This window comes from Furipterus horrens, unplaced genomic scaffold, assembly GCF_987537825.1.
Source record: "Furipterus horrens unplaced genomic scaffold, mFurHor1.1.pri manual_scaffold_5, whole genome shotgun sequence".
Classification (NCBI taxonomy): Eukaryota; Metazoa; Chordata; class Mammalia; order Chiroptera; family Furipteridae; genus Furipterus; species Furipterus horrens.
In genome coordinates, this window is record NW_028327175.1 from 83,863,730 (window position 1) to 83,935,818 (window position 72,089).

General features: G+C 39.4%; 1 protein-coding gene and 2 pseudogenes across 1 annotated transcript; 2 read left to right on the plus strand and 1 right to left on the minus strand.

Annotated features, from left to right (window-relative positions):
• Positions 1-10,529: 10,529 nt before the first annotated feature.
• On the plus strand, positions 10,530-15,519 carry FAM170A (family with sequence similarity 170 member A). The gene is made up of 5 exons (XM_090279046.1): positions 10,530-10,599; positions 12,907-13,047; positions 13,768-14,476; positions 14,844-14,899; positions 15,457-15,519. The coding sequence occupies exons 1-4, from the start codon at positions 10,530-10,532 to the stop codon at positions 14,848-14,850; spliced, it is 927 nt and encodes a 308-aa protein (XP_090135172.1). The 3' UTR covers positions 14,851-14,899; positions 15,457-15,519.
• Positions 15,520-18,959: 3,440 nt separating this feature from the next.
• On the minus strand, positions 18,960-19,827 carry LOC150008873 (large ribosomal subunit protein eL6 pseudogene; annotated as a pseudogene).
• Positions 19,828-25,174: 5,347 nt separating this feature from the next.
• LOC150008874 (inosine triphosphate pyrophosphatase pseudogene) lies at positions 25,175-25,861 on the plus strand (annotated as a pseudogene).
• Positions 25,862-72,089: the final 46,228 nt, after the last annotated feature.

Consider the following 72,089-nt stretch of genomic DNA (forward strand, 5'->3'; position numbering starts at 1 on the left):
GGGAGACACCATTTACTGCCTGTCTACCATAGACCAGGCCTTGTGTCAAGCACTTCATGTACAGACATGGCAAGATGGGAGGATTATCTCCATTTCTAGGGAAAGGAGGTGACATTTAGAATAAGATGTCCTAGCCAACAGCTCATTATTTGTGTGACTGAGATTCCAACTCAGGTGGTTCTAATGACAGACCTGCACTTTTTCCCCTACATTTTATTATTAATTCAGCAGGATACCCTTTCACATTTAATGGCTTAATTTATTAGGTATCCCTTCATGGGATTTAAAGGTTTAAATAATTAGCTCACCAAGTTGCATAGTGTTTTGAGAAGATGATTTTAACCTGCGGTATTTTGAAGAATCTTGAGAAAATCAAATAATTTTCAGCTTTTTAAAAGAAATGTGCAAAACAGAAAACTTTACCCATTTCTTAAGCTTTTATGTTTGAGGGGTGAGGCTTATGGATGGTCTTTAAGAGAGGGACAAAAGAGGGAAGGATATCATTACTCATGATGGGGAAGGTAAGAACCCCACTCTAATTTGCCTTGGCTAGACTTTAGTTGAAATGCTATGTTCAGTTTTAGGGAATATACATTAAGACAAATATAAAGCAACTTGGACACATTAAGGAGAAAATTGGGTGGCAATGGGGAAGTGAAACCTGGATGTCTGGCGGAATAGGGCTGTGTAGCTGAAAAAAAGACTTCACAGGCTGAGATAACAGTGCTCAAATATTAGAAAGAATATCTTATGGAAGAGGAATATAGATTTATTCTCTGTGGTCCCAAGAGATAAAACTAGAAACAACAGGCTCTGAGGAAGTAGATTTGTTCTTACAAGGAAGAATTTCCTGTTATACTTGCCCAGATATGTAAAGTTTGATTGTGTGTGTGTATAAGAACATGGTGGATTCCTAGCCCCTGAGAGTGTTGGTAGAGCCATTGGAGAGGAAATTCAAGGGTACCATGGGGATTGGATTTCACCAGCATCAAAGTCCTTCCCAACCTGGAGCATCTCAGCAGTCCTTTCATGCTTTACCTCCACCTTGGTCACCAGGGTTGGGATACACTTTTGGGAGATGGGTGGATGACAGGGGATGAAGAATCCACAAAGGCAGAACAGTTACTTGGACCATTTTAATATTGTCTGCCATTTTTATTTTGTCTTTCCTATGTACTCACATGCTTGCCTTAGACTGTAGGCACAGGAGGCCTGCAGCTGTAACTGGATAATTTATTATCCTTAACTTAGCACACCATCTCACACAATTACGTTCTTGTAAATGTTACCTAACAATGATTTTATCTAGTCTCAAACCAGGTATTCACTATTGTCAGCTGCAATAGTAATACAGTCTAACTTGGCTGCATGTACAAACTCTTAACTTCAGGTTTGTAAAACTTGTGGCTGCCTCTCTTCTCTCTCTGAAAGAAGATAGAACTTGAATTCTTTTCCACATTCTAATGAGATGGAAATTTTGGTCTAGAGGAGAGAGAGAGAGAGAGAGAGAGAGAGAGAGAGAGAGAGAGAGAAAGAGAGAGAGAGAACCTTTCAAAGGGTTTCACCCACAATTAAAAGTAGCCTTAAAAATTACCCGTATGCTAGCCATACTACTCCAAGCTCTGCGTCAGGTAGGAATCTTCAACTGTTTTGAGCCTTTAACCTTTTTACCAATTTTTAAGGACTAAAAGTGATTGTTAGAAGGTTTTTGCTCATGTCTTATAGCTGAAGTCTTGTAGGGTCAGCCAGTAAATATTTCAACAAAAGGAGTGGGAGTTTGAGCATTTCAGTGCTTTCTGCAGGGGGAACACTGAGGGCTCATAGTAACATCTGATCATGAGTGACCTCAGCTGTCAAACCTAGGAGTAGGTTTCTCAATAATTGTTTAAACAGCAGGGAAGTATGATTTATAGAGAAAGAGGCATTTTAAGCATGGTATTTTCAGGGTACTTCATCTTCCCCTCTTCATTGTGAATATATTGCTCACCTTTTGGAATAGACCCCGAGCCCTTGGTCAGAGCCTGTGAATTGCACTCATCTCTATGAATTGTCGTCAAGGGCGTTAGGTTTATGGAGATTTTTCAAAACTCCACCAAATAGGTTTAGAGAAAAAGTGGCACAGTTCAGATTATTTCTAGGCACCAGGAATCATCTGAGCCTGTTTATAAGACTTGCTTTCCCTTGCCTACAATTTATATATAGCAGCTCAGTCCCTGATGGGAAGGTGTCCCGTAGAGTTGTGGTTTTTACTCCAATCTCTAGACTCTTTTATAATTAAAGCTTGATTACTCTGTAGTTATTTGAATTCCATGAGTCTCTACTCAGTTTGTTAATGTTACTGATTTGCAATTGGTATATATGTCTTATGATCTTAAAACATTGCTTCACATAGGGGCACTGTCTGAGGAAGGTCTCTCTCTCGGCAGCCGTCTGTCTCGAGAGACGATGGTGTAGCTTCTTAAGAGTCTATCTGCACCGCCGAGAACGGCTGTGCAGTCCGACTCGGGAGTGACACGGTATCTGTCTCCTCCTGTGTTGAATCGACATCTTGCGATGACGCTGAAGTGTCCTCTCCAGTGAAGCTGAAGCTACAGAGCCTGGGCAGGGTGATATGGAGGGTCTGCTGTTGCCCATGCAGCAGACCCCCCCTCTCTTCACAGCTGAAGGGTCCAAGGGAAAGACGGAGTCAATACAGCTTGGCTTCAGGTGCGCCGCAGGAGTTGCCGGTGTTGACTACAACGTCAAACCGCCTTAGGGACTCCGGCTCCTGATTTTCTGTCGGGGTTTACTCCCTTAGCCTTTCCCCTGAAGAGGTATGCCGCAAGGCAGCGGAGGTTTTTTGGAGTCAGAGTTTTCCTTCTCTGATGTGCCCTGACTGGAAGATCGAACCAGCGACACTTAGCTCGCAGGCCGTCGCTCAATCCACTGAGCCAAACCAGCCAGGGTGAGGAAGGTCTAATCTGTCTCAAATATATAAGGAAGTTGAATATATATTTTTGGTACTTTCTTCCCACTACCCCCAAATCTCCCTTTCCACCAAATACCATTTCTTCTTTGCCCTAGCTACATATCTCCTACCCTATTAAAGAATGGCCCAGTTCTCAGACTGTTTTTCAATAGTCCTTGCTGGAATTCGTATTTCAATAAAAAGATTTGAAAGCTAAATATTTGAAGTAATGAATCTCTGAGGTTAAGTTTTAGGGAGTAGAACAGTATTTTAGATGGAGACAAAGTGAGTTGAGTCAATGACACAGGACACAGGACAAGCAGGGCTCACACTTTGGTTCAGATACATGGGGATGGCGACAGGTCTGGACTAAAGCAGGGTTGGCATTTTTGTGCAGGTGTGGGGAAAATAAAAGGGGCAACTGGTAGAACATTGTTTAGTCTTGAGATGAAGAAGATCCAGTACTTTGACAATTAATTTAAGCTTTTATTGAGGTAAGAGTAGAAGGAGCAGGCCGGGGAGCTCATACTAATTTCAAGAATCTGTGAAGAATCAGAGATAAGGAACCATGCTCTTTGCTTTCTAAGGGTTCATTCCCTGTGTTGGGGGGAAATCAGACACATTTGTTAATAGACTGGCCTGAACACAGAATATAAAAAGAGTTATCATAGAGGTACAACTAGCATGCTAGTAAAATGTGGGCTCTGTTCTCACTGGGATATCTAGAAAGGCTTCTTGTAAAATTTTAGTGGAACAGAAAAACAAACTGTACTTTGAAAATGCGTGTTTTTGAAAGTAATGATTTGAGTAAGTGTCTGTGCTTTGTTTGAGGGAGAAAAGTTTATCCTAGTTGGATAGACTCTAGAAGGTGAATGTCGTACTGTAGTCTGGAAAACAGGGCTTCCGCCTTGCAGGGCTTTGTATGTTTGGTTGAATATTTTACATTTCATTTTGTTTATATTGGGAAGCCATTTAAGATTTGAGCAGGAGAGTAATACTCTTTAAGAAAATAACTATGATTTAGATGGATTAAAGGTGGGTAAAGTCATACTCATTTGTCCACCTTTCGGGAATGAATAGAAGATTGCCTTTAATTCCTTAGATGTGCACTGTATCTGCAGGAGCAAAACAAGCACGCATATCTTAATGTATAAATCCTCTTCCCATATATGAGTTCTTTTTCATCATGGAGCAAATATTTGGCAACCAAGTTGCCTCTAAAGTAGCGAGAGCAAAAGCTATTTGGATTAAATGTTTCAGAACCATTTATTATATTGCGCAGACCTGTGAGCAAATAGGATTGAACTAAAGCATTTATTGTGGCGTAGCGTGTGGTTCTGCAGGGGCTGCCACTCTATTATCTATACTTCTATCTTTGTTCAACTCTAGCTGTTGCCACCACTATTACTCAAAGGCCTGGAGTGTCAACAAGATAATTGAAATAACAAAATGGGAGTCAAGAGGTTTTCTGCTTGTTTTTTGAAGTCTTAGGAAGATTGTTTCCTTTGTATTCCTGATATTCAGAATATAAAAGCCTCCCAGAACATCTAATCTTTACTAGGTCAAACATTTTAAAAGGCAGTGAAATTATTTTGCAGTTGCTTTTCAGTTTAAGGCAAGTGTTGTGGGCTTCCAAATCCTCCCTCCTGAATCTACTTATAAAAAAGAAACAATACAACGTAAATACCATATAATTTCAACTACAATGTCCTGTATAAAAATCCTAACAGCATGGTAGAAAAAGTTTCTGAATTATGATTTAAGAGATCTGAGTTCTTAGCCCTAGTTTTGTGAGTGCATATCTAGATGATTTTGTCACATCTTATATTTAATAGGAAGGATTAGGATTTATCTATATGGTGTTCATGCTGTTCTGTGGCAGTGTCCATATTATTTTTGCTTATGAAGTCTAGAAAATGGAGAGACACATGATAAGATTGTGCTCAATAGTTTTGGGTGGAAGTGATGTCTGTTACCTTTGGGCCAGAATATCTAATGCCAGTGTGAGACTCTCCAGAAATCTTTCTTTCTGCAGTGATGACTTACAATCTTCCAGATAGTGGTGGCTTTGTCAACCTGGATCCAAAAATGAGGTCAATGAGAAGCAGAACTCCTCACCAGCTGACAAAATGGGCATGTACAAGAAGCAATCTTTGTTGTTTTAAGTCACTGGGATTTGGGGGATTATTTTTTACAATAATATGTATAATTAAGCATATTCTTGATTGACATGGTCTCTAAAGGGTATTTATAACTATTGAATGGGAGAAGGCCCTAGAGATAGAAATGATCTTTCTTTTCTTAAATTAAAATTTTACTGATTTTTCTAAAATAGATGTGAAAGCTGCTTTGAGGAGAAGCAAGTTTCTTACATTGGAAATACTGAAATACAGATTGGGCAACCTCTTGAAGGTGGTGCTGTAGAAATTAAAGGTAGTTGCATGATACAAGACATGTATATTTGATCTTTAACCCCTTTCTGATACTGAGCTCCTAAAACTCTTGGAATTTCCTAAGTAATGAGACAGATAAAGGTATCTTTTATTACATTAATGAGGTGAGTTTTAGAAAGCACCTAAGGGTGGTGTTGATTGTCAGTGGAGCCAACCTTGTGATTAGAGGGCTGGAGCTTTCAGTCCCCCCTCTGCGCCGCTAGGGAGGGGAGAGGGACTGGGGGTGGAATCAGTCACCAATGGCCAGCGATTTACTCAGTCAGCCTATGTAATGCAGCCTCCATAAAAACTCTAAAAGAGGGGTTTCAAAGAGTTTCTGGGTTGGTGAACATGGGGAGATTTAGGGAGAGTGATGTGCTCAGAGGGTATGGAAGGGCTCCATCCTCTCCTCGTTCCTTGCCTTGTGCATTTCTTCCAGCTATCTGTTGCCAAGTCAAATCTTTTTATAAGAAACCTGTAATCTAGTAAGTAAAATGTTTCTCTGAGTTCTGTGAGCCATTTTGTGTGAGAAAATTAATCAGACTCAAGGCCGCGGTTGTTGGAACCTCCAGTGTATACAAGGTCTGTCCAGAAAGTATCCAGCTACATACTATCAAAAATAGAGGCATTTATTAAAGAAGATTCAAAATACAAGAAACACTGTTCCCAGGACAATGATGCCTCAGTCACCTTCAAAGTAGGCACCTTGGGACCTCACACAGTTCTCCCAATCACCGTTAGCTGCCCTGTCGTATTTTCCTGAATCTCATTAAGGTCTGAGATCTCTTTCCTTTCAAAGGTGATCTTAGTCTTGGGAAAAGCCAGAAATGACAGGGCACCAAATATGGGCTATAAGGGGACTCAGTCACATGAGTGAGTGACTTGATGTTTTGCCAAAAACTCTTCAGGAGATGTGACACATGAGTGGGTGCATTGTCGTGAAGAAGCTGCCAATCACCAGCTTCCCATAGCTGCAGGCTTCTGAATCATCTGAACAGTTTCTGCACAGGAATATTCAAGCTTAATGCTAAATTTGATGTGGATTCATTGCTATACTCACTCAGTCATTTTGAATGCGATGGCCACACAGCACACATGCTCACTCAATGGCGTCTACTACCACTGACTAGTGCAGTGAAGTCATCATTGTTCACGCATGTGCATTCCAGTCCACTCTCCTTGGCTGCCAGGTTACATCAATGTTGCTCAAACTTTTCTTGTTATGTTAACAATGGCTGGACATTTTTCTGGACAGACCTCTTATAGCAGGTCAATTGGAAGCACAAGTAATGACCTAGACTTGTGACTGGGGTGTGAAGTGTGTTGTGTGTGGTGGGGGTAGTCTTGTAGGAGTGAGTGCTTGACCCATGGAATCTGATACTATCCCTGGTTAGATGGTGTTATAACTGAATTGAATTATAGGACCCTCAGCTGGTTTCTGAGAATTACTTGGTGTGGAGAGCCCCCAACCCAACTTCCACCCATGATGGAATTGGTACTCAAATCTTAAATTGGATTAGAGAACTTCAAGGTCCATTCTAGTTTAAAAGTATTCATATTTGAAGCTCCTGAGGGTAACTATTGCCTCTCACATTTGTGCATCAGGTATGGTTTATGAAGTGTTTTCTCCAGTGTTAACTTACTTGCTCTCCTGTAGAGAACAAGAATTATTATTTACTGTGCCTTCCATGGAGACTTGAACAGGTGCTAAGAAAAAGTTGTTTGGAGAAAGATGTTAATTCTTAACCTGAATTCCATAGCTATTCTGATAGCTGTATAGTGGTATCTCATTGTGATTTTCATTAGCGTTTTCCTGATGACTAATGATATTAAACAGCATTTCAAATGCTTATTTGCCATCTGTTATTCACTTCAGTGAACAGCTCTATGTTTTTTGCAATTTTTCTAAATGGGATTGTTTATTTTTTTTACTAGTGAGTTTGAGAGTTCTTTATACATATTACTCCTTTGTTGAATATGTGGTTTGCAAATATTTTCTCCTAGTCTGTAGTAGGTTGTCTTTTCATATTCCAAAAATGATCTGTGACATAGTAAATGGTATTAATTTTGATGAAGTCTGGTTTATTTATTTTTCCTCTTATGGATCATTTCTCTCTTGTGTTATTGCAATATGCTCACTGTTCTCTCTGCTTCTTCCCTTGCCTTGCAATAGTCTTTTCTCAGTGAAGCAATGAGAGTGATTTTATGTAAAATACAATTTTCCACTCAAAAGTCTCCAAGTTTTCATGTCACTCAGAATAAAATCCAGAGTCTTGACAACAGCCTATGTGGTCCCTCATGATCTCTGTGACCTCATCTCTTCCAGTCTTGGCTTTGGCCACACTGGTTTCCTTCATGATATTCAAACAGACCAAGGAACCCCTGACCCAGGACTCCAGGCTCTTCATTTTACCTGGAAAATGGACTCTTTTCTCTAAGGTCCCTTATTGCCCTCAGGTCTTACTGAAACAGGACCTTTTTAGTGAAGGCTCCCATGATCTCCCATTTAACATAGAAATGGCTCCATTTCCCATAGCCCCAAATTCAGGTTCTTGCTTTATTTTTCTGCATGGTACTTGTCAATATCTAACCTACAACATATATCACTTATTTTTAAAAATTGTCTACTTTCTCCCCTAGAATAAGCTCCTTGAGAGAAAATATTTTTATCTGTTTTGTTCATAAATGTTCAACTATGGGGCCTAAAGAGCCTGACACATGGTAGGGACTCAATAAATATTTACCAAATGAAGAATGAATAACAAAATGAAGGAATGACTAAAGTAAGTCTCAAACTAGCTTGCATTTGCTGAGATAAACCCCAGGGTCCTAATCTGGAGAACCTGTGCCAGGGCCACTGCAGTCATCTTTCCTTTTCTGAGGATGGGCTCACTTCTTTGGGGCCTTCAGGATCGAAGAAAGATGTTTTAGGGGTTATTTGCCTTGGAATTGATGGAATTAGAGTTTCTAATGAAATTCCAGTTTCTACTGAAGTGATGGTCATCAACGATTACTGATGCTATTTGTTGAAAGGGGAACTTAAGAGTGGAGCGACAAAGCTGACAGCACCTGAAACCACTGGTCAATTTCAACATCATTAAAAATGGGACAATTTTATGTGCTTCTTGTTGTGATGTAATGGGAAGGTACATGGCACCCCTTATAAAATAATATTGCAATAATAAAAAATTGAATCTAAATATAATTCTCTAGATTTAATCACATGTTTACAAGGAAATACAGGTACGAGGGGAATATATTAAGCGACATTACAGAAATACAAATCAACCAACTCCAGACTGGAAAATTCTACAGGATAAACAACTTTGTTTCTTCACCAAATAAACAGCAATAAAAAAGGTGGGGGGCGGGGAAGAATTATTTTAGACTTATAGATACATTGACCAATTGTAACATATGGACTTTGTTTGGGTCTTAAAATCAATGAACCAAGTATAAAAAGGACATTTTAACATAGTTGGAGGAATTTGGGTATGGCTTAGTTATTAAGTGTTATGGAGAAATTATGCCTAAATCTGTTGGGTTGGATAATATTGCTGTTATGTTAAAAACAATTTTTTGTCTGTTGAAGATAAATGCTGCTGCATTTAAAGAGAAATGATATGTCTGCAATTGGCTTCAGAATCCTACCCACCAAACACCTCAACTTAAATAAATGAACAAAAAGTTAAAGGATGTGTGTGTTTGTGTGTGTTTGTTGAAAATTGGGCGATGGGTTCATGAAACTGTGTTTTCGTTATATAACTCTTTTTACTTTGTGTTTGAAATTTTCTACCACAAAAGAGTTTAAAAAATCTTCTTTGCCCCTTCTTTTCCTGACATTCTCCAAGAAACAGGAAGATTAATCTCACCAGCAAATCCTCACACGGCTGCATTTGTCCTATCTTCACTCTCCCTGTGCCTGAGACTTTCAGACTTTCCGTGGTGCCCTTTCAAATTTGGACCCACCTCAGTCCACTGGGTATTCCAAATGTTAGCAGTGAGTTCTAGGAGCTTACCTCATCCATGTACACCAGTTCTCCTATTGCATCACAGCCACTGCCTCAACATGAGGTGTCTCTAATTTTAGATTGGAATCAAGAGGATCCAGATGGTTCACCACTTATAACTGGTATAAGTTTCAGCCCACAAGCAGAGGTGTGCAAGAGACATTATGGAATTTTTTTTATAACTCCACTTAGTTTGTATTTTAAGCCTTGATCCTGCAGGTGTCCAGTTTGGAATTCCACTCATTCCTGTTTGGAAATCACACAGGGCCTGGGTCTTGAGGGTGGAGGTGGGAGCATGCTCACTGTTTACTGGAGCACAAGTCATAGTTTTGGTGTCCATCAGCTTGGTTGCTGTGCCTCCTTCAGGTCAGGTGGTCCTTGAGCCACGGATGGGACAGGTAACCAAGATTCTGCTTGCATGTGTAATAGAGCCATGTCCTCACTGAGTTTTTGCCACATCTACCTCCCCAGCCACACTCCAGAAGCCTCTTCTCCACAGTCCCTACACATTTCTCTCTGACTTAATTAGCACCTCTCAATCCTGCTTCTGTTCTGTTTCTGCTCCAGCGTCCTCTCTTTCTACGGAGTTTGGGATTTTAGAAACAAAGGCAAAGATTATCAGCATATTACTGCTTCCAGCCTGGCCATGCCCTTCCTCTGGCTGACAAACACAGAGTCTGCTACCTACTTGAATGCAGGAGGGAAAGGGTGAAATAAAGGGAGAAAACAAAAGAAATGAAACAGGAACAGAGTAATGTCTCAAAATATCCTGCCACATTTGAAACAGGCAAGAGTTGCTTCCATTTGGGAAAAAAGGAATCGTTCTTGAAAAGGGAGGGTGTGCAGTGGCAAAGCCTGTTGGACCTTGGTCCACGGAATGCTCTGATGTTCATCATGAGGTCAGAGAGTTCTGCTGTCGGCCCGGCAACCTTTGAATCTCAATAGCCCTGCACTACGGTGAACCCTGGGCAGTGCTGTAGGGTCTCTGAGGGGTCTGAGTTCTTTAGCTCTTGGGGACTCACCTCTTTTCATTTGTACTGAATCATTTCAATGGACTTCCTGAGAGCCAAGAAGGGCCAGCCTGTAGGGAGGAGGAGCTGGACATTAGGCATCTTCTAAGGGACTCTCCTAGTTGATACTATGAAACGGCAACAAAAGAGGAAACATTTGGAAAATAAAGAGTCCCAGGAAAGTGGCAAGAAGGGAGGAGGTATGTGCTGGGCAACTTATCTGAGGCCTGTGGGTGACTGCCAGACTGAGCTTTCTCTAAGAGGCTGGGACTGAGGAGAACGTGTCACCTATAAAGTAGGGAGGGAGAGACCCAGTATCGGCTGATGCTGCCATGTCCCTCCCGAGGGTCCCTGCAGTGTGAGATGGCACACAGAGGCCAGATGTCCCTGGCAGATAGAAAGTCAGCCCCGCCGGTCTGAGACTGCTCTCCTGGGGCTGCTCGGGCCTGGAGCTGTGTTGGACTCCCAGCACGCTGCGGTACTCCTTGCACAGACTCAGAGGCACGGCTTTTCTCAGTCCCCTTGTTCTTTCTACTCTCTGTTTGGTCTGACACTGGGGTCACTGGGCAAGGGTGTAAAGGATGCTGCTACAGATCCATGTGCATTTTACCTGAAAGGATAGAGAAACCCAATGAGTTAAAGGCCTTGTTGAAAAATATCTTGAGGAGTGAAATGCCTGTTTGAAGGAGATTGTTTGTCTAGGGATGGTGTCATATTGAAAGCATGGCGATTTTATTACTTCATCAGGAAGAACTTACCAGTGAATCCATGGGAGTTTGTGAATCCACAGGTGTGGGCTTACCAGGGATCAAAGGGAGAGAAGGGCCTTTCAGAGACTGAGACCAAATGGACGAGGGTGAGGAATGCTGTCAGGGCCCTGTGGGGAGTGCTGAGAGCCATGGGTTACTTCGCAGGCCACATGGGGACTGCATCCATTAAATGTAAACTAGTAGCTGACCCTGAGAAAGGGCAGGTCACTTGTAGGAGGGGGGGTGGGGGGCAGAATGGAGCCCACTGCAGAGATCCAGCTCCAGGCTTCTGCCCCAAATTGGAGCCCAGCAGCTTCCATGGGGCCTGGGGCTCTGAAGACAATAGGATGAGCCCTGGGGATGGAGGCCTGGACAGTGGCAGCTTTTCATAGAGTAGCTGGGGCAGGATGCAAGGCAATGATTGTCCCTGTCTGTCCCTTGCACTTCAGGATCTTTTTGTCTATGTATGTGTTTGGTGGGGAGCCCTGGGGAGAACATGGGTAGAGTGCTCACCAGATGTATAGTCTGTGTGACAAGGTTCCTGTCATCATGCCTGGACCTGGGTGACACCTGGTACATATATGAGTATATATAGAACTCTTGTGAAGGGTGTTTTGTGAGACAGTCATTCATACACACACATAAAAAACCCGCACATCTCCACACACAACTTCTTTATTAAAGCACACAGAGCATGGAAGTATATACACACATCATTCCTATACTATGTTCTCATTCAACCCCTGTGTATATTGTCCTCCCCTCCCACACCAAACTCTGGAGGCTGTATGTATATCTATAACACTATCTATCCTAGAGAGAAATATATACTATATCTTCTACTATCATACAAACACAGCTGCCCCCTAGTATCTCTAAATACCCCTATAAGAACCAGTCACATGCCATGCACACCAACCACACAACACATTGTGTAGTAATACCAAACCCACTTTGCACAAACCACCAAAAATCAGATTTACCCACCCTTATCTGGGTTGACAGATAAACTACACAATGTTCAGTTAAATTCTCATTTCAGATAATCCACAAAGAATTTTTTAGTGTGAGTATGTCCCAAATATTATAACCCAAATATTGCATGGGAATATTGACACAAAAAAATTACTCATGGTTTATCTGAAATTCAAATTTAACTGGTGTCCTGTATTTTTGTTTGCTGAATCTAGCAACCCTTATATGCTTTCTACCAGCTGACAGATTATATACTTCTGTATTTCTATTTAGTGTCTCTGTTCCCTTACTAGTATGGCTAGCATTTTTAGAGCCTAGAATAGTTCCTGATACATAGAAATTGCTCACTGAATACTATAAATGAATGAAAGAATGGGTGAATATACACCATCAATACAAACAACACCATCTAATCAGGTTACATGTCACACACTCCCGAGTTGTGTGTGCACACAGATTCCCCATAAACACAGATACAGATATTTCCACCCTATTGAACACACCAATCCCCCACTTACCGAATGCTTAGTGGATACACATCACACTCACACTTCTGACATAGTCACAGTCACTGCTCATGCGTATGTTCCTAATAAGACACCAATAAAGTAATTATTTATTATAACCAAACATTGGAGTAATGACTGAGAACCAGAATCTGAGCCATGTGTATTCACTGCACCTGAAAGAATCCAGCCACTCAGTAAACACCTGCTGGACAAATGAATGATTCACAAACACGCCCGGCCAACCATATCTCTGAGGCTTTTATCCCTTTCTCAGGAATTTTGAAGTCAGAAGAGGATGTTCCTCATCTTGGATCGACTGAGGTGGCCAAAGGCTGTGGTGCAGGGGCAGGGGAGGTCTCCTCTGCCTCCGAATACTTCTCCTGTGCTTCTTCTCCACGCAAGCTCATCCATGGCGGTACAGGTGTGGGCTCCTTGGGTGCATGGCGAGAGGCACACAGATCCGAGCATGAGCCTCAGAGGGAACCCAGGGCAACAAGAGGAGCCCGGGGAGGATGGCGGAGCTGTCAGGAGAGCCTGGACATGAGCTCACTGTGGGAGTGAGCCTTGGAGCAAGCATGGTGGGGAATTTAGGGAGTAGGAGCCAGAAGGGTCTGTGCTTGCAGTATAAGGTGCTTAATTTATGGGACATGTAAGCTTGGCCTTTACCTTTGCTTCCAGAGAAGGACAGAGTTCCTCAGCACAAGCTTCAGCATGGGAGCAGGACCATCAGCCCCAGCCACACACCTCACACATACAACCATGCTCCGTGCATATTCATTCTTAGCACACACACAAAACCCAAACACATGCCCCACAATGCCATTCTCCTACACCACTGTTGACATTTCACAAGTAACACAGCAATGATATCATAAACTCACACCCCTCTCACAGCACACACCCACCGATACCCACATACTACAGTCCTCACCACCACATACAGACACACACAAATGGGAAGACCACAGATGACTCCAGATACACTACCCCCTGGGAGGAACCACAAACACCAAGCTCATCACACAACTACATCACACCATAGTCCCTCTCTCCTGTAACCCTCATATTCATACTGGTTCCCTCAGCTTCCAGAAAGCCCCAGGCATGTTCTTATGTTCCTAATTTCTTTTCTCAGGAATCCAGAGGTTGCTTCAAGACAGTCCCCAGCCTAGATCAACCCTAGCCCATGTTCATGAACAAGTGGAGATCGTTCCCCTCTCACCACGTGTCTCCTTATCATCTCCTTCTTCCTATCATACCTGTGTGACCTCTCAGTATGTAAACAAAGAGAAAAGGGGCATGAAAATATACTACATGCAAGTACAAGTGAAAAAGGGTGTGGCTCTCTCCTGGGGGACAGAGGAAACCCCAGAGTCACTAAAAAAGAAGCCGAGGATGGAAGAGGTGAACCTTTCTGAAGACGTGCGGGTAGATACGCCTCCCTCTGATGTGTCCACCAGAAACCTTCCATTTGAGAGTGAGCCTGGCATTGAGGTGAGAGAGCACGAGGAAAGAGTAGAGTCAAAAGACTCACAAGGCTTGCCTGCAGCTGAGGAGAGACCCAGGGCCAAGACGCCTGACTGGCTGGTGACTATGGAGACGGGCTTCAGGTGCATGGCCTGCTGCCGGGTCTTCCCCACCTTGGCGACCCTCAAGGAGCATGTGCAGTTTGGAATCAGGGAGGGCTTCAGCTGCCATGTCTTTCACCTCATGATGGCTCAGCAGAGGAGCAATGTGGAATCAGAGAAGATCCAGGAAAAGGAGGAGGAGGAGAAGAAGGAGGATAAGGATGAAGAAAGAGAGAAGCAAGAAGAAAACACAAATGAAGAGGAACAGCCCACAGGGTAAGACCTTGGCATGAGGAGGTCCTGGAGCTAATCAATGTCTGGAGTTTCATTCTGCAAAGGACAGGAAGTGAGCAGGGCCTAGGGCTGCTGGTGGGGCTGTGCCTTCTCCCGGGGAGCACTGTCTCTCCCGGCCAGGCCCAGGCCTCCATGGGGAGACTTGAGGGCTGTATCAGATCAGGGAACAACTGTAGGATGGGGTGGGAAACTGGGCCCTCAGGCATTTAATAAAGTCATGACTGTAAGTGGGAATTTATCCTGAGCCTTTCAGCTCCTGCAGGAAGTTCTGAAAATTTCCAAGGGCTAACAGAGAGCACTTGTCTTCTATAACTAAGAGGCGTCTTCCTCTGTTTTGGTTTCCACACAGCAACTGAGATTCCTGGGCCAGTGATCCTGGAAGATAGTGTGGCCTTATTGGGAAAGGTAAGGCCTAAGGCTGGCATAGTCTTCTGGGCCTACATCATGAGCCTGGAGGAATTGTCAAGGAAAGGGTGCGGGGATGCACTGGGTCACCTGGTGCCTCTGGAGTCGCACCGACTTTTGGTATACCCAACACTTCCCGGGAAGTAACCTTCATTGACTTACGAGAAAGTGGAGAATTTTGATAGGCGTTCTCCCAGAGTCTCCATGATCGACCTCCAGGGCCAGAAGTGGTCTGAGGAAAGGACAGGAGGCTTAGCAGGACCAGAGGTTTAGACCTGAGAGCCTTTGGCCTGAGCTAGGATCTCACTATGGCCCATGGACATGGTCTCTGGAGAGAAAGTGGAATGTGTAGAGGGAGATACGTGAAAATGAGGTTGGTTATAAGAGATCTGGAAGTGTTCTAGAAACTTCAGTTGGCTGTATTTGACCTGGAAACAAACTCGTGGTGTTATGCATGGCCTCTGAGCTTTAAGACAAAGTGGAGGGTAACTCTGACTAGTAGGGCTCATACTGCTTCTTGTCTTTTCCTCTTCTTTCTCTCGTTTTCTCACTTCCAGGGAGAAGAGAGGATCATGGATATAGTAGCAGACAGAATGCCAGTGTTATGAAGGAAGATGGAGGGACCAGTACTCAGGCTAACATAGAAACATTATATGCAATAAAGACTGTTTTCCAAAACTTTCCTGGATACATTCTCTTTTTTTTTAGATTAAAAAATTTTTTAAACATTTTATTTTTAATTACAGTTTATGTTCAATATTATTTTGTATTAGTCTCAGGTGTATAACATAGTGGTTAGACAATCATATATAATAATTTACAAACTGTTCTCCCCAATATTTCTAGCACCCACCTGTCACTATACCTAGTGGATACATTTTTAAATTAAATTCATCCAGCTATCTTATCTTATCTCATATTATCTTATCTTATCTTATCTATTTATCCATCTATCATCTACATTTGTCTCTCCAGTAGTCTGTGAAAGAGGTTTTCCATAAGCACCAAGATATCTACCATCCTTTTCCAGAAACAGCAGTATCCAGTCTCTTCAGATTGATTAGGCTCGTGTGTGACTATTTTGCAAGGCTGCACACCACGACAAGCTACACTGAATTCAGATGGAGTGTTTGGAAAGCAGCAGGTGCTGTGGAGACCCAGGTCGAATGGGTCCTGATTGAAAGCACTAAGAAGGGAAAGTTCAGAGGCCTGGAAGGTGGTCTGCATGTCTCCCAGGACAGAGGAGAAATTTCTCAGTCTTCAAGCTGTCCATGGACCAGGTTCCTCCTGAGATGATGACACTTCATCACAGCCCTCAAAAAGAGGCCCTGTGACCACAGCCAGGAACTGGGGAAGAGACTGTTATACTAAGAGTGTGAGCCAGGGAGCTCTGATATTTCCAGTTCTGACATTAATATTTTAACTTCTAAATTAATTCCTATTCTAGCCTCTCAAGATTTTGACCCTGTCGCCTTTGAACTTCATCCTCACATCACTTTTACCACCCACTGGAGCTAAAGGCATCTAGGAGGTACTGAAGATACATGAGGTTGCCCGTGGTCTTAAAGGTGAGGGGGGAGCAATGTGTCTTCCTAATCTGAACAGGGGGCTAGAGCCAGGCTTTAGAGGGACTGAAGGAATGAGAAGGCAATAATTTGAAGTTCAGAGATTTTTAAGCAGAATAAAGTGTAATTCCAAAGTCCCATGGATTCTTTTTTCAGGATGTGTAGGGAGTCTTCCATGGGGCTTTATTAAATTAACAATGGTTCCAGTGATCCAGTTTTGTCATTATTATTTTGGCAATACTAATAAACCAGCTTCTTAACTGGGTTCATGCTTCCCAGCCTCTCTGCCGGGGATATCACCTGTATATGCACATCTCTCTTTCTTAAAGATTTTATTTATTTATTTTCAGAGAGAGGGGAAGGGAGGGAGAAAAGGAGATACATTGATCTGTGGCTTCTTGCACACTCCCAACTGAGACCTGTCCCGCAACCCAGGCATGTGCCCTGACTGGGAATTGAACCAGTGACCTTTTGCTTTGCGAGATGACCAACCCGTGGAGCCAACCCAGCCTCAAGATGCCTAGTACCTCCTTTAACTGTCATTCCAAAGGTTTTAGAATTTGAGGCTTATGCTGGCTACCCTTTTATACTCATTCTCTGACCATCTCTGTATACGTTCTCTGTAATCTTCACCTTTGTTCTTTTTCATCATCTATTGAATCTACCAGGAATTATATATCTCTCTCTCTTTTCCCAGGTCTACATCATTTCCTTTCCTTTCCTTAGAATGTTTTTTGACTTCTTTCTTCCACTGATTGCTTCAAACACCTAGGGCTTACTCCACATAAATTGGTAGGATATTGGTTGTAAATGAACTTTCTCACTGCTGTCCTGCTGGGATAGAGACTTCCCTGTAAAGCATGGAGCGGTATAACACCATGGCCTGTAGGCAGGATTCAGAGTGTTGCAGCGAGCTCATATTATCTCACGAGAACACACTGACCATTATTAGGTGGGAGATTGAGGTCTGCAGCTTGAATGCTTTTATAAGATGACTACACACACCTTTCACACCAGATTCTCTTGGTGGGGCCACTGACAAAACGAATTTTGAGTAAGACTTTGAATGTCTGCTCAGAATAAGGTATTTCAGAGCAGTTTGAAGGATTCTAGTAAAGTAGATGTAACTGAACTCCCTTCCCTGAAATCAGCTTAAATAAACTAGAACAGAAAACGAAGATAGATGGGGGCTTCTCACAAATAAGGACAGGCCACAGCCTTTGACACACCCTATCTGGGAGGCGCAGCCAGGGGTGGCCTTCCTGATGTATACTCACCATCTCAGAATTTCCCAAGTGTCTGAGTCTGGGACTGGTAGCTGAAGTCAGTGGCCAAGTGCAGGCTTGATAGCCTCTAGATACTGATTCTGATTTTAGGCACAATGCTCCTAAAGCACAGTGTCCCTTGTCCCTGGCCACACTGATCTCTTCCTCAATACTTCTCTCCTTCTCTTTCTTACCTTACTGTGCAGGGAACAAATTTATTATTTGTTCACAGAAATCTCTACTGTTCTACTGTGGCTTTTGCTTTTAATATTTCAAGGCCAAGAATTTTTTTTTTTCTCCCTCACTTGTACTCAGTTTTTACCTGCCTAATGCAGGAAACTCAGAGTACTTAGCTGACAAGGGGCTGGATGGGGCGGGATGGGGAGAATCTAGGAGCAAAGAGAAATAAAAAGAAAACCAAAAAAATCTCCAGTTAATTTTTCACGGTATTACCCAGATATATATATTTAAAAATTAGGACTAATATAGAAATATTCTCTTCATAAAAACCTCAAATGATATTAAAGTAAAATAAAAGTCTCTTTATGATATTACAGTTTCACTCCCAAGCCTATTTCCTTTGCAGAGATTATTATTACTAGCTGTTTGATTTTAAGACCTTTGGTCCATGCATTTGCATACATAGGTGTTTTATGTATGATATCTAGCTTTATAGAGATTTTTGATTCATAAATTATATCTATTCTAAAATCAACTTTTTTGATTGGAGACATTTTAATTTTAAGAAATATATTATTTTTCTTATTTTCTCTTATATTTTCTAGTTTATTATTGCTAGTGTAGAAGAACTTGATTGATTTTTAAAATTTGTTGATCTTGTATCCATCTGCCTTGTTGAACTATGTTATTAGTTTCTATTATTTATGTGTGAATTTCTTGAGTTCTCCTAGATAAATGATAATATTGAATGTAAATAATGTATTCTCTGGCTAAATTTAGTTTATTATATTTTGTAATACTTTAAAACACATAATAACTTTTTCTATACCTTTTTGAAATCTCCACCTTTCCCAGAGATAACCAACATAAAATACTTGCAACTATTCAGTCTATGTTTTAATTATTTTCTTGCATATATGTTTACATATATACACATATATGTATCCATAAGCAATATGTAAAATTGATTTAAATATTTACATAACTTATAATCTAACATCTTTTTTTAAAAACAGATTCAGTTATTTAATAAGGTTTTTCTTACAAAATTTAGAAATTCCTTTTGTAAGGATAGAGCCCATTCATGAGGACAAACACAGAGCAGAGGTAGCCCTGGAGCTGAGGGACAGTTTTGGGTTTTGGCATATTTTATGAGTCCATGGCTTTCTGATCAACCTTGTGCTGCTCTGGAATCTCGTATTTCTCTTTCTCTCTGTTGAAGATCTCCCTCTCTTGGTGTCTGGGCTTGTGCAGCTTCTTCTTCTTGAAGTAGGCATCTGTGAAGATGTTTGGGGATTTTCACACCACTGATAACAATTTTGGTGGAAGTGACAATGACACATTTCTGTTGTGTTCTACGCAGAGGAACTTGATTGAGGGACAGAGATCGAGCCACAGGTAGCAAGCCACTACTCAGCTGCTTCAGGAAGACCACCCTCTTACAGTGTGGTTCCCAGTGAGGATGATCAGAATGGTCCCGGGAGTGGTGCTGGCCTGCAGTTTTCTCACGTGCTGACTGAAGGGTCTTGCCATGGATCAACAGCTTTCGAGGCACATCTTCAGTAGGGTAGTATCTAGGCATTTTGTGATGTGTAACCACTTGGGTACCACCATTCTTGTCTCTACCAACTGGCTTTGTGACAGTAGCAAGAAATATCTCCTTCTTTTTCTTCTCAGTCCTGGATTTAGCTGTTGAATACTTCCTCTTAGACATGGCCTTTTGGGAATACATACCAAGCTGACTGGGAATATCTGCCAATTCCTCTGACAAGGACAGTGTTTTGACTGCAGTGGGGCTTCCCCTTCTTAGGTGTCTTGGCCTGCGGTTACCCTTCTTAACCCTGCCACCAGCATCAACCTTCTTGGCTTCAGGGTTCTTCTCCTTAGTATTCAGCTTCTCAGTTTTTTCACCTGTCATCTTGCAAGATGGGGGGAAAAAAAGCTAACATCGTTTTTTTTTCAATACATGGCTTTTATTGCATCTTTAAAATATAACTTAACATCTTACATCTTCTTTTCTTTCTTTCTTTCTTTTTTTTCCTTTTTAAATGATTTTTCTTGATGTGCCAAACCTTTTTAATTTGATGTAGTCCTGTTTTTTTTCTTTTGTTTCCCTTGTCTGAGGCAATATATCAGAAACAATGTTGCTACGAGAAATGTCACATCTTCTATTCTTTCAATCAATATTGTGTTTTCAAGATTTATTGATGTCAATTCATATAGATCTAGGTTTTTTAACTTTTTGATATTATTCTAGCATATGCATATAGCACCACTTAGTTTTTATTCTAGCATTGTTGGGCAGTTGGATTGTTTTCAGCCCTTCTCTAGAATAAATGGTATTTCCTAGGACATCCCTGAAGACTCCTCCTGATAGTCAAAAAGGGCCAGGCTGTCTGAAGGATTGCTGCTTGCCTTTAGCCACTTGCCAACAGGCCACCTCCGGCCAGCAAGTTGAAGCACAGATGGAATGAAAAATCCCCCAAATGGGAAGATCTGAGGAACTACTCCGAAGGTAGGAGGTTCATACTGGATACCCTTTTGGTACCTGAAGGAGTTTGGGCTGGCCTGAGCCTCCCTGCTTCCAACGTGGCCACCCCAAGAGAAATGTGGAGGATAGGAGAATCCAAAAACTGTAAGTAGACACAGAGAGAGAGATGTTGGGGGCTAAAGCTGTTATTGAGGTCACTAAGTGGGCTGTGAGGGTGCAGAGAATTTTGATAGCCAGACTCTGCTTTCTAAGAACTTCTCCATAAAGGATGTTCATAATTAAAGTGATGCCAGGAACACATAGCTGACTTGGGCCACACTCTTGCAGAATGCTTCTGCTCTTTCAATATCTCTTCTTGTTCATACACTCTTGTTGCTCATTATTTGGTTACTGTCTTTGGTATTACACAGATGTGAAGCACAGTAGCTAGGGACACTAATGATTGATCCTGCTGTGTGGTATTTGTCCACAGCTTGAGGGTGATGAAGGTGGCTAGACTAAGCCCAAGAAGGAAAGATGGTGTTTAAAGAGAAGATCTAAGTTGAGGGTGTTTTTCCAAGTCTTGATGAATAAAATCTAGCTCTTGTTCCTCAAGTATTTCCTGAATTCCTGCTTGTTTACAAAGCTGGCCAGGGGTGTGGGGTTCACTCAATGAAGTAACCATGTACCCCCATGATCTCATTGCTTGGTCACACTTGTCCACCTCTGATATACACTCTGCAGGACTGATCTTCCCCTGAAACCCCTTTGCACCTGCTGCTGTCATCTCATGAGCACTTACTGTCATTCCCCAATGTCCCCCTAATAAGCCGTTGAAGTGAATTTATAGTTTGATAATCATGCTTCTCACCATATTCTCAGCAACTTCTGATAAATTCTATTCACTTTATGCCATAGTCTCCACACATCAATAATCTTTCTAACTTTGTAGCTTCAGGTTAACTCATTTTAAAGGTCCCTTTCTCATCTCTCTACCATCCTGACTCCCCTCCTATTCCCCTATTCCCATATTTCAGTAATTTTTAATCTCCTCACAAACACTTAGAGTTTATTTCTCACAACTTAAAGAATATTGAAAAGGAATAACTTTGCTGCTATTCTTGCAACTGTGGAAGCTTTCCTATCTGGCAACCCACAAAAGCAGTTGAGTTTTAAACCCTTCTAAGAACAAAGCCTACCCCAAAAATACCTCTCAGCAAACTAGATCCATGGACAATTGCCTAAACTGAGCTTTGGATTCATACCCAAGTAAGATGATTTAGGTAAAAGTTGGGGGGGGGGGTAAATGAGCCTTAAAATCCACTTAAATAGAAAACAAACAACAACAACAAAAAAACACAGCCACCAAAAATTGGAAGAAAATTCCATGTAAAAAACTTTAGGCAACAGTTCCATTTCTCGGATTATGAGAATGTCTGCTACACACTATAAAGGGTCCTAGTGCTTAATCTGTACCAAGGTGTGTTGTGTGTGTGTGTTTAAGGCTGTGGTATGTTGCAGGCGGGGATAAAGCTGAAGCTCATTATGAGCTCTAGTTACATAGACAAGCTCAGCCAGGTTACCTACTGCCATCTGCAACAGATGCATCAGGCCTGACAGATTCTAGCCATCTCTGCCACGTGCTTTTTGGAACAACCTGTAAGTCCAGAGGTTTGGGCTTCCCATGTAGGTTTCTCAGTTGACATTCCACTTTGAGATTTTCTGGCCTAATCACAGTGCTGCCCAGAATCTTACTGAACATTCTGCTGTTCTGAATTCTCAGAACTCTCCCTTCTTGTCATTCCTGGGTAATATTTTTCCTAGTCTTTTGACCAACCTCTTCCCTCTTTGAAGCATTCTACTTTTTTTCTCAAGACTTTAAGGTCCCTTGTTTTTTTCACAGTAGATTTTGATGGCTTCTTAAACTTAGAGTAAGAGTCATTATCAATAGAAAAATTAGTATACCTTTTTTGAGGGGTCATGAGAATTTAATCTTTAACCCTCTCTAAGAAGGAGGGGAAATATGGTAAAAAATTAGCTAACAATTACTGAAAAAGCACCATGAGCCAAGCACTCTTTTAAACATTTATATGAACTATTTAATTAGTCCACAGAATGACTCTATGAGGCAGTGTCATTATCATATCATAGGATGAGCCCCGTCTGGTCTAAGTCATTGTGCGCACAACTGCCAGAATCCTTCAGGAACTTTGTTGTTTTGCAGGCTTGGGTTCAGCTGGTACCAGATCACACTAACCTGGAGGACCTCTAGACATATAAGATACTAAGAAATTCCAAGCTCAGTGAGGTGCACCTGACCAGAGAAAGCACACCTATCTACATTGTTCTGTGTGCAGAAAACCTCTGGCCAAGGAGAGTTCTGAGCTGGTTCTGTTTGTTCCCACTATGTGCAGGTACAAGGGCTCCCCATGATCCCCCACAATCAGCCTCTATGTGTCTGAGCCATCTCACAGCTCAGAGGCTATGAATGTTCTGGCACAATGGACATAGGATAAGTTGGATGGGCCCCCTGGATACCTCTCTTGCTGGGGAGGCACGGTGAAGTGCTGGCTGCTGGAGACAAGTGTGTGCATGGAGGCAAGCAGAGAGAGCTCAGGGTGGTTGCTCTGCACTTGTGTGTGTGTTCCCTTCTAGTAGATTCTCTTGTCAAATCACCACCAACCTCCCTCAGAAAGAATCCTTTCATTATAAGGGTAGGATGTTTTCCTCATTTTCCTTCATCATCTCCTCCCCAGTCTATGGTTATTGTGAGCTGCTCCCATTCCACAGCCTCCTTTTCTTTCACTTTTTCTCTGTTCTAGTCTCTCTCCCCTCCAGAGTGGCCTGCTAACTCAATAGGTGTAAATCCAAAGATAGCAAGGAATACTAGCAATTCCAAAATAATAGTACAGACATAACAGAAAAACTTCAAACCATTTATCCTGCCATATTTTAAAAAATTACCCTAACAGTATATTAGATGTCTCAGTGTCAAAACTCAGATGAAATAGAAATTGAATAACACAATTTTTTCTTTACTCCTTCCCCAATTGTTTCCAATCATTTGTTAATGTGATTAACCATTTTCTATTCACACACTCCCACCTCCACAGGTCACCTCCAGCATCCTGGGATTCTAAGGTTCACTCTCTTTCACTGAGTCATCCCTGATAAAGTGGCCCTTGTCATAGAGAAATATTTCCAGGAGCTAGGGGTAAATACCTGCTGAGTGCTTCTTCTGCATCAGGCACTCTTCTAATGGCTTTATTTATAATTACCACACATAATTTTCACAACATACCCATGTAATAGGTAAGATTATAAACCCCGTGTGACTGGTAAGTGCATATAAAATACAGATAAATACCCAGAGCCTCAGTGACTTGCCTGAGACATTCGAGCAGGTCAAAGTCCATGCCTTTAATCACTTTACTCTGTTACCTCCATCTAGGAGACTTGATGATTTTGCCACTAAAATCTTTAAATATCGTGACACATTTTTACATCTCTAAAACAAGCATGGGGTTGCTAGACAGGCTAACTAAACTATTTTAAAAAACTTATGCAGCTGCATGGAGGTAGGCCAGGGACTATAAGATTCAAGATTTCATACTAACTTTTAAAAATAGCGTCTTGAATATAATTTATGTAATATCAAATCTAGGATACAGTCCAAACAGTAACAGAAAAATGGGAATATGTAGAAATTACTTAAAATTGACAGCTACCGGGAGTGTAGGATACTGGGGCCAAGGTGGATACCCATAGGAAAACTTGCTTTTTCTATCTGAAGCCTTTGAAAGAGCTTCACCAACTGCTGAGGTCCCTGGAGCAGTTGCTCAGCTTACTTCTTAGTACAGAAGTATTTCCCAATTTGAGAGAATCGTAAAGAAGCCTTAAATTTGGTTAGCAGTTCTACATTCTTGATGCAATAATATTTTCAGAGTGTAGGAGGATATCAAGCTATGAAAATATCCTTGGAGAGATTTGCTTATTAAGTTTGGCTTTTTCAATCTTCCTAATGCTTTTTTTTTTTTTTTTACTAAACACCAGGCAGTTCTCTTTATTTTTCAGATTCATGTTGTTCTTCCTTTGTCTAACAAACTTTAAAATACTTTTGATGACTTACTAAGGTTGAAAAAATAAACATATATTTAAAATAAAGAAGATAGTGACAAGGATGCATAGAAAAAGCCCTAAAATTGAGGATAAACTTCATTATAGCCAATTAATTGGAGAAAAAATTTCATGTTCAGTATATATATAAATAGAAGTCAAGGATTCTCTGTGGCATCTCTGGATCCTTATGATTTTTCCACCATTTCAATGAGTTGGGTTGACCAGTAAAACATTGATGGTTTAGTTAAATTTGAATGACAGAAAAACAATGAATACATATTTAATGAAAGTATACCCCAAATATTGGATGTGGTTTACTTACACTAAAATACTTTATATTTATATGAAATTCAAAATTAAGTGGGTGTCCTATATTTTTATTTTATTGACTAAATGTGACAACCCTACTTATGAGCCATGGTGGAGGCAGCTAAGGGATGGTGCACACCAGCTCTTGGACGGTCACAAGTTATAGAGGATATTGAGGTAGAGCTTGGAATGCTTTATAGATGATATCTCAGAAGCCATGGCCAAATTTTGACGCCAAATACTTCCTTGGACTTCCATGAGGTGGGGTGAACCTTCTTCTTCATGTTCTGTTAGGAAGTCTGGAAGCCCAAAGTCTGCCTCATTCTCACATTCATGTTTCCAGTTCAAAATGAAATCTTCCGCTTCCGGTGGGACTGCGAGGTAACCGAGGGTCACCATGGCGGCCTCTCTGGCCAGGAAGAAGCTCGTGTTTGTCACGGGCAACGCCAAGAAGCTGGAGGAGGTCATTCAGATTCTAGGCGACAAGTTTCCGTGTACTTTGGTGGCACAGAAAACTGACCTGCCAGAGTACCAGGGGGAGCCTGATGAGATTTCCATACAGAAGTGTCGGGAGGCAGCTCACCAGGTGCAGGGGCTTGTACTGGTAAAAGACACCTGTCTGTGCTTCAGTGCCCTTGGGCGCCTTCCTGGCTCCTACATAAAGTGGTTTCTGGAGAAGTTAAAACCTGAAGGTCTCCAACAGCTCCTGACTAGGTTCGAGGACAAGTCGGCCTATGCGCTCTGCACATTCGCTTTAAGCACTGGGGACGCAAGGGAGCCAGTGCGCCTGTTCAGGGGCCAGACCTCGGCCGGATTGTGGCACCCCGAGGCTGCCGGGACTTTGGCTGGGACCCCTGCTTTCAGCCTGGTGGATATGAGCAAACGTACGCAGAGATGCCTAAAGCTGAAAAGAACACCATCTCCCATCGCTTCTGGGCCCTGCGTGAGCTGCAGGAATACTTTGGTGGCCTGACTTCTCTTGGGGCCAGTGATGAGCATGCTCACTGGGGATCTGGGGAAGGCTAGCCTGAAACCTCCCCTGTGAGCCAGGAACACCCCCCCCGCGCGCCCACTGCCAAGTATATGCTTCAGGGTTACTTCCTGGGGGTATTGAGACTTGACAGCTTCACCAGACCAGCTTCCCCAGTCTGGAGGAGCAGGTGGCTCTGTTTGGAGAAACTTTGGGCAAGGGACACCATTCTCTTGCTCTTGGGAATTCAGTGGTTTCTCCAAAGACTTCAGGCTTTGGATCAGGTGTTAAACTGGCCTTGGCAGGATTGAAGATTTGGGGAAGAACCACAAAAACAGTCTTAGTTTTTTTTAAATGTGGCAAATAAACATTTTGGAAGGCACTCCAAAAAAAAAAAAAAAACTTCCTGGAATTAGCTGCATGTGACTGACAAGAGATGAGGAGGTTTGTGAACCTTGGGATTAACATAGCTTTTACTCTTTATGAGTACCCCTGGCTGGTTTGGCTCAGTGGATTGAGCGTCGGCCTGCGAGCTAAGTGTCGCTGGTTCGATCTTCCAGTCAGGGCACATCAGAGAAGGAAAACTCTGACTCCAAAAACCTCCGCTGCCTTGCGGCATACCTCTTCAGGGGAAAGGCTAAGGGAGTAAACCCCGACAGAAAATCCGGAGCCGGAGTCCCTAAGGCGGTTTGACGTTGTAGTCAACACCGGCAACTCATGCGGCGCACCTGAAGCCAAGCTGTATTGACTCCGTCTTTCCCTTGGACCCTTCAGCTGTGAAGAGAGGGGGGGTCTGCTGCATGGGCAACAGCAGACCCTCCATATCACCCTGCCCAGGCTCTGTAGCTTCAGCTTCACTGGAGAGGACACTCCAGCGTCATCGCAAGATGTCGATTCAACATGGGAGGAGACAGATACCGTGTCACTCCCGAGTCGGACTGCACAGCCGTTCTCGGCGGTGCAGATAGACTCTTAAGAAGCTACACCATCGTCTCTCGAGACGGACGGCTGCCGATGACGACTCTTTATGAGCAAAATTTTGCTGTCCTGGGAGATTTAACAGAGACAATGTGAAAGATTCTAGATGCTCCAAAAGACATATAGTTTTGCTATATGAGGGAGGACTCACCCAAAAAGTGGAATTATCTTCTGGTGTACAGGCTTCCCCTGCTAAGTGAGTGTTCTAGGAACCCATCTATATCAGTGTACCAGTTGGTATTGTTGTGAGAGGCTGCATTCAGCTTCAGTGAATTTTTTTAACGACTCTTTCAACATGTTTGCCCATTTCATGATGGGTGATTTACAAGTGCACCTGCCCACATTGCATGGTCTTTAGCAGTTTTTGACCAAAAATGGCATGCCCCACCCTCCCTAATCACCTGATTTCACCCCAAACAACATTTTCTGTTGTTTTCCTCAATGAAGAAATTCCTTAAAGGGAAACATTTTGCTGATGTGGAAGATATAAAACAAAAAATGGCAGAAGCACTAAAAGGTATCAAAATTAATGAATTCCAAAACAGTTTTGAGCAGTGGAAAAATCATCTTGATAAGTGTGTTGTATCAAATGGAGAGTATTTTGAAGGTGACTGAAGTTTAAACATGTAAGAATAAATACACAATTTTTTATAAATAAATTCTGTGTTCTTTTTTGTTCCCCCTGATATTTCTAGATGCGTGGCCAGGCTCTAAAAGTTCACAGACTGAAGATCTGGTCTTAGAAAGACAGACCCAAGCTTGGATGTTTCTGGGCACCAGGTAAAGGCCTGAGTTTAAAGTTTACCTTTTATGGCTCATGGAAACATAGTTCCCAAAAGAGAAATCATGGAGTACACCTTGGCTTCATCTACTGCGCAGGCTTTTATATTTGGTTTTATTCAGATTGTATTTCAAAGGTGGAGCTTGTTCACAACTATAGAGGTTCAGAAAATTCTCTGAGTGCTCTTTGGACCTTCACTCCAAGAGAGAAAGCAGGGCTGAAGCTATAGAAATGCTGTGAATTTCTGACAATGGGTTTCCCAGGACCCAAGACTAGATGCTGCTCCCTGAAGTGGGCAAAGTGATTTTCATCCATTTTGTGGCCTGTCATATCATTGAGGAAGGAAGCTGCTGTACCTGGCTCAGAGGGTGTTATATGTGATATGAGAAGACTGGGCATATTTAGGTAACACTGGTATTACTAGAGTCAAAGAAAACATTATATGAAGTGTTTGTGTCTGAGATGGGAAGGATATTACTGGAATTTCACAAATGCTATAGGACCAGGGAGTACTACCCAAATGGGTTATAATTTGGGTTGTAGGCAAGAGAGTAAGGGATGGAATAGGAATTGACTACATACAACTGGCCAGCTTCCCAATCATCCATCTGTCCATCCATCCATCCATCCAATAGGTATTTATTGAGTTACTATCATGTGTCAGGTACTATGTTAGGTATTGAGATACAATAGTGAAAAAAACTTCTCAATCTTTAAGGAGTTTATAGTTCAGTCAGAGAGCCTGATAAATAAGTAGGTAATTATGAGATAGGAAATAAGTCATTTGATAGAAGGAGTAGGGTCTTTGTGGGTGCAAATAGGAGGGTCAATTACTTAAACCGAGTAGGGGATGGAAGACCCAAAGGAACTTCTTAAAAGAAGTAATATTGGAGATCTGCAGTGTGAGTAGAAAACTGTCAGGAACTTCCCAGGCAAAGAAAGAGGGAAGGATAATGTTTCAGGCTGAGGGACCAGTCTGTATGGAAACCTTAAGATGAAGAGAACATTGTACATTCCGCAATGTGGCTGAGGCATGAAACCCAAGGGATTGGAGTGATAGGAGCTGTGGCTGGAAAGGCATTCAGGACTCTATAAGCTGCATTAACAAGTTTAAACTTTGTTTTTTTTCAGTGGGGATTCACTGAAGATATCAATCAGATATGTGTTTAGAAAGGTCATGTAGGTAGCTCTGGCTGGTGTGGCTGAGTTGATTTGAGCGTCGCCCTGTAACTGAAAGGTTGAGGTGAGGGTTTGATTCCCGGTCTGGGCACATATGATCCCCAGTCTGGGCATGTACGGGAGGCAACAAGTCAATGTTTTTCTCTCACGTGATGTTGCTTTCTCTCCCTCTCTCCTTTCCTCTCGCTCTATAAAAGCAATGAAAAAATGTCCACAGATAAGAATAAAAATAAAAGGAGCAAAAAGAAGGCATGTAGGTATGTAAGTGTATAGGGTGTATTTAACTGGGCATCAATACAGACAGCTGAAAATCTGTGTATGGACCAGTGCCACACATGGGAGTACATAGGTCACTGGAATCAAGTGGGGCAGTGAATATTTTTCTTTTATTTCTTTTTTTTAATGTGAGGGTAGGCCAGAGGATGCTATACTATAGTTCCAATAAGAGCAACATGAAATCAGTGAAATCTCCTATGATTCTGCAAGGCACATCTTTCTTTGTATTATTTCAAATTGCCTCAGGACCTGAAAGAGTCATCACTATAGAAAAGGGGTCTAGCACATGAAACACCTGAATGGAAATAACAGCTGACAGAAATTTAACAAAAAACATGCATTTGAGGAATTCTGGTCAGGGTGCTAGAAGTGCATACAGCTACAGGCCGTTCTAAAGCACAGCTTTATAATTGCTGGTGCTCCTTGCTTCTCCACTTCTTGACTCCAAACTCATGAGAATGAAAAGGCATTCTAGAGAACAGTGGTCAAATTCCTTTTTATGGAAACATCCTATACAATTAATAGCTGAGGCTGAGCTGCCTCCAATGCCCTGGTTTGGTTGGAAACTTCTCTGTCCAGCAGAGGTTTCATGACCACAGTGGAACAAATTTATCCAGGACACTCTATTTTGTCTGGGGGGGGGGAGGTGGCTGTTCCCTCTAGTGGAGAAAGCACAAGAACTCTTTTCCTCATGCTTTTTATTTAGAAGGGTATGCATGGGAGATACAAGGTTAAAATTCATAAATCACCAATAGTTTTTAGGCTCCTAGATTACAGTTGACAGTTACTGATTATAGATATCAATATAGAGAACACAGTGACCAGTCTGTGTCAGGGTCTATTAAACATCTTGATGTCACACTGGCATTAGGTGCAAGGTTTCATACATTCCTCGCTACAGATTGTTTATAGTTAAATAAGAGATAAGAAAAGCAGAGCAAGCTCTAAAGCATAATATATATTCTTTAAACCCAATTCCCATGGGAACCCTCTGAGTGGCCTTTGGTCCTGTGTGCCTAAGCCTTCCAGTTTTCTGTTGAGACTTAAAGTCATCCTAGGGTTGGGGGGTGCCTGGCTCATAGCTTAGGCTACAATTCCCAAAACCTCAAGGAGCACTCCCCCACAAATAGCTTCTTTCTCTCTCATAAGAAAAGTATGAAATGAACAACCATGATGAGTCAATTAGTTACACCATCTGAAGAGTTGTATGCCACAGATCGTAAGAGGTGGGAACATGCACTCCTTTTGCATTTCTTCAATTTGGTCCAAACCTGTGTCCTCTCAGAAGGCAGTGCTGTTCCCCTAGGAAAGTAAGGGCCATGCCTTCTGGCCTTACTTCAAATGAGGCACTAGACTTATGATTGGTCCTTGCTACAGGGAACCATTTTTGCTTCCGAAGAAGTTATTAATAAAGTAGAATATCTCTCTCTCCTTAAAAATTGTTGCCAAATATCTTATCTTTTCTAAGACCCCCTCTTCCACCAAAGTGTGTGTGTGTGTGTGTGTGTGTGTGTGTGTGTGTGTGTCGTGAGATCCATATGTGCTCAGACATTTAAGAAGTAATCTGAAAATCAGAAAGATGAATTCAGTGTGTCTATATGAATAAGTTCAATACATGTTTATATATAGACTGGTCTGTCTATTAGCATACTAAAACATATACCGTCTTGTTTATTTTAAAAGAAGACAACTTAGGCCTGGTTCAGCAAAGGGAGCTACTCTTGAAACCTCTTTAGCATTACCTTATTTTAAATTTTTTACTTTTCAAGTACAGTTTACATTCAATATTATTCTGTATTAGTTTCAACTGTACAGTTTCAAGTGTGAGACATTCATATACTTTATAAAGTGGTTCCCTGAGCCTGATGTTTCAAGTACCCTGGCACCACAGGTAGTTGTTACAACATTCTGTATTTGAGGAAGGTAAACTACTGCTGTGTATCTAGTTCTGGGATGTGAGGGAAGCCTCTCTAGTAATGCTAGTGAAAGATCTTAGGTTCTTTCCAGCACAATGCTGTGGAAGGTTTCTTTCTCTCAGTATGTGTGTGTGCCTATGTCAACCTTTGGACAAGCCATTATGTGTTACAAGTGCAAGAAGGAAGGCTAATCATGACAGACTCTTCCCCCTGCCCAACACCTTGTGGTTTGAAAGTACAAAGCTCCCCAAGCAGTGATAATACTGTTCATCTTTTTTATTAGTCACTTGGTACCATTGATAAGTTCCAAACAGGTACTGTTCGTAGCACCCTGTTGCTTTCCATTTCTGAATGTGTTTCATTATTATCCTTTTGATCCTGGAAATGTCATTTTTAACACACTACCAAATATTGTGACATGTTACTACAACAAAACATCAATATTCTCCACAGAATTTGTTGTACTAGGATATGACTTTCATTGCAAATTCTTGGACTGTCTTCCTTGTTTGTGGCTTATTTGGACTTACATTTCTTCTGTCTGTCAATCACTTCAAAGCTTTTGTCTAGAAATTAAGATGGAAAAATAACATAGAAGGCTTTCCCCCTTGATAGTCCTTTTCTTTGAGGCAAATAATTGAAAATGGGCAATGGCAGCATTAGAGGACTTAAAGTTTGAAGGCTTTAAGGATGATTTGGAGGATCAGGTGTAAAAAGGGACTAATGCAAGTCAGTGTGAAATATTAGTTTGTCCTAAAATAGATTAAAATAGATTTGAATTTATGTTTATTATAGAAAATGGTTATACTTAACCTTTGAAGTTGTAATGCTCAGATGTTTGTTGAAAATCTATGTTAAAGTTCTAACTTGGTGGAAAAAAGAATGTGAAGAGGGGAAAGAAAATTCAAACTGCGAGGGGGCTGCAAGAAAGAAACTCCCTCACCCAGGAACAGGCAGTGCGAAAGGAAGTCAGACGGGAAGGGCTGGTTTGAAAGCACTAACCACGGGGAGCAGGTGCAAAGTGCTAAATAAGAGCATCTCCTAAAATCCCCACTGTAGGATTGGCATGGCCTCCAGGGTGAGAACTCTCCATTTCTGGCACACAGGCTGGAATTTCAAAAGTAAGAGGACAAAGGTCTTATTCTGAAAGTGGTGGACTGTGATGTTCTTTAGATAGAATTTCCAGAGCTGATTACGTACTCATGCAACGGAAAATATATCTGTGAATCTAAGCTCCTTTGAAAACAATGGGAGGCAGAAGAACCATATATTTTGGAATCTGAGAGACCTAGGTTAGTGTCTTAATCCCTATGAGCTTAACTTTCTCATCTGTAAATTGGTGATGATAATAATAGGATTGCTATGAACAATAAATAAGGTCATGGATGTTGGGCACTAAGTGCGGTACCTGGCAAACAGGAACTGTTTAATTAATGGTGATCAGCAATCACTTGTCAAGTGATAGAGACTAGTGCATTTCAGGCTTTTGTTGAGAAAAATGTCCTATTACCTATACTCAGGCTAAAACCACTTATGAACTCTCTGAATTTGCCTGAGCCACTTGTCTCCTATTGGCAACTCATTCAGTGTCCCTCTCATGTCCTGAGACCCTACCTTTTTGTGCACTCAGCAGGCTTCCAACTGCGGGAGTCTGCCATTTTCCAGCCCAAGATGTTCTTCTGAAGCTGTAGAAGCCTTCTCTGCCTGTGTAGACAGCAGGGTGGAAGTGAAGGGAATTAATGGCTCCCCAGGAGCAACCCTCAACCAATGAATGATGACATTAGGTACACAATGCCCCACCCCCCTTGCTCTTCAGAGAGGATAACTGTGTTTCCTAGTTTCTCTGTGGATTAGCTCCAGTTGCCCACAACATTCCTCAGCTAACAGCATGCCCTTTATTGCTACCTTCTCCTCCGGATCCCACTTTCTTATTTGCCTATTGGGATTCCTTCCACTTTTCAAATTAACTATTTGAATTAGCATGTTTATTACTGGGTTTGATTCTGGGAGAATCCATATAAAATCATTTTCTTGAGAAAAAGGTTGTCGAGTTGCCTTTTCCCAAAAGAAAAACATAAATTTTCTTTATCTTTAACTCATATTTTCCTACAGACCTTATTTAGCTACAGCATTGCTTAAATAACTACACAATGTAGAAGTGATACAAAAAGCATAAGGGCACTACTGATTTTATAATTAAATGTATTCACTTTAAGCGTCTAAGAGTAGGCATCAGTTATGTGAAATGCTAAGGGAAAAATAATCCAAGATAAACGGTTCATGATTTAAGAATAATTATACTGTCATCTGCAATAATCAAGTCCTGCTGAATTCAGTTGTTTGCACACAATAGTGATTGGTGTCATAGGAATACTCCTTTTTTTGTTTTTTCTATGTTTTATTGATTATGCTGTTAAAGTTATCCCAATTTCTTTTCCCTTTGCTCCCCTCCTCCGAACAACTCCCCTCCATCCAGCAGTCTCCCTCCCCACCACCAGTTAGTCCACATCCATGGGTCATGAATAAAACTCTTCTCAACATCCCCCTGTCCATTCTGCACCCTCCTACTATGCTTCTTAATTCCTGCACCATTTTCCTCCCTCTCTCCTCTTCCCCTTTACAGCTGACCTCCCCCCACATGCTCCCCATACCTATGATTCTGTTCCCACTCTGGTTGTCTGCTTAGTTTGCCTTTGTTTCCATTCCCTCACTTCTGTTGTTGATAGTTGTGATACTATTTTCACTTTAATGTTCATAGTTTTGATCTTCTTTTTCTTAAATAGGCCCCTTTAACATGATTAACTCCTTCAGCTTTACCTTGTCTGGGAAGCCCTTTCTCTGACCTTTCATTCTGAATGATAGCTTTGCTGGATAGAGTAGTCTTGGTTGTAGGTCCTTGCTTTTTATCATTTTGAATATTTCCTGCCAGTCCCTTCTTGCCTGCAAAGTTTCTTTTGAGAAATCAGCTGACAGTCTTATAGGTACCCCTTTGTAAGTAATTCTCTTCTCTCTTGTTGCTTTTAAGTTTTAAGTTTCTCTCTATATCCTTAACCTTTGGCATTTTGATTATGATGTGTTTTGGTGTGGTCCTCTCTGGGTCTAGTCTGTGCTTCCTGGATCTATATTCCATTCTCTTCCCCAAATTAGGGAAGTTTTCCTTCATTATTATTATTTTTTTGCATAATATTTCAATTTATTGCTCACCCTCTTCACCTTCTGGCACCCCAATGATTCAGATATTGGCATGTTTAAAGCTATGCCAGAGGTTTCTAAGACTCTCCTCATTTTTTTCAATTCTCATTTCCTCCTTCTGTACTGGTTGACTGCTTGGTTTTTTCTTGTGTTTCAATTTGTTGATTTGAACCTTGGTTTCCTTTTCTTCATTACTTGTTTTGTATGGATTTTCCTTCATTTCAGCCAGGATAGCCTTCATTTTTTCCCTCTCTGGTTTACCTTTTTCTGTCAAGTCTGTGAGCGTCTTTATCACAAATGCCTTAAACTGTGCATCTGTTAAGTTCTCTATCCCCTCATCTGTTAGGTGCTATCTGCTTGTTGCTTAGTTGTGTCACTGGGACCTTGATCTGCACCCCCTTCTGGGCTGTATTTCTCTGTCTACTCATCTTGACAGTTTTCTGTGTTTGCCTCTGCGATTTGGGTAGGGGTGTCACACCTGTTAAATTATGGGGACAGAGCCATAGGTATTTGTTAGTGCCGGTGCCTGTTTCACCACGTTTTGGTGCTGTATGTGGGGGAAGGGTCTGAGAGGAAACAGTGCTGGTTGCCGTCGCTTTTCCAGGCACTTCTCCTCCTTCCCATACTAAGAAAACTGCCTCCTTTTTGAGACTGGTAGCTTCTTCCTATGCCCCAATGCCCACTGGATTTCATAGTCAAAAGCAATGTGGCTCTATTTCCCCTGGCATTGAAACCACAAGCTACGTGGTCAGGTCTGGGGCTGGGATCCATCAGGTCTGGGCTGGGGTTGCTTCCTGGATTTAAGCTGTGTGACTGAGTTTTTCACCATGGCTACTGCCAGCTGTGCTGCCTCTAGCCCCTCTGCCTGCCAAGCACTGCTCCTGCAGTCGCTGCTCCTCTTTCTCACCATCCTGGTTCTTCCCCTCCTACCTTTCTGGTTGATTATTTCTTCTTTATTTCTTTGCTGAACTTCCCTGTAGTTTTGATTTTCTGGGTTTTCTGTTTTTTGTTTTGTTTTGTTTTGTTTTTAGTTTTGAAGTGGTTGTAAATTCCTTCTTAGTTGTGAGGAGATGCAGCATGTGTATTTATTTATGCCTCTATCTCAGCCGGAAATCTCAGAATACTACATTAAGTTGATAGCTGTTGATCAAGTTTAAAAGAACTTAGTCAGGGGAGGGGGCTGATGGTCATTAATTCTCTTTTATTTATTAGTTACTAAAAATGAGTAACAATAAGTGCTTCTCTCTATTCCTCTCACTTTGTTATTTTATTTGAAGAATGTAAGAAGAAAAATGGAAACAAAGTTTAAGCTCTTTCTTAAGGAAAGGTATTTATAGATATTTTTAAAGACAACTTTAATTGGGAAATCATAACTATATAACTTATAGGAGTAGCTTGAATTTGGAGTCCATTTCTAGGAGGCAAGTGGACAGAGGCAGAAGGAAGAGATTGGATGGGACAGGAAGGTTAAGAGCATAGCTGGAACCCATGTATAATCATACCTCATCATATACAAACTGCTTTGATTCCTTATCATGAATATAAAAGCCAGGCCAGAAGCACCTAAAATTTATAATAAATGATAATAATATGACATGATCATCATGAGACCTGTTCACATTATTTCTGGTGTAGATGAAGCCCAAATTTTGTGTCTCTCCAGCTTTACTTTTCTATTTTCATGCATTGATCACATATTTGATTTGGGAGAGCTATTCCATCTGTGTGTCTGGTTGGCATGAAGTAAGAAGTCTCCCTCTCCTAGTGGTGATGCCTACTCACAGCTTGGACAAAATACAGCTGGGACTACACATTCGATGTTTTGGCTCTACTTACCAGGATAGTTTGCAAATAGTATCAGTGGATGTATATTCAGAATAGTAGTTTCAATTTTTTTCTCAGCAATTTATTCTTTTTTTTTCAAATGGAATATTCTGTAGAACTCCAAAGTATAAAATATATTATGATAATACTGATTCAACAGACAGGTTTTTGAACATGGTGACAGACTGCTATATGCTCTAAGGACACTCTGCACTTATTTATCCAGAAACCTCAGGGAGGTACAGTAGGAAATTCAACTTCAAAATGGAATTGCCAACAATATCTACTGATAGTACTTTTTTATCCTAAACATCAAAGTCAGACAAAACTTCTCATAAGTACTAAAAGATTTATAATTCAATAATAATAAGACATTACCTGTTGGAAATTAATCTGTTAGTGAACAATCAACTATTATGTTCTAGGTAGATGAGTCTGCATCTTACATAACATGTAAATGGGAGGGGCACATTATTGTAGAACTGAGTTATCTGTGAGGGAAAAATGAGTTCTCTTTTCATATAAATCTTATAGAAGGTACAACTTCCTGTGATAAATTTAAAGGATATATACTTAGCAAATTATATTAAGAGATATCAGTCTAGGAGATGTTCAAAGAACATGGATTCTTTATTCTCCTAAGTTTTACCAGTCTGAAATTCTATTTAGTTGCATGAAATCCACAGTGGGGATCTCATTTAACCCTTTATAATACAAACACCACTCTGAAAATTCAGCATGATTCCCCAATATGATTGTAAAATCTTCCATTAACTAACCAGCCCTTGTAACCTGGCTCTAATAGTTTCTTCCTGTACCACTAGCACCATCTTGCTACATTGTCCACAGGCTCCAATAAGACCAGGTATTGCATATGCCCAAATGGACTGGTTTAGAATGCAGGCCTTGGCAAAACCTTTCACATGTGTGTGGGGACTTGATTATACATCTTAGAAATGAGAGGAAGCCAGGCACTGATTTTTAGTTAATACCATATTTTAAAAAAGGTCATGTCTATACATAGATTTGGTAGAAGCTGAGGTTTGCAGACCAGAATGGGTTAACAAGACAACATTTTGGAAGAGGGTTCACCCAAATATGCTAAAAATGTGATATACAACCCATATGAGTTAGTGCTTTCTAGTATATTCCTACAATGTTGAAATATACATTAAAAATAAAAAAAAATTTGGACTACATTGTTTGTATGTAATACCTGAGACAACTATGCAGGATTTTTAGAGCTCCTAGGGACATAGTTCAAAAATAAATCCTCAATTGAGGTCTTTGATTTGGAAAACTTGGATTATTGCCATTTTACTAGTGGAGAAAAAAATAACAAGTTGAAGGGATTTCTGCTGACTTAGGCTTGATTCCATGGTAACTCAGGGCAGACCTGAGAGGTGGTGCTGAGGGGTTCCATGCTGAAGTCCAGAAATCTAATGAACTCACTTCCAGTAAGTACAGAGCAGCACTGAAGTTCCAGACTAGAGCTGTGTTATTGAATTTGGTGTAAAATAAAATACACTGTGTTCAAATGGGAACTATTAGTTGCTCAAATATAATAGTGAGATATAATTTTCTATTCCTTTCTCCAATGTCTGATGGCTTAGTAATGATAAAAATTAAAGTGAAAATCTGTGTGCAGGAATAATCATTATGCTGTGAGGACAGAACCAGTAATAGGCAGGCCGCTGTTTTCGGTTATGAACACATTCATAATAATCTTCCTAATAGTTTTGGAGCCAGCATGCTGTGCAGAATATCAAACCTTAACTGAATCAGTTTTAGACTATAAAGTGTGTGTAGGAAACAAAGTGTCATTGGTTTTCCCCTAAACTGATGCTAAAGTACATTCCCCAAAGATTATAATTTTAAATGACCATCTAAAGAAATCCTTTCCCTCTAAAAGTAAAGTTCAGAACAGACTCCTCCAGACTGATGGTTTGAGTGACTTTTTGCATCCAATTTCATTCACATGGGACTTAAAAACAAACAAACAATCCCACCCCCCCCACCCCCCTTTTAGCTTGGGGAGCTAGGGGCAGTCCAGGCAAGGTGCTAGCCTTGGAAATGCAAGATATATGTAATGGAGGAAGACATAGGGGCGAGTATTCTCTAAAACTGTTTAGTTTAGTCATTCAGAAGATATTTTCTGGTGTTCCCAAAGGATGAGAAAGGATCTAGACATGGGAAGAACAAGGCCAAGAGTAGAAGTGAGACAATGTGAGATCAGGTGGGCATGTAGCATGAAAGTGTCTCTTTTTATCTTTATAGATTTTCAAGTATGTGGTTTATTAGTTTCGGAGAGCACGTGTGAACATATGCTTTGTGTATGTGTAATTTTCTTACTTCCTTTTACTGAGAGTCCCTGGAAATAGGGTAGGATTAGGGTCAGTGCTGATTAGTGGGTATGAATCAACAAAGGAACAGGTCTCAAGAAACAATTCAATTAACAAATTTAATAACTAACAATTGCATGAGAAGATAGGGCATGTTTCAGGCAACACATACAGAAAAGAAAACATTTTATTTGAAAACTATTCTATCTCTATAATATATGTTTGCACCCACTGGAATAATTTTGAGAGTTATAAATGACTTTGCAGTTAGTTGGGTTTTATAAAGCTCCTACTACTCTGTTTCTGAAAATACTTTTTTTTATTTTGTTTTTTGATAAGAATACTTACAGACTTTCTAGAGTGTATACAACGACCTGGAATATCTATTCTCAACAGATTTAAAAAATGGGTAGCTGAAGTACCTCTCAGTGGAACAGGACTGAAACTCATCGTGAATAACCCAGTGTGGATTTTATTTCAAATATGGTGCTGGGTAAATGACTCTAGTTCTGGGTCAGACATTGTTTAACCACCCGACCTAGTGGCAGCAGAAACTTGCTGTGTCACTCCAGAAACGATGTACTGACTAACATTGTCACTCTTTCTGGTGGCAATCTTTTTATCAATTACCACAGCCAAGAGAACAGGCATCTCTGACAAAGTTGTTTAGATAACAGATGCTTCTCGCATTGAAGCATCTGAGTTAACTACCTTTTTAGAGATTCCTTTCCAGCTCAAGCTGGGATTACAGAAGCCATTCAGCAAATGAATGCTGACTGGACCAGCTGTTTCATCCATAACGCAGCGAGGCCCTTCAACTTGTCTATAGCTTGGTACAATTTGTCTGCACAGGTGCTGCAGGTGGAAAGCTATTAAATTTTCATTTATGCTGGTATTTCACTAGAGGTATTCAAGCCTCCTAGAGCTAGAAAGAGTTACACTCTTATATGATAGGATTCAAAGGAAGTTTAAATCTTATGGAGAGAGGCAGGAACATGTAGGCAATGACCTGGTTTGTCTATGATGGCTCCTTGGTTTCTGAACTCATTTGGTGTCTTGCCCTCCCTTGTCCTTCCAGATGCTGCTGTGCCAGATTCATTAACAGATTAACTCTCCTTTTCATTTTCATGTCAAACATTTCTAATATCCAAGAAATAAACACTGGTTTCACTGGGGTGTTGCTGACCTTGGATTTGTTTTGAATCTGCTAGCTGGCTGCAGTTTACTCCTTGAGGCTTGCCTGAAGCTATCATTCTGTGATGTGGTGTGAAGAAAACTAATTAGGAATAAACCTAAGAACTAGATTGACACATGAAAAGATGATGTTTTTTAGCCAAACATACATATAAGAGAGTCAGGTAGGCTAACTATAATATGTCCTAGTGGGATACGCTGGTCTAAGCCCTCACATTAGAGGCCGGGAGTAAGGGACATCTTTACATTCCTTTTAATTTGTTGAAGTAATGATTTCATTCTAGTGTCTGAATGTGTCTAAATGCAAGTGCAAGTTAAACACAATAAAACATTTTGGATTTCTGATGTTATGATGGGAGGCCAACACCTGCGTTGTAAGATGAGTCTTTTTCATTTTTTTCCATTTTTAGTATTTAAATTGTTTTTTCAATTAAAGTTTAAATTCAATATTATTTTGTATTAGTTTCAGGTGTGCAGCATAGTGGTTAGACAGTCATGTACTTTACAAAGTGTTCCCTTCAATATTTCCAGGACCCACCTGGCACCATACATAGTTATTACAATATTATTGACTATATTTCCTATGCTGTACTTTACCTCCTAGCCCTGGCTGGTTTGGCTCAGTGGATTGAGCATCGGCCTGCGAGCTAAGTGTCGCTGGTTTGATCTTCCAGTCAGGGCACATCAGAGAAGGAAAACTCTGACTCCAAAAAACCTCCGCTGCCTTGCGGCATACCTCTTCAGGGGAAAGACTAAGGGAGTAAACCCCGACAGAAAATCCGGAACCGGAGTCCCTAAGGCGGTTTGACGTTGTAGTCAACACCGGCAACTCCTGCGGCGCACCTGAAGCCAAGCTGTATTGACTCTGTCTTTCCCTTGGGCCCTTCAGCTGCGAAGAGAGGGGGGGTCTGCTGCATGGGCAACAGCAGACCCTCCATATCACCCTGCCCAGGCTCTGTAGCTTCAGCTTCACTGGAGAGGACACTCCAGCGTCATCGCAAGATGTCGATTCAACACGGGAGGAGACAGATGCCGTGTCACTCCCGAGTCGGACTGCACAGCCATTCTCGGCGGTGCAGATAGACTCTTGAGAAGCTACACCATCGTCTCTTGAGACGGATGGCTGCCGACGACGACTTTACCTCCTTATGACTGTTTTGTAACAACCAGTCTGTACTTCTCAATCCCTTTACCTTTTCACCCATTTCCCCAACCACCCTCTCTTCTGGCAACCATGAGTCTGTTCTCTGTAGGAGATGGGTCTTTTAATCTACTCTGTTTCTTTTAGAAAGGATATTAAGAGAGCTGCATATCTTAGAGGATCTATGATATGTCATTGCATTGCGCTCTGATATTTCTTGTCTTCCTTTCTTTCCCGACTCTCCTTTCTCCTGAGAACATATAGAAGAAGGCAGAAATTGCCTAGCCTCCTTTCACCTCCAACTTGGAAAACATGATATGCCTTGTTTTGTGCCAAGGATGTCGCCACTATAACCTTATTTAATATCCTCAACATGCAGCAGAAGTGAGCATTAACAGTGCCATTTTACAGACAGGAAACTGAGGCTCAGAGAGGTAAAGAAACTCATGTCAGGTCTTGGCTCCATATCTCATTACAAAAGCAGCCCTCCCCCACATTACTGATCTGTATTCACAATGAATCTGTGTTTTCTTTTAAAAAGTTTGGAAAATAAGAGAACATATCCTTGATTTGGGTTAAAAAGTAATTTCATAGACTTGAACCTCAAAATACTTTTAGATGAATGAAATAAGCAACAAGAAGTCCAAGCTTTCTCAGGGATTGAAATAGTTGCTGTTTCCATAGTCTTGTCTCTGTTTCATCAAATTTAAGTTGATAATGTCTCAAAAACAAACAAACAAACAAGAAAAAGACCACTACAACACAAAGTTGAACAATTTAACGTCATCTTTTGAGACTTGACAGCCAGTGACTGTTTCTTCTCTATGGCTATGTCATAAGGGCAAGTATAGCTCTGATTACAAAAATATGTTTTATTCCTCTTTATATTCTACACAGAAAGTGCATTAAGCTGTAATGGCATCTATTAAAAAGAAACATAATTGACAAGGCACAAACAGTGTGAGCAATTGTTCACCCGTAAAGCACCACTCCTGTGGACTGATGGATGGCTTTTGAAGAAAATGTAGCAGTGTCTAGGAGGGCTTAGGAAAGTCAGATGCTGAGAAATAACAGTGCGTGGGCCTTGTAGATGGTTATTGTGAAGTAGATCATCATTATGTGGGTAGGGATTTGTCTAAATCCCAAACACTGAATTGGGCTGTCTCTCGGACATGGAACATGGCTTTTATGATGTGAATATTCAGCAACTTGAGGCAAAGAGGAGTTTCATTAAAAAGAGGGAAAGCACATGGGTCAATTTTATTTTTCCCACATGGACAGGCCTTTGCTTCTGAAACTTGGCATATCTTTGGACACAGCACATCTTTCTGGTTTATGCTCCAGGCATTGTGGGCAGGTGTCTGCTCACCACTGTGCCACCAGTGGATTAGGGGGGCTACTTGCTGATAGTTTATTGGCAGCTCCTTATGTATCTTTATGCTGTTTTTATCCCCCATTCCTTTATCTTCACCCTTCACTGCTCATCTCAGGCACAGCAGGTCTTGTACCCTCTCCTCTAGCACCACCATGACCTGTTCTTGAACTGGTTATTTCAACGGTTGAAAATTTATATGTTGAAACCTTGCCAAAAGTTTAATTTGGCATAATGTTTTCTTAAAAATTGTTATTTACATTTTGTAACTAAAAATTGTTTTCAGCTTTTTCCAGCTTGTTTTGTTGGAATTTTCTGTTATTTTTTGTGAATTTGCCATTCATTCTCAGCTCATGCAAGTATCAAAGTTGGTATGTCCTTTATTCATTGTCAGTTTTACATGACTTGCTATCCATTGATATTTAACATCCTTTAAGCATTTTTAATGGTGACACTGCCATGCCACGCAAGTTTCAGGTTCTCAGAGTGAGCAGGGAAGATGGGGAAAAAAAAAATTAGAATCTTCGCTTTTTCAGAGGAAGTGGAGGCAGAAGTTCCAGTGTTCTAAAACCTGTACAATGATTGCTATTCTAAACTCCAGTATTGTTTCTGCACCCAGCAGGCAATTCTGTGTGTTTCAGAAAGAGATCCTTAACTTTTTACTGTCTTACACTCAGTATCTGATAAACAATCCTTAGTGCTTGTACATTTGTGCTGTTAGTTATTTAAAGACTTTCTTTTCACAAACTGTACCAGTTGACTTTAATCTATCCTGTTATAATAAGTAGTTTAATGTCTGTTATAAGTTACATTGCAAATAATGTATGAAAATCATCAAGGTCACTAAAATCCTTTCACTAATTCTATTCAACTCATTTTGCTCAACCAGCCCTTCTAAGCTTGCTTTCTTGTTTCCATCAAGTTTTCTCAAGCCAAAGTCCTTATGATCACTCAAGCCATTGCAGCGGCATTCCGAGTTCACCCTGGTCTGATCACAGACTCTCACGTCTACCAAACAAAGTGAGAAGACACAGCTGGGGTCTCATGAGATTCACTTGGCATGTGGACCAACATGCTTTCATGATTCCCATAGTCTTTGTCTTTAATTTTTTAAAAAATGTGAGAAAATATAAATAATATATAATTTACCACTTTAACCATTTTATAAAATGGTATACAATTCAGTGGTATTCATATTGTGTAACCATCATCGCTATTAATCTCCAGAACTTTTTCATCTTGAAAAGTGAAAACTCTCTACCCATTAAAAACCCCTCTTTTCTCTCTCCCCCAACCCCTGACACTACCATTCCACTTCCTGTCTCCAGGAATTTGACTATTCTAGGTATCTCATATAAGTGGAATCATGCAATATCTATCCTTTTGTGACTGGCTTATTTCACATACCAGTGTCCTCAAGAGTGACCCATGTTGTACATGTGTCAGACTTCCCTTCCTTTTAAGGCTGAACAATATTCCATTGTGTGTTTATACTACGTTTTGTTTATCCATTCATCCATTGATGGACACTTGGTTTGCTTTCACTTTTTTTGCTATGGTGAATAATGCTGCTATGAAAATGGGTGGAACAAATGTCTTTTCAAATCCTTGCTTTCAATTATTTTGGACATATATCCATAGGTGAAATTGTTGGGTCATGGAGTAATTCTACTTTTAATTTTTTTAGGAACTGCTGTGTTTTCCATAGTAGCTGCACTATTTTATATTCCCCACCAGTAGTGCACAAGTTTCATTTTCTCCACATCTTTACCAACACTTATTTTCTCTTTCTTTTTATAATCATTCTCATGAATGTGAAGAGATATCTTATTGTGGTTTTGATTTGTATTTTTCCAATGGTTAGTGTTGTAAAGCATCTTTTCATGTTCTTATTGGCTATTTGTGTACTTTCTTTGGAGAAATTCTTATTCAAGTCCTTTGCCCATTTTTCAAACTGAGTTATTATTATTGTTTTGGTGTTGAACTGTAGGCATTCTTTACATATTCTGTATATTAACCCCTTATCAAATGTATAATTTGCAAATATTTTCTTCCATTCTATTGATTGCCTCTTTTTGTTGTTAGCATCTGTTTATGCACAAAAGTTTTAAATTTTGATTTAATTTATTATTATTTTTCTTTTGCTGCCTCTGGAGCCTTTGCCTTTTAATATTAAATCTCTACATGGTGTTCTTTATTCTGACAGAATAATCTTGATTACTTTCCTCTTATATAAAACTTCATATTATAGACCTTTAATTAACCTCATTCCTAAACATGCTCTTTACTCCCACAGACTCTAAAGTCTAGTCTGGGGTGCTGCTCTGTACAGAGGGTTGAGAGCAAGCTATGGGGCTAATAGGCCTTATAGCCCCATGCCGACTTCTACTTATGCTTTTCTGAAAGTGGAGGTCTGTTCTAAACAATAGCATTTTATTCGATTTGCTTGATAGCCTCAGAATCCCACATTTTCCCCCTACCTATTTATTCACTATTCAGCGGTGCTTATATTTTCTCTTTGTTCAGTTAGTTTTATCTTTCTTGGTGTCATCTGAAAAACTAATGAACATACTAAATACCCTAATCAAGTTCATGTTTTGAAACTTCCTTTTTAAAGTAGCTGAATCCCTTTTTTGAACACAAGCTCTTGTGGGAGTTTGATACAGCTGATAAGAGCCGTGGCTGCTCTGTTTGGAGCAAGAGATGAAGAGGTTCAGCTTGCTGCTTTTTCTCCTCCAGCTCCTTTTCCTCTGAACCTACATAAAGGTTGTGTGGAGTCTACACAGGACAGAAAAGCCTGCTGATGGGGCAGGAAGTGGTGCCTGATCATTCACTTTCCCTCCCCCAATCCTACTTACATCGAAGCAATTCAGCTTTTGTATGGTACATGTATTCAAGAGTTCATGTAACATTCAACTTAAACAACAGGGTTCTCTGCCTGAACTAGCTGTTCAAAGATCCCTAATTTAGTTTACTGACCAAAACAATAACCCACATGGAGCTGAGGACATAACCATGACAGACTCTCTTGTGACACCTCAATGTGGATAGTGACCCAGTTTATTGATGAGTATTTCATGTAGGAAAGGTTCAAAGTCAGAGGAGAGTCACCTGGTGAGGAGGTCAGCTACTGAAAAACTACAAGCTTGATTTTGATCCACAGATATTTTAAACTAAAGGGAACTTAGACATCACTAGCCTAGAGGCTGCAAATGCTGTTTGTTTGCATAGCACTTTAAAAATTAGTTGATAACATTAAAAAATCAGAATCACTTATATAAAAATTATGATTCTAGCTTTTCTTGAAAATATCAGAAGATCTGACATCAGGTCCATGGTTCATTGTAGCAGTAATGAATCACCAGGGGGCTTTAAAAAAATCTCAGTGTCCACTCTGTATTCCAGATAAATTAAATGATATTCTCTGTAGTTAGGACTCAGGCATAAGATATATTTTTAAAAATGTGATAAAAACATATGACTTTAATCATTTTTAAGTCTGCAGTTCAGTAGTGTTAAGCATATTCACATTGTTGAGCAACAGATTTCTGGAACATTTTCATCTTGAAAAAACTGAAATTTTATCTCATGTGATTTCTTTCCTTTTTTGCTGCTGCACATTATTTTATTGCATGTATATATTGCATCTTGCTTATCCTTTCATCTGTCAATGGATATTCATGGGTTGCTTCTATTCCTAGTTATAGTGAATAATGCTGCTATGAACATGGATATGCAAATATCTCTTCAAGATCCTGCTTTGAATTCTTTTGGCTATATACCCAGAAGTGGCGTTGCTGGGTCATATGGTAATTTTATTTTTAATTTTTTGAGGAACTTCCATACTGTTTTCCATAATGGTTGCACCAATTAACATTTCCACCAAGAGCACACAAAGGTTCCAATTTCTCCACATCCTTGCCAACACTTGTTATTTTCTGTTCTTTTGATATTGTCCATTCTAATGAGTGTGAGATTATACCTTGTCATAGTTGTGGGTTTTATTTCTCTTACATTTAGTGATGTTGAGCTCCTTTTGATATGCTTGTTGGCCATTTGTATATAATCTTTGGAGAACTGACTGTCCATTAAAAAAAAACATTTGTTACTTGTTTCTTTGTCGTTGAGCTGTAAAAGTTCCTCAGATATTTCAGATATTAACTCCATATCAGGTATATAATTTTCAAATACTTCCTCCTACTCCATAGATTGCTTTTTCACTCTTTTGATTATTTCCTTTGCTGCACAGAAATTTGTTTTTTAATTTGTTTGTTTGTTTATTTATTTATTTATTTTTAAAGAGTGGGGAAAGGAGAAAGAGAGGGAGAGAAACATCACTGTGTGGTTGCAACTGGGGAACTGACGTGCAACCTAGTCATGTGCCCTGACTGGGAATTGAACCGGTGGCATTTGACTCGCAGGCCGAAGCTCAATCCACTGAGCCACAGCAGCCAGGGCTGCACAGAAATTTTAAAGTTTGATGTAATCCAGTTTGTCTCTTTTTGCATGTTGGCTGTGCTTTTGGTGTCATATTCAGAAAATCCTATGCCCTGAAGCTTTTCCCTTATGCTTCTTCTACCAGTTTCAGAGTTTTAAGTGTTTTTTATAACCAGATAAAATCAGCTGGGAAATAGGATTTAGTTTTAGAAAAAAATATACCATTTCTAAAATTTATAAAATAATTGTATTTTAGTGTAATTATTTTGTATACAAAAATTATATAACCTTGGGATTTAATGTTAATTACTTAAATTATGATATGCATAGTGACTTAAAACTTACTACAAATTCAGCAAATTATCTAATTTAGTAAAATGCATCAGCTATTAGAATTATTCTTTAGTCATTCTTGTAAAAATTAAAGTTGGGTCTTAAAACTGCAAGTAAAAAATCATTTTTATGGTATTAATCTACTTGTATCCTGGAGTGATGCTGTGGTTGTAGAAATCCTGATAAAAGGATTATATTTTGTATATGTTTTAGTGAACTTCCATAGCATAATGTATACTTGTATGATTTAAAATCAAATTCGTGTTTGTATATATGGGTATGTGTCTGTGAAAACCAATTTTTTACCTTAAGATTTCATAAGTATGTTCAATATATATATATATATATATATATATATATATATATATATATAATGCTGAAGGCCTTCTATTTTGCATATATATTTGCCTTCACATCCCCACTTCATAGTCTTAAGAATCAAGTCTCCTCCTATGTGTTAGATTTTAATATTCTATGTAGTCATATGGATTGCTTTAAACTAGTTTTAGCATTAAAAGGAGGATTTTGAATCTTCATTCAATGCCTTCACATCTTTCCCATAATAGATACTTTAAAAAATTTCTTCTCTATGATTTCTGAAACTAGTCTTCTTTTGCCCACTAAACAGTAAGGCAGAAGACTGATATAGTGTTGTTTTTAAAGTATTGTTTTTCTTCACCTCTGCTTTGACTCACACTGTTCTCTCCACTCTGATTATTGTTTATAAAAATGCTCATGGCTGTGTTTTGAAATTTCTCCAACCTTCCTTTGCTATTCTCGATGACACGTGCCATTAACCTTTATAAATGCTTAAGTTTTCCAGGAAGAATGAAATTGCTTCTTCTCCCTACCTTGTTCACAGCTGACTCTGTCCTCCCCATCAGTGAGGACATGTTTGGTATGTTGTCATTATCCTTTCTCTGTGTACAGTTCTGTGTCATGCTATGACAGAGCTGTCCTCCTTGGGGATCTGTTGGATAGGGCATGCTGATCAGGCAGGTGATAGTGTTTAAAAAATGAGTATGTCACCTATGTGAGGTCATTGGTGGCCTGAGAGAGTTTTTCCACTGTATTATTTTATGCCCTTGGAGCACATGAGTTCCAGGGAGAACTTTATCCCAAATGCTTAAACACCTCTTAGAAAGATTATAGTAATAGAAACACTAAGTAATTATAGAGTAGCAAAACTTTAGTCTATTCTCTGCTACTCCTATGCCTACCCCAGCAACCAAACCAATGCTTATTGCAGTGCTAGGCCAAAATGTGCCTTTTCCTTAGACCCATGTTCTGGACACCAGGGCAGCTCTGGGCCCCACAGTCACTCTTAATCAATGGCTCTTAAACTTCTTGGGGTTATGAATTCCACTGAGAATCTAGTGAAAGACTTGGGCTCTTTCTAGGGGAAATAAACTTAAGCACATAGAACATTTTAGAAATCATTTCGGTGTCCTCATAGATTTCCCTGAAGTTTTATTTAGCATCCTGTAAGGACAACCAATCTTTGTTGTTTGATTACCATGCTAAGCACTATGTGAGACATGTTACCTGAATCATCTCAATCCCTGCAATGACCCAATGAGCCAGATTCTATATTATATAATTCTGTAAGGTGAGGAAATAGAGGCATAGAGAGGTTCAGCAGCCAGGTTACACAGGAAGTAAGCAGAAGAGCTGGGATGAACACCTTGGCAGACTGATGCCAGAGCTGGAGACCCTCGGGCCCCAGTTCGAGAACTCTTGCATTGAAGAATTTGATTCAGTTGTAGATTGAATTCTTATTTGAAGGAGTGCCAGTAGTATTGGACAGTTAACGGGCTCAATTGTGTGGTCCCTAGATCAGCAGCTTTGACATCACCTGAGAATGTGTTAGAAATGTGAAATCTCAGATCTCATTCAAGAACTACAGAATGTTAACAAGATCTTCCAAGAGACTTGTATGCATATTACAATTTGAGATGTGTTATCTTTGATCACTCAGCATCAACAACTTTTACTTACTCTGATACCATTTTGAGCTTAAAATTAAATTTCTGGTAACTTTTGGTAATATTGATGATGCTTCCTAGTGATATGACTTGGGGGGGCGGGTAGGTGGTATAGTGAGAGGTATAGCCAGCATCATGAATATATGTGAGAACAACATTGGCATCTGGTAATTTCTCCTGCTCTGAATTAACTGTAAGTTCTATTTAGAATGTTTCTTTAAAGCAATAGCATTCTAGAATTGAGAAATACATTTGTAAAAAATGCTCTTCTTGTTAACTGCATGCTTTCTAGCAGCACAGGGTGATTCTGGATAGTACAGGCTATGGATAGCCATCAAAGCTTAAGAAAGGACACCTTTAATCTCTCCTGCATATTTCCTGCCAGGCACTGTTGCCATGGTCGGTCTTTAAGAACCAGTGGGGATGTTCGCATCTGGTGAGCGGGTGTCCTCTGAACTTATTTCCTACCATGCCCACTTCTGATACCCTTGCTTAATGACCTGGTTGCTAAACTCAAATGTTGCTACCCTCTTAGGTTTCCACTTAACTTTGGTGCCAGTGTCTCCCTTGGTCTTAATTTCCTCTTGAATTGTAACCATCTTCAATTGGGTTTTGCAAGTAACCTCGTCCTTGTTTTTGAACAATAGTAAATTGAGCTTCCCATGGTTCATGGATGGTATATCCCTAAACTAGGGCTTTTTTTCTTGTTGTTACCAACAGTCCTTTATACTCTTATCTCTCTTCCTGTAGGACTCTCTTCTGTCTTTAAATCAGTCATTACGATTAATTCACAGGATCACAGGAAGGAGCCTTTTAAAGTCCTTTTAGGTACATTGTGAAATGTAAGAACATTCTGTGGGCTAGTGGGAGTAAATGAATAAAATGCCATCACAGACGTGCTTTTTCTGTGAGAACTTGAAACCAGCAAAGATTTTGTAGTTAATTTAATAGGTTCCAGGACAGATATTGGTCTTTGATGATGATGAGTGGAGGGATTGCTATTTGAATGTTAAGAGAGCTATTTGTGCTTTTCTAGCTGAGCAGAGAATGTGAAATCTATTTAGAGAAAATGAAGTCTCTTAAAACAAGCAAAACAGCCACTGCTAATAATTTTGATTTCTGTACCAAGAGTGCTCTATAAAAGCAGTGCTGGAAATTCCACTCTTAAAAATCTTTATTTCATTATATTTGAAAATACAGTACAACTTCTTCAAGTGATATGGGTATAGAGGACACAATGTTTCAGAATGTTTAATATGGGAATCTACATTTGAGTTAACTAAGCTGAAAAACAACCCATACAAGATCTAAATACCACTGAGGTATTTAACATGAGAGTAGTATTGCCTAAGATACAAGAAAACGTACATCTTTGACATTAGACAAGCACATATACATTTAATATGTGGATCCTACCAACTATGAGAATTTTGCTTTTCCTTCAATTACTTAATGAAATAAGTGATGACTGAAAGAGTAAGCAATGTGTAAACTCTTCAGATGGGGGAATATGTCAGTGTGAGATGCGGATGCATTAAGGTGCCTTGATGTGTAGACTAATTTTCCGTTAATTAACCATTGCCCCAAGCCAGAGGAAACAGCTCCTTGCCACAGGAACAGAGGAACTACTACAAACCTTGGAAATGTCAGTGTGCCAACCATTTTGAAAAGGTTGCTCAATGGAAGATATTAAATTGCAAATTTATTTACAGTACCTGAGAATGTTTTTCTATACTCTTTTTAGTCCCAGTGAAGAGTCAAATCACTATAGACATCGCTCTCCTGAAACTTAGGATAATTCAAGTTTGCCTATAGAAACAAAGTGGCGCCATCTGTTTGTCATCTGTTGACATTTTACTAGTGATAGCCAGAATCATTCAGATTTCTATAAGCAATGTTCTTCCACAAGGGGGAAAAAAAGTCCAGATTGTAGTTCAACATTTCTTGGCAGTCCTGAAAAATGTAATAATCAGACAAGTTGTCAGGTGCCTTAATTAAAACTCCCTGTATGATTCTTTTGCATATGCAAATTAGCGTTGGTGGTATCATTTATGAGGAAAGGTTAAAGTAAGTGAGTTAGCATTTGGACTATTAATTAAAAGGAAAGAGATCTTCCCAATGAATCAAGTGAAGTGTTTACTTAATTTATTTGTTGTTTTTGCTTGTACTTCAGTCTGTAGGCAGCACCCACATTGCCAGAGAGATCTTTCTTTTGATCTCTTTAAATCACCAAAGCCTCCGTTTACATTTTGAAGGGTCTGAAAAATACTGATCATGTCTGTGCAAGTATTTTGGGGTTCTTTGTCACAAATGCCACAAAAACATTTATCATTTATGCTGGTGACATTCTGAAGGGGATGTCATGAAAATAAACTATCTCTGATGTTTCTCATACTGATCTGTCAGGGGCCTTGATATTGAGAAAAATGATGTTTGAAAGGAAGAAATGGAAGAAGTTGGAGAAGGTGATTGCGGAACAGGAACAAGGGAAAGATAAAACATCAAGTCAGCGAGATGGAAGGGCAGTAACATTTTAACGGAAGAGAGTCTGAGAAAAGTTAGAGAGACAAAGATAAGTAAACAAAAAAGCAATATTTTTTTTCATCAGGATTCAAACTTTACAAAAAAATTTTTTCCAAGCTAATATTTATAAGTAATTCTTGTGCACCTGGCACTGTACTGAATAGTTTATTTTTTATTTTATTACATTTTATTAGTAAAACAGTATGAGGAAGCAGTGAAGCTAGTAAGCAGTGTTTAAATATGTGAGCCTTAGGGCTTGATTGTCTGGGGCTCTGTGACTTTGTGCATAGTAATCTTTCTGTACCCAATTTACTTCATCTGTAAAATGGTGATGATGCTAGTATACATTTCACAAGGTTATGGTGTGGGTTAGTAAGTGAATAGATGGAAAGTATTAGAAGAGCATCTACATAAGGAAGCACTCAGTAAAGCTTGGCTATTGCTTTTATTAACATTCAAATTTAATAGTTGAGGCTCAAACATTTAAGGTATAGTCTCAAGATGTCTCAGCTCATTTCAAATCCAGGTGAATCTGACTTGAGAACCCATGCTTTTATCCATTTCCCATAAGGTGATAGAAGACCCAGTTTGTAACTCCTACATTAACTCTTTTTATGAGTTACTTAAATTCTCTTATTTCCTTAGATGCCCCTCTAAAGCAGATCCTATGACAAGGGCTTGATGAATGGTCCCCTAGGTATATGACTTTTCTTGAGTATATATTAGCTATTTATTAATTACCTACTCTAACCAAATCCAATAAAGCAGAATAGGCATGATGAATCAAAAAGAGCAAAACAGGGAAAGAAGGAAGCCACTCCAAGAGTGCATTTTTAAGAACTGGCTTGGGCAACTGCCGCTCAGGGCTTCCAAGGTCCCCCTGGAGTTGTACAAGTGTGCCTCAAAATTATCCATCAGGGATGCAGACAGGGGAGTGTTTCCTTACCAGTTCCTATCCCCTGTTGATCAAGGGTTGCTGCAGGGTTGCACATTACCGAGCTTAGCCCAGAATCTCAGAGCACAAAAGAGCCTGGGGCAGAAAGCAAAGGAAGGGTATCACAGCTGAGGTGTGTCATTTTGTCAAAGGTTATATTCATGCCACAGCTGATTGCTGCAGCCATCTGAGCAAAATGATGGGCCATGGGGTTGTACATGGCATTTGATGCACTCCCTTTACTCCAATATGCACATTGATTACATAAGGTATTTATTTGTTCCATGTTTGGGTAAGTAAAATTTCTATATTTAGCACTGGGTTATTGAGGAAATTAATTGAGAGGTGTGTGAAAGTACTCAGAAAAATATAAATCTTGTAGAGTATAACATTAAATGTGTTATACTGAGATCTCCAGAGTTGAAGGTCAAACAGTGGTTGAAAAATTTTTTAACTAATCATTCATTCTAGGGCTACTCTCAAAGTCAATGCCATTATCATTTCACTGTATAACTCCATGTGGATTTCAGTAGAAGAAAACTGTCTTGGCAACCCAACAGGGCATACATGACTGAGTTCTAAATTGATTGTTTTGACATAACTCTTTGGATTGGGAATGTCCAAACCATTCATCTGCCCAATGCCTGGTCACTTGGCTACTATTTTAAGGTAAAAATAAAATAGTACAGAATGAAAATTCATCCTGACTAGGATACAACCTGAGCCTGTTTGGCATTTCTGATATTTAGTGGAAATCAATCTGTGCTCTATTTTGAGTTTTGAAATATTTAATTTTCAATGTTGCCTTTCTGTTTCATGTTTGAATTCTCACTCCTTCACTTACACACTGTGGGATGTTGGTTACTATATATATATATATATATATATACCTTCCCTGGCCTTCAATTTTCTCATTGCAAAATTGGGAATATATTAATATTTAATCCAATGAACTGTTATGAGGGTTATATAAAGACATTCAACGTGTTAGCTGCAATGATTACTCTTATGATCATTGATTTTGGCAAAGATTTGTAGCTTTATTCTCTGAGTGTTTAAATGTAGAGGTTATTTCTATTAATCTAACATTTATAAGGCTCTGAGAATCATCTTGATGTTCTGCTGAGATATACATTTAAAATCTTTGACCCTCTGAGGAGCCCTCTGAGATCATGAAAGCGCATGACCTTTCTAAAGACGATTTTCTAAACAGAAAATTGATAGGCCTGTCCATAACTGATTTATAAACAATTTGAAAATGTCAAGTACCTTGGAAAGAAATAATGATTTTGATAATGCTACCCATTTATAGTGGCTGTTTCCCCTAAAAGAGCATGAAGTGACTGTGTTCTTATTCCATGTCCTTCACATGGATCCTGTGAAGGAGATTTGGGCACACATAGTGTCTGTAACAGACCACTGTCTCACAGACTTATATAAAGGAATGTAAGTATAGTGCAGTGTGATAAGGACTATGACTCTATTTTTAAACCTATTGATTTGTTCTTCCACTTATTTATGCATTTGCTGGTTGCTTCTTGTAGGTGCCCTGACTGGAGATCAAACCCACGACCTTGGCATAACAGGACAATGCTCTAACTAAATGAGCTACCTGACCAGGGCTATATGACTCCATTTTATTATGTTTGACTGCTGACATCTTAAGCCTGACTCTTCCTTCTTCCCCTTTAACCCCACTTCTTGACAAACTAATAGGAAAATTTGGCTACTTTCTCCTCTGGTGCTGGTGGGAAAGTCAAACCACACATGCACCTGTCTCACCTGCCTGCGCACAGGAGCCCTCTTGCCAACCTCACTCTCTAACCACCATAAAACCCCATGTTTGTCTCCTTTCCCTGATCTTGCAAGACATTTTCAGACCAGCTTGAGAGGCCTCCCTGTTCTCCCAAGAAACCTTCATTATGTAAGTAATAAATCTTTTCATATTCTTACGGTGTGCCATCAATATTGACATTCCAACCAAAAAAAGGGGAGGGGGCTGGTATGGGGGGTGGCTAACCTGTTTCTTCAGAGTGGCTACAACACATAGATATTGGCTCGAACTGAATGGAACCAAATTTCCTTAGAGAAATGGCTGAGTCTAGGTCTGGGGCAAGGAAAATACAAAAGATGTTGAGAATATTATGTCATGCCCAAAAGCAAGAAAGTGCTTAAAATAAATGGGGTCATATCAAAAGAATAGCAGAAGCCAGGATGAAGCAGCTCCCTCTTACCAAATGGGACAACTTGAGCACTGAAAAGAAAAACGATGGTGATGGAATATATCACATTGAATAAATCTATAATAATCTGTAGAAGAAAAGAGGTGAAAAAAGAGAGAGAAGAAATAAAGGAGGAAAACACTTCTTTACAGAAGATTATTCACTAATAAATGTGAAAAAAAAAACAAGAGCATTTTTAATAGTCACTATTTTGCAGCCAAATGTGATTCATGAAAATAGTCATCAAAAAATACTGAAACTTTTGAGTAAAATGTTGTTGGTATAACAGAATATTCCCATGGACTCAAAGTATCATCCCATGTATTATGTGTTTTAAATGCCAAGGAAAATGAGCCTTCATAATGTTTACATGTTACTATGGAAGTTATATAATATAATCTATGTACTGTGGAGTACTTATGCCAAAATATTTAACCTGGATCTAATAATAAAGAAAAATTAAATACAGAATGTGGGGCATAATATAACTCTCCTGAATTTTTCAATGTCGTGAAAACAAAAACTAAAACAAAAAGTGAAATGCTCTCCTGGAAGAGATTAAAGATATTAGAGACATAACAAAATGGAATGTGTGAACCTTGATTTGATTTTATATTGAAAAAGTAAATCTATTTTTTTCAAGATCTCTTATTTTTATTTTCCCCAGACTTTTAAAAGTATATTGTACTGATTATGCTGTTACAGTAGTCCCATTTTTTTCCCCTTTGTTCCCCTCTGCCTGGTACCTGCTTCCCTCGAGCAATCCTCCCTTAGTTCATGTCTGTGAGATGTGCACATAAGTTCTTTGGCTTCAGCCTTTCCTATATTATTCTTTTTAAGATTTTATTTATTTATTTTTAGAGAGAGAGGAAGGGAGGGAGAAAGAGAGGGAGAGAAACATCAATATGTGGTTGCCTCTTGCACACCCCAAACTGGGAACCTGGCCTGCAATGTAGGCATGTGCCCTGACTGGGAATCGAAATAGCGACCCTTTGCTTTGCAGGTCAGCATGCAACCATTGAGCCACACCAGCCAGGGCTTCCTATATTATTGTTAATATCCCCCTGTTTATTTTGTTCCTACCAATTATGCTTCTTGATTCTTGTACCTTTTCTCTTGTTCTCCCCCATTCTCCGTCTGCAGATAGCCCTCCAAATGATCTCCATACCTATGATTCTGTTCCTGTTCTGGTTGTTTGCTTAGTCTGTTTTGTCTTATTTTTTCAATTTAGTTGATAGTTATGAGTTTGTTGTCATTTTAGTATTCATAGTTTTGATCTTCTTTTTCTTAAATAAGACCCTTTAATGTTTCCTCTAATAATGGCTTGGTGAAGATGAACTCCTTTAGCTTTACTTTGTCTGGGAAGCACTTTATCTGTCCTTCCATTCTAAATAATAACTTTGCTGGATAGAGTAGTCTTGGTTGCTTTAAACTCATCTGTTATGTTGGCTATCTCCTCGTTGCTTAGTTCTCCCACTGGAACCTTAATCCGTTCCCTCTTTTGGGCCATACTTCTCTGTCTCCTCATCTTGACAGGCTCCTGTGTTTGTTTGCCTCTATGTCTTAGGTAGAGGTGTCGCTCCTGTTACGTTGTAAGGGGCAGAGACTTAGATATTCATCAGTACGGTGACCTGTTTCACCACGTTGTGACGCTGTGTGTGTGGGAGGGGTCTGAGAGGGAACAATCCTGCTTGCTCTGCACTTGCCTCTTTTCCAGGCACTTCTCCCACTTCCATATAGGCCAGGCGCCTCTCTAGCTGTTGCCCTGGCTGTTGTTTCCAGAATGGTTGGGTCTGTAGATGTTCTAGAACCATGGGGACCCTTTAAAAAAGTGGACTCTACTGAGAGACCAGCAGTTTCTTCCTCTGCCCCAACACCAACTGGTTTGCCCAGTCAAAAGCAATGAGGCTTTATTGTCCCTGGTCCTGAGGCTGTGAGCTGTGTGGTCTGGTCTGGTGCTGGGAGTGTTCCCCAGGTGTCTCTCTCGACTTTTTAAAATATTTGACTACACTTTCTGCCAGTCTGCCACTGCTGCCACCACTGCCGCCACCACACAGCATCCTCTCTGCTCCTCTTACCTGTCTGGATGAGTATTTCTTCTTTATATCTTTGTTTGTTGGACTTCCTTGCAGTTCAGTTTTCTGGAACTTCTGGTTGTCTCTCGTTTTGAGGCAGTTGTATTCCTTCTTAGTTGTGGAGGGAGACGCAGGGTGTCTGTTTGGGTCTCCATCTTGGCTGGAAGTAGGTTTTAATTTTTTTAAATAAAAGATTAAGGTTAAAATCCCAAAATGAATAGCAATAAAACAACAATAAAAGCAACAAATGAATTTTAGAGGAGTGCTAATACCACCAATATTCCTGTGTTACTCCCTCTGAAAGCTTAATAGGTTTGAACAAAATGTAGCATTTGTATCTGGAAATTATTCTTAATGCATAAAATAAATAGCAATTATTATTATGTTCAAAGGCCTACTGAACAGCAGCACATGTTCATGAATCAATGCTATCTTCCTCCATCTCTGGTGTCTATTTGAATTATGCTGCCCTGAAAGCAGAGTAAATATGCAGCCGACAAGGACAAATAGACAACTGATGTGGAAATCAAAAGATTTATGGTTGCTGCCGGACTCCTCATTTTGGTACCTCATTAATACCAGATTTGATCTGAGAGTGTCAAATGAACCCTGACCTCTGTGACTGGAGAGCCACTGGCAAGATTCACCTGTGATTAACATCTCTCTTTGCTCAAATAAGAACAACTGCTTGAGGATGACATTTTTGACTTGTTCAGTTTGTGGTTATTACATCTGAAAATAGTAGTAATTCCCCATCCTGCTTCTATGCCCTGAGAAAATAATTGGCATAGTCAGTAAGAACCTGGAGGAATTTACCCTCTTAATGCTGTGGTCAAACAACTAGTTACCCAGGCTCTCTCTGACTTGGTAATGCCTTTCCACAACTTGTTATTGGGTTGCCCTTTGCCAAATCTTGTTCCCTTTCCATAGTACTTTTTTTTAAAGATGATAACTAATTTTTCCTTTCTCCTGCTGAAAGACTGTCTGTATGAAGAGGGATGGGCAGTCAGTGTAATATTATGAACTCAGGGTAAAACACAATTGTAAAAGAACTTTCCAGCATTACATATTCCATCCTTGGCCCTCCTGAGGTGCAGCTATTACAATCATATTCCATGTTTGCTCACATTTATAATAGCATTTTTGAACTTTCTTGTTTGCTTTTTAATGTTTCTTGGGTTTTAGTCTATATTTTACCATAAATCATTTTTCCATGGTAGAGAGCACAGCTTACTCTACATAAAAATAAAAACCCATAAACCAGTTTAATGAACTCAGTGATTTAAGCAATGTGAGCTTTGGTAAAAGAGAAACTTATATATACTTTTTAAAATTATAAGCATGGCTCAAATATTGCATGGGATGTGCTTATAATAAAATAATATCCATTGTTTATCTGAAATTCAGATTCAATGGGTATCCTATATATTTATTTGCTAAACATGGCAACCCTACCACAAGCAGATCTTAAAAGCTGCTAAGTCAGTTACAAGAACCTGGCTAAGTCCTCCAGAGTCCAAAGAGAAAACACGACCCCTGATAACTAGTTATGATCTTGTTTTTCTCACTCTTACCCAATAACCAGTTGCTCTCCCTTCCTGTATCCAAGGGTGACAAAAACAAACCCTGGTGTGAATGCAGTTACTGTATTAGCTGATGAACATGTCTTTGCTATTATCAACTTAATTTTGTAAACTTTCTAGGTAGCAAAATGATCTGGAGGATAGGACTAGGAGGACATACAAAAGTTTTGCAAAAAATTGCACCAAATCTTAAGACACAATAACTGGATTTTTGACAAGGATCCACCACAACTAGTGTTGTGACTTTTCACAATGCACTTACCCTTTATATATTTATTTTCTTCAATATATAATGAGTATAATACTTGCCTCATAGAGTTTTAGTTGATATAAAGTGAGGTATTTTACGTGAAAGCACACTATCAGTACAAATTTTTATTGAGTAAGAAGTTAAAACTAAGATCACATTCAGAAGTACTTGTAAAATTGGGGCTAATTTTGTCATTTAATAATTTTCTAGAAATTTATCCATTTTATCTACTTCAAAAAATGTATTAGTATAATAGTATCTCACTATTCCTTAATAGTTGAAATTATGATTGTCTACTGAAAAGAACTAAAGAATCCAAAGAGAAGTTATTAGAACCAATAGAGAGTTTAGCAACATTGTTAGATATATCAACCTGTAAAAATCAATCAGAAAACTCCAGGAAAATAATATTCCATTGATAATTGTAGTAAAACTATAAAGTATTCAGGAGTTAATCTAACCTCAATCATGTAAGACCTTTAGGGAGGAACTTGCCAAATTATACTTTTCAAAAAGATAAATCATGTCTTTCCCACAAATATAAAATGAACATGAGTCAAAAATATTAAAATCATTACCTAAGGAGGGGACCAATAAGATGTTATGGTTAGTTCAAAGAGCACTTAAGAAGCCGGAGATTTATAGGAAATTTAACAGAGAAATATTAAGATAAGATGCTGAATTAGTTATAAAATGAATGTCCTACAGAACATAAATCTTGAGAGTGATCTATTTCATCAGACACAAACTTATTTGCATCTATTAGACAAAATTCTGAAAGTTAATATATGCCCTCACTAAGTCTGAGAACTTTCATCAATAGTCAGCAATGTGAGAGACTGAGCACATGCCATAACAATCTCTTGTGGCCTCTGCTCACTCTGTGATATTGAATGGATGTGTCCCCGTTTGAACCTTATTTCTAAGTTTTAAATAATTTTCCTGACATACTTTAAAATTCTAGTAAAGGACGTAAAAGATTATCTGAACAAATGGAGTGACATTTCGTGCTCCTGGATAGGATGAGTTTATATTACAAAGATATAGGTTTTCTTCAGTATATAAAGGCAACTCAATTTGAATCAAAATTTCAGTTATTTTAGAGGAACTACTAAAGTTGCAGTAAAATTTATAGAGAGGAACAAAAGTCTATGGCTGTGTTTTGCTTAGAGAAAAGTTATAAAGATGGAGAGCCTGCCCTGTCAGAGAGCGAGACATACTACAAGGGTAGAGTTTATAAATTCCATGAGCTATTGGTATAAGATCAGATAAAGAGAATAATGGAAGAAAATAACACACTCAGAAAAAACCAGTGTATCCATGAGAATGTAATAAACTTTAAAGGAATTACTACAAATCAATGGAAATAGTTTAGTTGACTTTTTTCTTTTTTGAAAATTGGCTCATTATATGGAGAAAAATTAAATTGATCCCAGCTAAACCCCCATAAGGGGCAGCCTCTAGATAGATCTGTTGGAGAGGAAAATATATAAAGCTGATAGAAGACAGTGTATATAATCATTTTCATAATCTAGAAATGGGAAAACACTTCAAAAGTTTCAAAAGGAACAGCAGCAAAGAGGATTGATAAATATTATTATATAAAAATTAAAACTTTATGCATGAAGAATACTATGTACCAAATTAATAGATGACTAAATGCAAGAAGGTATTCTTAATGTATAAAACTGCAAGTGATTAGCAATTAGCAAGGAATTTCTGTACATTGACAATGTACAATGGGAAAACAGGTAAAGAATATGAACAAATAATTTACAGAAAATAAATATATGAAAACCAACAAGTACTATATGAAGGCATGGTAAAGGTAATCAACCAAGAAATACAGGCTAAACTAAGAATGTTAAATTGGCAAAAATTAGAAAGCTGAATAATGCTGAATGTTGTCAGGGACGTAGGTATGCAAGAAACTTCTTGGAAAAGTAGATAGGTATAGCAATTTTGAGCAGCTATCTGGCACAATGTAGGCAAATTAAGACTATGTGTATAATATAATATGGAAATTCTGCTCCTGAGAATTGATCACAAAGAACATTTCAAACATGCTTATAGCATGAAATATGTAAAATATTTATTGCAATATTGTTTACAATGGTGGGAATTGGTGGCATTGTGGGGAAATAAGAAGTCTTGGAGAATACATACTTTGGGTTACTATGCAGCTTTCAAAGGAACACATCTGATGTATAGATATAAGACTGGATCTTAAAAAAGATAGTGCTTAGTCCAAAAAAGTAGAAACAGAATGAGATCTACAAAAATATTCATGGTTTAAAATAAATGCCAAGAAAATCACACATCACATTTTTCAGCACTTTAAAATAAAAAGGAATAACCACAACAGAATTGCTACTTTTGAGATGGGCATAAAATAGAATAAATAAATATTAAAACTAGAGAATCTCAGTTGGATCAATGATAATAATCTGCCTTGAACTGAGAAGTATTATTAATTCAGTGCTGTATATATAATGAACAAATAAAAACAAAGTAAAATAAAATAAAATAACCATGCGCTAGAAGGGCCAAAGTATGCATTGCTGTTGAAGAAGTGTGCCTTACTTACTCCTTGTTTCTGTTTACATTTATTACCTGATTGCCTTGTTGGGGAATGGCCTGTATGGAATGCTGCTGTGGGCTGATTTAGGATTTTCAGATACTCTGAGGTCAGAGACCAAGGAAAATCCAGAAAAAAGGAACTCAGGCACAATCAAAACATTCTGGTCTCTACTTTTATACATATCGTTACAATGCTGTGAAAGCTTTGGATATTGTTTTTGCTAGCAAGAACCCTACTCTCTGGAGGGTATTTAGTAAATCATTTTCATGTTTAGTAACCACTTATGCTTCCCTAGTTTTTCAAAATGCAAATTACTTGGATAAAATATCTTCTTATTTAGCCTTCACTACAATTCAACTAGAGACCCTGTCATGTTTCTTTTGCTAAGTTGAGAAAACAGAAGATGGGTAGGACCAAATAACTTTCAAAATGTTATATATCTGGGAAGTGATGGCAACAGAACTTATCAAAGGCTTCTGGCTCCAAACTCCACTGTTTTTTGATGCTTCAGTCTGCTTTAATGTAAAGAAATCTTCTGTTGTAACTGAACATGTACTAATTGAAGACAAAATAAAATTCTTGTAAAGATTTCTAGTGCTTTTTATGCAAAAATTAACCAAGAATTAATTGGTGAAGAGTCAGTAGTTACGACAAGCAGGAAAAGGAATTTACAGGTGGAAATCTGAAAAGCAACGATAAATAATATAATTCTCTGGTCATCCACTACTGCTTGGAAATCACAATGCATTTTATAATAATTTATGAATTATAAGGAACTTCATCTTGTCCAAATGCATTAAGCTATAAATTGAAAATATTCTGTACTATCATTCCAGATGCAGTTTCAAAAAAAAAAAAATTATGGTGTTAAACTTCTCAAAGTCAGAAAAAAATTTAGGCATGTATGTAATTCAATTTTGAAAATAACAGATATGGGAAAACTGATTAAAATAGAACTTAAACACTGAAGAAAAAAGCAACAAGAACCTACTGTAAAGTGGTCTGTAGGCTTTTCCCACATGACTTGTACAGGTTGAGACTACTCTTACCTTTCTCCTGAACTCCACAATGCCCATAGCTTCCCAGTACTCATTTGTCACACAACAAGCAAGTTGATGTGAGCCTTTTTGAGTTCTCCTGCACACCCCGTCTACATTTGCTTTCAGAATAAACACAAAGATATTGTCTGATCTAGCCCCATTTACCTTTAAAGTCTCAATTACAATGCTCCTCTTCAACCCCAACCTTAATCTGGAGTAGATACACGTTCCTTCCACCTCCTCAAACTGACTGTGTATCCTCTCATCACAGACCCAACTGCATATGTGCTTCCCCTGACTGGAATGTTCTGGAATGTTCTTCCACTTCCTTTATCTGTTTATTCTTATTGTTTTTTCTCAGATTTCAGGTCAGAAATCATTTTTCTCAAGAATTCTTTTAAATCCTCAATTCAGGTTGGGTCCCATTGATATGGACTTTTAGAGAACCAGACCTCCTTTGGCTTACTTACACGGTTTATAATTATATATCTATAAATGTGATCAATAACTTAATTTTTGTCTTGTTTCCTCAAAAAACTACAAATTGCACAAAATTTGTTCCTTTACATGTTATTTTTATTTTTCCTCCCCCTGTATCTAGTGCCCTGTTGCTTATTGCGGGCATAAGTTTCTTATTTAGACTCTTCAGCACTTTTGTACACCTTTCCTGTGTTTGAGGAATTCTTCATCTTATGACCCCACAGCTCAGTGACAGAGGCCAGAAGTCTACTTTCCTAGCCATCATATTTTGTAGCCAGGCACAAACATGACCCAAGCAGTGCCATCCAGCCTTCAGAGGCACACACTCAGGGACTCCAGGAGTTGTCTCCAGTACCTGGGACCCCAGAGCAAGCCATGGTGTTGTGTCTGGGGGTATCCCTGGTGCTGACATAGTCTCATGTTCTATTTTCAGGGTTATTCCTGGAAGAATGGTCATCGAGCCTGTTTCGGTGGCTTTCCCAGAGCTTCTGATACTTACATCCTTTAATAAAGTATTTATTTTGCTTTAATGAGCTAGAACAGGTCCTTTGGTTTGCAACTAAGAACCTTGAAATGAATAAATGAATAGTGGAATCTCTTCACCACCAGCACAAATGAGATGTTTTGATGTCTGTGCTGTTCTATGAAGTTATTGCAAAAGGAACTGAAATTATAAAAATAATCTGAGTGTTGTCTGGGGGCTTGTTATGGCCCAGCATATTTTAATCATAGGAGGCTTTAAAGATGTTATTGGATTCATGTAATATATGCATTGCCTTTCTAATATCTATTGCTTAAAATATTCTGGCAAATAGTTTGGATACTGTGTGACCAAGCTCAGAATAATTCAGCTCTTAGTGCTGTCTGTTTGTTGTTTTATTGTACATTGCTAAGCGGAAAGAAAAATATTTGATGTTCTTGTGTCAGGACTTATAAGTACTTCATCTATTGCTCTATGCCGAAAAAAGATATTTCAAATTAAGCAGATAGATTGAAAAAAAGATGCATGTATGCTGTGATTCTGTGAATGTATGTGTCTTATAAGAAGAGAGCAATCATGACTACATATTTTTCTGGTAATGAACTTTAGAATCTTGAATGAAAGGCTTGGAAGAGCATGAAATACAATATAGCTTGCTTTTTATTAAATATGCTAACTGGGGTAAGAGGAGCAGTAACCTAACAGTTTAATTGGTCTTACCTTGAACCCCCTATCACTGGACCCACCCAGCATGCACACAGCAGAGACTTTCAAACTCAGATGTCAATGAGTCATAAACATATGGAACACAATTGCTAAAAAGTGGTGATTACTATGAAAGACTGAAGCATGCATGCTGTTAAAAGATAAACTGAGGCATATCAACATTCTTAAGAGTTTATCTGAGCAAAATTTGATTTGAATCAGGCAGTGCCAAACCGGATGTGGTTAGGAATGGTCCACTGACAGAATCTTGGGGAAAGGCTTTTAAAGGGAAAAGGCAGCAGCAATGTAAAAAGATTATTGGTTGGTTATACAATCACAGAGTTTCTGTTCTTACAAACTGAGTCTTTACAAGAACGGAAATGATGTTTTTAATTCCTCAAAGAATTGGGTTGCAACATGAATGATATTGAGGATAATTCACACAATCAATTACATTATCTTTAATTTTCTTCTTTATATCAGCACATTGTTAACATTTAAAGGGTTTTATTAAGCAATGTCTTCAAGGCAAGGAGTAACTAACAATCTAATGGAAAAAGAAAAGTTCCTTAGTGGCAGAAGCCAATTTGAGGTTTCTCTCTGCATAATACAATTTTAAGTAACTTCAACTTCCTAAGGAGACCATTGATTCAGTTTGTAAAATTTATCTATACAAAAGTACTACTGATGCCTGCTCTTGCTCCTTTTGTTCTGATAATACTCACACAAGCTGCTATGCAGCCTTTTTCCCCCAATGTGAAATGTTTATGTTTTAAAAAGAAGATGATTAACTGTGACTTGTAAACAACAGTCATTGGAGCAAAGGCTCCCACAGGGCCACTGCAGCCTTGGAGTGAAAGAGGAACAGAGTTAAGGTCCTAGGATAGCACTGTGTTCAACTGCATCAGTGGAGAGTTACATGCCACCAAACAACTAGAAGGTCTCTTACACCATGATAAAATGCTTTGGTCCTCTAATGATGAGGAAAAGGGGGCTTGGCTTATCTTCAGGGACCACTCTTTCTAAAGCTGGAGAGGCCATAAGACAAATGCTAATGCTTTTCCAACCTCTGTCCCTTCAGAGCATAGGAGTGAGAGTTGTTTTGTTTCAAATTGTGATAAAATATGACAGCTTCTAGTTTCTCAGCCACTGTGTCATTTATGATGCTCAATATTTTCCAAGTTCTGATTCTTTATCATGGCGAACCTGACTTATGAGCTAAAACTTTCCTTCTGAAAGCACAGATATATTGTAAGTGTCTGTTTTTGACTATTTTTTGGTAACTTTTTACATTTGTCTCAAAAAAATTACATTACAAATGTCTGTGTTGTGCCTGTTGAAACATCTTTATTCTTTTACAAGGAAAAATATCTGAAGTTTGACTGACTTATTCTTACACGTTTACTTTTATTGTTATGATAGCATTGAATGAATGGCTCTTGTTTCTAATTTTAAACAATGATTTTTAACCTCCTTGCTCACATATATGGGTTTTTTAATGTGATGGTTTCTTTTTTACTTTTTGATATGTCTGCTTGGCTAAACTACATCCCTAGTTATTCAAACACAAATCTGGTTATTGCTGTCAAGGGAATTTGCAGGTGCAGTTGAAATTCTTCTTCAGTTGGCTTTAATTATGGGAGATTATCCTATATGATCTAGGACCTGATTAAAGCAGTTGAAAGGCCTTAGAAGCAGGGATGAGGAACATGCATGAGAGAGAGAGAGAGAGAAGAAATTTGTCTGTATTTAAAATATGAGATACCTGTAATAGAACAACAATAAAAAAGAAATAAAAAAGAATTGGAAATAATCATAAAAATATGTTTTTTCTATATTTATTCAAATATAATTCCCATACCCTGCCTCTGCCAACCACCAATCTACACTCTGTTTCTTGGAGTTCAGTTTTTTAAGATTCCCTATGTGTGAGCTCATATAGTATTTGTCATTCTCTGACTTACTTCACTTAGCATAATGCCCTCTAGTTTCATCAATATTGTTGCAAATGGGAGGATTTTCTTCTTTTTAATGACTAATATTCCCTTGTGCGTATAAAGACAAGAGATAACAACTGATGCCAAGGGTGTGGGTAAAGGAGAATGCTTACACATTTTTAGTGGAAATGCAAATATATATACATATTGTTATGAGGGATACCACCCAAAACAAGAATTTATTTATAAAAAATTATGTATTTATTCTTACATGTTTAAATTTTTGCCACTTTCAAAATATTCTCCATTTGATGCAATAAACCTGAAGAGTTTTTTTGCACTGCTCAAAACAGTTTTTGAACTTGTCTATTTTGATGCTTTAAGTGCTTTTGCTGTTTTTTTTAAAGAATTGCCTTATTGTTTATGCTATTACAATTGTCCCAATTTGTTTTCCCTTTGTTCCCCTCCACCCAGTGACCCCCCTTTCTCAAGTTGTCCCCCCCTTAGTCCATGTCCATTGGTTGTGCATATAGTTCTTCTCAACATCTTCCTGTCTACTCCACTCCCTCCTACTATGCTTCTTAATTCCTGTACCATCTCCCTCCCCTTCCCCCTCTGCACTGACCTCCCCGCGAAATGTTCCCCATACCTATAATTCCCCTCCCACTCTTGTTGCCTACTCAGTCAGCCTTGTTTCACTTCTCTAGCTTCTGTTGTTGGTTGTTGTGATACAGTTTTCATTTTAATGTTCATAGTTTTGATCCTTCTTCTCCAAAACAAGTCCCTTTCACATTTCATGTAATAGTGATTTGGATCTGATGAACTCCTTCAGTTTTACTTTGTCCTGGAAGCACTTTCTCTGCCCTTCTATTCTGAATGACAGCTTCGCTGGATAGAGTAACGATGGCTGTAGGTTTTTGCTTTTCATTACTTTGAATATTTCTTGCCAGTCCCTTCTTGCCTACAGAGTTTCTTTTGAGAAATCAGCTGATGGTCTTATTGGGACCCCTTTGTATGTAATGCTCTTCTTCTTTCTTGCTACTTTTAAGATTCTCTCTTTATCCTCAATTTTTGACATTTTGATTATAATGTGTCTTGGTATGGTTCTCCCTGGGTTCAGTTTATTTGGAACTGTATGTGCTTCCTGGACCTGTAAGTCTATTTCCTTCCCCAAGTTTGGGAAGTTCTGTTTCATTATCTTTTCACTTAACTTTTCAATTTCTAGTTCTTCTTCTTCACCTTCTGGCAACCCTATGATTTGGATGTTGGTCCGCTTATAGCTGTCCGATAAGTTTCTGAGCCTCTCCTCATTTTCCTCACTTTTTGTTTCCTCTTTCTGACTGGCTGACTGTTCCTTCCCGATGTTCCAATTTGTTGATTTGATCCCCGGTTTTCTTTCCCTCACCTCTAGTTTTGTATGTGTTTTTGTTCATTTCAGTAGGACTACCTTCATTTCTTCCCTGTCTTGTTTAAGATCTGCCATTAGGTCTGTAAGCATTTTTATAAGCAAAGCTCTGAACTGAGCCTCAGAAAGATTTTCTATCTGCTGCTTTATTAGATTAGATATTTGCTGTCTGGTCAGCTGCATCACTGGGATCTCTATCATGATCTGTGCCATCCTGACAGTTTTGTGTTTACCTTTGCTTCCTAGGAAGGGCTGTCACACCTCCTGTGCTATAGGGGGCAGAGCCCCATGCACTCATCATAGCTGGGCAACCCGTCTCACCATGCTGTGGCCTTTTCTGCGGAGGTAGGGGTCCAAGATGGTTTCCTGCTGTTCACTCTCCACTGAGAGACTGGGAGCCTCCTCCTCCATCCCCACCCCCTCCTGGCCTCACAGTCCAAGGTAATGGACTTTGGAATCTCAAGCTGACAGGTCTGGTCTGCAGCCAGGGGTGCTCCCCAGGCGCTTCTCGCTTCTCCCTAAATACGGGTGTCTGTGCTTACCGCTGTCCTGCCTCCATCGCTGCTGTTGCCGTGGAAAGCAAAGCTTGAATTCTTCTCCCTGGCTTCACCCCTCCTACATGTCTGGATGAGCACCACTTCTTTATAATTTCATACGTTGGATTTCCATTTATTTTCTGGAACTTCTGGTTATTTCTGGTTTTGCGGTAGTTGTATTCCTTCTTAGTTGTGAAGGGAAATAGAGCGTGTCAGTCTAGGCCTCCATCTTGGCTGGAAGTCTCCTGTGTTTGTTTGCTTTCATATCCCAGACAGAGCTGTCACTCCTACTATGTTGTAAGGGGCAGAGCCTTAGGTATTTATCAGTAATGGGTGACCTGTTTCACCACGTTGTGGTGCTGTATGTGGGGGAGGGGTCTGAGAAGGAACAATGCTACTTGCCCAGTACTCGCCCTTTTTCCAGGCACCTCTCCCACTTCTGCACCATACTGGAGCCCCTCTAGCTGCTTCCCTGGCCGTCGTTCTCAGAGTGGGTGGGTCTGCTTATGTTCTAGGACTGTGGGGGACCTTTAAACAAGCGGACTCTGCTGAGAGACCAGCAGCTTCTGCCTCTGTCCCAACCCCCACTGGTTTGCACAGTCAAAAGCAATGAGGCTTGATTTTCTCCAGTGCTGGGATAGTGAGCTGCGTGGTCTGGTGTGGGGCTGGGAACGCTCCCCAGGTGTCCCTCCTGACTTTTTAAAATGTGTAACTGCGCTTTCCACCTGCCTGTTGCTGTTGCTGCTCCTGCCACCACCACACCGAGTCCTCTCTGCCCCAGCTCTGCCCCTCCTACCTGTCTGGATGAGTATTTCTTCTTTATATCTTTGTTTGCTAGACTTCTTCTGGAACTTCTGGTTGTTCTAGTTTTGAGGTAGCTGTATTTCTTCTTAGTTGTGGAGGGAAATGCAGCATGTCTGTCTACACCTCCATCTTGGCTGGAAGTATGCTTTTGCTGTTTTTTTTTGTTTCACCTCTTCCACACTGGTGAATCATTTCCCTTTGAGGACTTTTTCACCTGGGGAAATGAAAAAAAAGTCTCTCAGGTTGAGATTGTGTGAATAGGGAGGGTGAGGAATGGAGGTCATGCTATTTATTGTTAAAAACTGCTGAACACTCAGCACAGTGTTGGCAGGTGTGCTCATAAATCACCCATCATGAAATGGGAGAATGCATTGAAAGAATCTTAAAAAAGAAAAAAAAAAAAAAAGCTGAACACAGTCACTCACAACAATGCCAGCTGGTGCACTGATGCAGAGATGGGTTCTTAGAACACTTACCTAGCAGGGGAAACTTGTATTACCAGGGGCTCAACCTCCAGAAGATAATTCAGTTTTGTGGGGGTCCCCATGTCAGTCACATTTTCTTTATTCTGTCATCTATCAATGAACACTTAGATTGTTTTTACATCTTGGCCATTGTGAAGAATGCTGTACTGAACGTGGGGTTACAGATATATCTTTGAGACAGTAATTTCATTTTCTTCAGATATATAATCAAAAATGGGATTGTTGGATCATACGGTAGTTCTACTTTTAACTTTTTGAAGAAGTTCCATACAGTTTTCCACAGTGGCTATACCAACTTACATTAATTGTTTTTATTTATTTATTTACTTATTTGATAATAGGTATTTTAGCATGTATGAGGTGATATGATATCTTATGTGGTTGTAGTTTTATTTTGCATTTTCCTGTTGATTAGTGGTGTTGAGCATGTTTATCATACATCTGTTGGACATTTGTATGTCCTCTTTGGAAAAAAATGTCTATTGAGGTCCTCTGCTTTTTTTTTAATCTAATGATGATGATGATGATGATGATGATAATGATTATTTTTGCCATTGAGGTATATGAGTTTTTATATATTTTGGAACTTGACGTCTTATCAGATATACAACTTGCAAATATTTTCTCCTATTCCTTAGGTTGTCTTTTCATTTTATTAATGGTTTCTTTTGATGTACAAAAGCTTTTTAGTTTGATATAGTCTTTCTCTTTATTTGTGCTTTTCTTACCAGTACTTCTGGTGTTATATCCAAAAAGTTATTTCCAAGACTAATGTCATGGAACTTACTTACCCTCTTATGTTTTTTTTTCTAAGATTGTACGGTTTTATGTATTACATTTAGGTCTTTAATCCATTTCAAGTTAATTTTTGTGAATGCTGTAAGATAGCAGTCTACCTTCATTCTTTTGCATATGACTGTTCCAGTTTTCTAAGCATTGAAGAGATAATTTTTTCCCAATGAGTATTCTTGTTCCCTTGTTAAATATTAGTTCACTGTACATGGAGACTTATTTCTGGTCTCTAAATTCTGTTCCATTGGTCTATGTGTCAGAATGTAGGACAAAACCATACTGCTTTGATTATTGTAGCTTTGTAATATTGTTGAAATCAGGAAATATGATGCCTCCACCTTTGTTCTTTTTCAAGATTGCTTTGGCTATTTTGGGGTATTTGTGGTTTTCTATAAATTTTAGAATTTTTTTTATTTCTGTAAAAATTATCATTGGAATATTAATAGGGATTACATTGAATCTATACATGGCTTTGGGTAGTATGGACTTTTTAACAATATTAATTCTTCTGATCCATGAACATAAAATATTTTTTTCATTTAGTTGTGTCTACCTCAGTTTCTTCCACAGTGTCTTATTGTTTTCAGTGTACAGATCTTTCACCTGCTTGAATAAATTTGGGCATAGCCATTATCTGTGCTCTGAGCTCGGGGAGTTCCTGCTGGTTGCTAGTTAGGCTCCACAGTTGAGTGAATCTACTGACTGGGTTCCATGATCAAGTGGGGCTGCTGGGTAGACCCTAGTCTGGCAGGGCTGTTAGCTGTGTTTCACTGTCAGGTAGGGCTCCTATCTGGGCTCTGTAGTCATCAGTGGTTGGGCAGGATCACAGGATGTGTTTCCTGGCAGATTGGTGCTACTAGCTGAACTTTGCATTCAGTGAGGCCACAGGCAGGACATTGAACTGATACAGGGCCTCAGGCTATGTTGTGTGGTCAACTGGGACCATAGGCTGTACCCTGAAGTTGAGTAGGGTCACAGCCCTAGGTTTACTATTGGGTTGGCTATTGACTGTGTTCTGCAGCTGGGGTGATAGTTTTGATAATTTTGGTGTTGGGGCTATAAAAAATCCTGTTTCTCCTCAAACTTAACCACCACCCCTAATACCCTAGACTAGTTTATTGATTGATCTTGCCTAAATAAATTATCATGATAGTTGCCTGTAATTTTCTAAGTGGATCTTTCCAGATTTATTAGCACTGTATAGCCAGAAAGATCTACCTATATAATCTATTTATTTATCAACCATTTATTACCAATATGGATTCATAGATTATTATTTTATTCAATGTGTTATAGTGTGTTACAGTATTTATTTAGTTTGATGCTCAAATTGTGTGTGACTTGTCTAGTGCAAACTCCATTGAGGTGGTTCCATGTATCCTATTGACTTAAAAAAAAAAATTGGTTTGTTGTTAGCAGTTCCCTACTCTCTGGCACAAAATGTTCAGGTTCACTTGTGCCTTCCCTGTCCCATCCCTGAAATCTTCCAGGCCCCCAAGGCCACCTGATTCCTTTTAATAGAGAATGGTATTTAGAAATAAAGATATGGGTAGCAGGTGTACTATTGATCCTAGGGTGTAACTGCTTCAGGCTTTGGCTTCTGGGTCCTTTCAGTGGACTGAGCTGAGGAAAATAAATTTAAATGGATACATAAATTTCTTTCTTTCTTTTTTTGTTTTGATTTTTAGATTTTATTATCAATTTTTAAATTATATTTTATTGTTTATGCTATTATACTTTTCCCAGTTTTCCTCCCTCAGCCTTTCTCTATCCAGCCCCCCACCCCACCCCCCACCAACTCCTTCAGGCAATCCCCACACCATGGTCCATGTCAATGGGTCTTGCATATATCTTTTTTGGCAACTCTATTCCCTATGCTGTGTTTTATAGTCCCATGATTATTCTATAACTACCAATTTGTACTTCTTAATCCTTTTATCTATTTTGTACATTTCCTGACCCCCTTGCCATGTGGCAACTATCAAAATGTTTTCTGTATCTGTGATTCTGTTTCTGTTATGCTTGTTTATTTATTTTAGAATGAATTGTTGATAAATATATATTTATTGCCATTTTATTGTTCATATTTTTGATCTTCTTCTTAAAGAAGACCCTTCGACATTTTATATGATACTGGTTTGGTGATGATGAACTTCTTTAGGTATTTTTGTCTGGGAAGCTTTTTATCTGTTCTTCAATTCTAAGCGATAGTTTTGCTGGGTAGAGTAATCTCAGTTGTAGGTCCTTGCTTCTCATCACTTTGAATATTTCTTGCCAATCCCTTCTGGCCTGCAAAATTTATTCTGAGAAGTCAGCTGACAGTTTTATGGGAGCTCCCGTGTAGATAACTAACTTTTTCTCCTGTTGCTTTTAAGATTCTCTTTTCATCTTTAACCTTTGGCATTTTAATTACAGTATGTCTTGGGTCATCTTTTTGGGTTCATCTTCTTTGGGACTCTCTGTGCTTCCTAGACTAGTATTTCTATTTCCTTCACCAAGTCAGGGAAGTTTTCTGTCGTATTTTTTTTC

What these genes read in the sequence shown, in the direction of transcription:
- FAM170A (XM_090279046.1), top strand. Translation starts at nt 10,530, where the DNA reads ATGAAACGGCAACAAAAGAGGAAACATTTGGAAAATAAAGAGTCCCAG. An exon ending in AAGTGGCAAGAAGGGAGGAG is followed by an intron (nt 10,600 to 12,906) that starts GTATGTGCTGGG and finishes TCCCTTTCTCAG; the next exon opens with GAATTTTGAAGTCAGAAGAG. An exon ending in ACGCAAGCTCATCCATGGCG is followed by an intron (nt 13,048 to 13,767) that starts GTACAGGTGTGG and finishes TTCTTTTCTCAG; the next exon opens with GAATCCAGAGGTTGCTTCAA.